This window comes from Phallusia mammillata, chromosome 3 (genome assembly GCF_965637545.1).
Source record: "Phallusia mammillata chromosome 3, kaPhaMamm4.hap1.1, whole genome shotgun sequence".
NCBI lineage: Eukaryota > Metazoa > Chordata > Ascidiacea > Phlebobranchia > Ascidiidae > Phallusia > Phallusia mammillata.
In genome coordinates, this window is record NC_137254.1 from 29,949,809 (window position 1) to 30,010,332 (window position 60,524).

At 36.8% G+C, this 60,524-nt stretch overlaps 8 protein-coding genes and 2 long non-coding RNA genes across 18 annotated transcripts; 1 reads left to right on the forward strand and 9 right to left on the reverse strand.

The window, feature by feature from the left end:
* Positions 1-903: 903 nt before the first annotated feature.
* LOC145220195 (uncharacterized) lies at positions 904-2,208 on the reverse strand. 3 transcript variants are annotated; one of them, XR_013858025.1, is made up of 3 exons: positions 2,137-2,208; positions 1,891-1,977; positions 904-1,434 (listed from the first exon to the last, which is right to left on the reverse strand). It is a non-coding gene; the product is annotated as an uncharacterized LOC145220195 (long non-coding RNA). The 3 variants fall into 3 exon arrangements; XR_013858024.1 differs by having other exon boundaries at positions 2,132-2,208; XR_013858023.1 differs by having other exon boundaries at positions 1,891-2,208.
* A 363-nt stretch (positions 2,209-2,571) lies between these two features.
* LOC145220196 (uncharacterized) lies at positions 2,572-3,595 on the reverse strand. Of its 2 annotated transcripts, none has more exons than XR_013858027.1 (2): positions 2,855-3,595; positions 2,572-2,662 (listed from the first exon to the last, which is right to left on the reverse strand). It is a non-coding gene; the product is annotated as an uncharacterized LOC145220196 (long non-coding RNA). The 2 variants fall into 2 exon arrangements; XR_013858026.1 differs by having other exon boundaries at positions 2,833-3,595.
* Positions 3,596-4,316: 721 nt separating this feature from the next.
* LOC145220633 (kelch-like protein 5) lies at positions 4,317-14,940 on the reverse strand. 2 transcript variants are annotated; one of them, XM_080087842.1, is made up of 12 exons: positions 14,697-14,940; positions 13,776-13,940; positions 13,287-13,483; positions 12,772-12,828; positions 12,351-12,506; positions 10,553-10,730; positions 9,904-9,915; positions 8,787-9,011; positions 8,196-8,358; positions 7,116-7,328; positions 6,631-6,743; positions 4,317-5,813 (listed from the first exon to the last, which is right to left on the reverse strand). In XM_080087842.1, the coding sequence occupies exons 1-12, from the start codon at positions 14,800-14,802 to the stop codon at positions 5,692-5,694; spliced, it is 1,707 nt and encodes a 568-aa protein (XP_079943968.1). In that variant the 5' UTR covers positions 14,803-14,940; the 3' UTR covers positions 4,317-5,691. The 2 variants fall into 2 exon arrangements, with proteins under 2 accessions (XP_079943968.1, XP_079943969.1); XM_080087843.1 differs by lacking the exon at positions 9,904-9,915 and having other exon boundaries at positions 14,697-14,936.
* A 421-nt stretch (positions 14,941-15,361) lies between these two features.
* On the reverse strand, positions 15,362-25,725 carry LOC145218835 (solute carrier family 35 member G2-like). Of its 2 annotated transcripts, none has more exons than XM_080086243.1 (10): positions 25,544-25,725; positions 25,046-25,156; positions 23,933-24,054; positions 22,278-22,463; positions 21,418-21,614; positions 20,230-20,360; positions 19,404-19,555; positions 18,735-18,884; positions 17,973-18,141; positions 15,362-16,012 (listed from the first exon to the last, which is right to left on the reverse strand). In XM_080086243.1, the coding sequence occupies exons 2-10, from the start codon at positions 25,099-25,101 to the stop codon at positions 15,817-15,819; spliced, it is 1,359 nt and encodes a 452-aa protein (XP_079942369.1). In that variant the 5' UTR covers positions 25,102-25,156; positions 25,544-25,725; the 3' UTR covers positions 15,362-15,816. The 2 variants fall into 2 exon arrangements, with proteins under 2 accessions (XP_079942369.1, XP_079942368.1); XM_080086242.1 differs by having other exon boundaries at positions 21,418-21,623.
* Positions 25,726-27,339: 1,614 nt separating this feature from the next.
* Positions 27,340-32,104, reverse strand: LOC145217468 (uncharacterized). Its single transcript, XM_080084741.1, has 6 exons — positions 31,938-32,104; positions 30,777-31,143; positions 30,450-30,533; positions 29,190-29,318; positions 28,782-28,907; positions 27,340-28,131 (listed from the first exon to the last, which is right to left on the reverse strand). Exons 1-6 carry the CDS (start codon positions 31,991-31,993, stop codon positions 28,081-28,083), a joined length of 813 nt encoding a protein of 270 aa, XP_079940867.1. The 5' UTR covers positions 31,994-32,104; the 3' UTR covers positions 27,340-28,080.
* A 608-nt stretch (positions 32,105-32,712) lies between these two features.
* On the reverse strand, positions 32,713-33,447 carry LOC145217470 (uncharacterized). The gene is made up of 3 exons (XM_080084743.1): positions 33,373-33,447; positions 33,226-33,313; positions 32,713-32,810 (listed from the first exon to the last, which is right to left on the reverse strand). The coding sequence occupies exons 1-3, from the start codon at positions 33,410-33,412 to the stop codon at positions 32,768-32,770; spliced, it is 171 nt and encodes a 56-aa protein (XP_079940869.1). The 5' UTR covers positions 33,413-33,447; the 3' UTR covers positions 32,713-32,767.
* A 371-nt stretch (positions 33,448-33,818) lies between these two features.
* Positions 33,819-39,488, reverse strand: LOC145219973 (ornithine decarboxylase-like). Its single transcript, XM_080087268.1, has 7 exons — positions 39,459-39,488; positions 38,335-38,508; positions 37,629-37,801; positions 36,711-36,845; positions 35,762-35,953; positions 34,962-35,128; positions 33,819-34,049 (listed from the first exon to the last, which is right to left on the reverse strand). Exons 1-7 carry the CDS (start codon positions 39,486-39,488, stop codon positions 33,910-33,912), a joined length of 1,011 nt encoding a protein of 336 aa, XP_079943394.1. The 3' UTR covers positions 33,819-33,909.
* Positions 39,489-41,024: 1,536 nt separating this feature from the next.
* Positions 41,025-47,496, forward strand: LOC145217467 (plasminogen-like). Of its 2 annotated transcripts, XM_080084740.1 has the most exons (14): positions 41,025-41,110; positions 41,611-41,719; positions 41,789-41,883; positions 42,260-42,440; positions 42,678-42,814; positions 43,045-43,255; positions 43,664-43,800; positions 44,069-44,176; positions 44,317-44,446; positions 45,155-45,302; positions 45,702-45,816; positions 46,130-46,266; positions 47,049-47,165; positions 47,333-47,496. In XM_080084740.1, exons 1-14 carry the CDS (start codon positions 41,074-41,076, stop codon positions 47,378-47,380), a joined length of 1,710 nt encoding a protein of 569 aa, XP_079940866.1. In that variant the 5' UTR covers positions 41,025-41,073; the 3' UTR covers positions 47,381-47,496. The 2 variants fall into 2 exon arrangements, with proteins under 2 accessions (XP_079940866.1, XP_079940865.1); XM_080084739.1 differs by lacking the exon at positions 47,333-47,496 and having other exon boundaries at positions 47,049-47,297.
* Positions 47,497-47,641: 145 nt separating this feature from the next.
* On the reverse strand, positions 47,642-50,586 carry LOC145217469 (GTP-binding protein Rheb-like). The gene is made up of 7 exons (XM_080084742.1): positions 50,421-50,586; positions 50,246-50,317; positions 49,752-49,819; positions 49,603-49,685; positions 49,134-49,190; positions 48,840-48,969; positions 47,642-48,533 (listed from the first exon to the last, which is right to left on the reverse strand). The coding sequence occupies exons 1-7, from the start codon at positions 50,470-50,472 to the stop codon at positions 48,444-48,446; spliced, it is 552 nt and encodes a 183-aa protein (XP_079940868.1). The 5' UTR covers positions 50,473-50,586; the 3' UTR covers positions 47,642-48,443.
* Positions 50,587-50,730: 144 nt separating this feature from the next.
* LOC145217459 (NEDD8-activating enzyme E1 catalytic subunit-like) lies at positions 50,731-54,931 on the reverse strand. Of its 3 annotated transcripts, none has more exons than XM_080084728.1 (13): positions 54,886-54,931; positions 54,620-54,762; positions 54,095-54,258; positions 53,814-53,894; positions 53,476-53,519; positions 53,349-53,413; positions 52,861-53,019; positions 52,474-52,576; positions 52,304-52,389; positions 51,780-51,895; positions 51,408-51,590; positions 51,179-51,297; positions 50,731-51,093 (listed from the first exon to the last, which is right to left on the reverse strand). In XM_080084728.1, exons 2-13 carry the CDS (start codon positions 54,743-54,745, stop codon positions 50,990-50,992), a joined length of 1,350 nt encoding a protein of 449 aa, XP_079940854.1. In that variant the 5' UTR covers positions 54,746-54,762; positions 54,886-54,931; the 3' UTR covers positions 50,731-50,989. The 3 variants fall into 3 exon arrangements, with proteins under 3 accessions (XP_079940854.1, XP_079940855.1, XP_079940853.1); XM_080084729.1 differs by lacking the exon at positions 54,886-54,931 and adding an exon at positions 54,831-54,879; XM_080084727.1 differs by lacking the exon at positions 54,886-54,931 and having other exon boundaries at positions 54,620-54,866.
* Between the last annotated feature and the right edge of the window lie 5,593 nt (positions 54,932-60,524).

Consider the following 60,524-nt stretch of genomic DNA (forward strand, 5'->3'; position numbering starts at 1 on the left):
CTACACCAAGAGAGGTGACGGCAAACCCACCAAAAACTGACACAGTTGTGAAGTTGGCGACTCCTTCCAGAAAAAAAAGACTAATTCTGGGACAGGGTTAGAACTACAAACCATTAGATCTATCGACCAAGCAGCTTACCATTAGACCACAATGGACACGAAATCGCAAGACGGGTTTCCTTAATGATATCGATTTCTTTTCTCACCTATTATTGTCTTAGTTTTTGGACACACTGACCATACATGTAGACGCTTTTTTGGTGGGAGGGCAAGCAACTCGTTAGTGTAGTGGTTAGGCAGGTAGGTAGTTAGTCTTCAATTCATTGGTTCGAACCTCTGAAAGGTCGAACGACTGGATAGAAGTTCAGAAAGTCTCACAGAAAGGCTGCCTCGTCGCTTGGAGGAGGTGGTTGTAGTGATGTAGGAAGGCTGCAAACCGATGTTTTTTGCCAAGCAAACTTGAAGTGCTTGTAAAAATTTTGTTTTTTGGCCAAGTATTTTGGGAATCCCACGCCGGAAGTCTCAAAATCTGCTGTAAGTTGTTGTGCAAAAGCCCAAGTATATGCGTTGTGTGTTGACCGCTCGTTACGGCTAACTTTGGATCTACACTGAAGCCTATGCAAGTCCAGACGAATAAATATGGTATAACAGCATCAAGCCAATTAAGGATAAAAATGTCTAAAAAAAGGTAACCTGAAATTGAATATATTCATACCGGGATCAGCCCAGACCAGCGATTACGTTAATAATTCATTCGTAGAGCGCGAGTCCCGGAAAGACTCCTGTCGTGGAACCGCAGGCTAGCGGTTAGCGGTTAGCGGTTTTCGGGTAACGCCAATAAGTTATATATATATATACCTTGCCATATGATATAATGCCTGGCGTACTGTTACTAACCTAAAATAGTGTAGCATGTAGTATAGTATAAAGAAGCATATCCTAAAAACATACAATAATGAAAGATGAAAAGTACAAACAAAGATTTTCACAATTAGTCTTTAAATATGTAATGTAGCCTAATATAGAATATAGTACAGAATAAAGATAAACACATAAAATAAATACACACAAATTAACGGCAAAACAGCGTTTTAAGAAAACAAATTAAATAATAAACAAGAGTCAAACGCACACAAAAATAAGCAACGTTTAAATAAACATTCAACAATGTCTGTACACATGACAAAAAAAATTGGTTATAATTCAGAAAGATAAGAAATGCATCACAAAGTTAACGATAATTTACAAGAAACGACAAAAATATAATTACGATACAAATGTAGCTTTAACTTCGATACACAAAGTTGGTTTTATTTGCGAACACAGAAAATGCGAAAACAAAACACAAGTTCGAAGTTCATGGGAAAGTTTCTATGTGGTTGACAACAACTTGTGGCCAACATCGTCCATAGAATGAATCGTCCATCTGAGCTCCTGAAACAAAAACATAAAGACAAAAGAATGCAATTTCATACTTTCATGTAGATGACATAATATAATCGCAAAACATAATCTGAAAGCTAAACAGTGTAAAACGGATATTTAACTACCCTATACGCATTAACTATTACGAACTGTTTTATAAAGATACGTATATTGATGCGAATGGTTTAACCGATGCTGGCAACTGGATAGCAGTTATAACACACAAGTGGCATGCAAAACAATAAATGTAACATGCACAAACATCACGCAAAACAACAACGGGATTGCTATTCGTTGCAGCAACGGCTAAAGAGTCACAACTAAATAGTATTAATCCCCTCTAATTAATTCATTGGTTGATTTGTAAACTTTTTATTATAGAAACTACCGAACTGGTACTTATGCAGCAAAACGTATATCTGAAAGAATATAATTTATGTAGCTTTTCCTTAACACGTAGGCTACCTGTGTATACAGTTCCAAATCATCCAATGGTCAGTTCAAGCGCAAATCCGACTCCATTCCTCAATGCCTTCTCCACAAACGGGAGATCTGCAGCGATAACAAAAGTATTAATGTTTCATGAATTTTAGTGTATATAACTCAAGGCTATTTTATTAATCACTTCTAACTCTACTCCTGCCTCACAACTCGTTAGCTAAACTCTATATTACACTGTCTATATATTTAACATCAATCTGTTTACTTAACTTATTTCGTCCTTCCGATATAGTTCCCATTCATCCAGTGATCAGTCCAATGCCGATTTCATTCCCCAACGGGAGATCTAAAATAAACATGTAAATATTAAAGATTGTTGGTTTTTAACATTGTTTTCTGCAAGTGTGTTGCGTGCCAATTTAACTAGCTTATACGCATTAATTATTTTAGAACTGTCCTATAAAGATACCTATATTAATGCGAATGATTTAACCGATGTTGACAACTGAATAGCAGCTCTAACACACAAGTGACATGCAAAACAATAAATGTAACATGCACAAGCATCATGCAAAAACAACACCAAGCTGCTATTCGTTGCAGCAACGGCTAAAGCGTCACAACCGAATAGTGGTACTTATGCAGCAAAACGTATCTTCTTAGATTACACTATCTATATATTTAACATCAATCTGTTCACTTAACTTATTTCGTCTTTCCGATATAGTTCCCATTCATCCAGTGATCAGTCCAATGCCGATTTCATTCCCCAGTACTTTCACCTTAAACGAGAGATCTGAAATAAACACATTAAAAAAATTAATGTTCCATGATTGTTGGTTTTAGAAGTTAGAATGTAAACACTAGTGCGTATTTGACGCTCCATTTATTAACACTTCTAATCTCTTTCTGCCTTACAGCTCTTTAGCTAAACTCAGTAAAGGAACGTCAAATAAACAACATTACATTTAACTTTCGGTTGCTTAACTTTAATTCATTGCGATGTTTCCATCATTATTGATCACTCCGCTTCCAGTAATTTCCTGCAAAACAAAATGTAAGCAGTACCAGGAATTTGACAACATAGTATTTATTACAATAGGCTTAATTATACCAACATGTGAAGACAGGATAAGTGCACGTTTATACTATTTCCCCATGTTGGCCCCTACATCTAATACTACGTGCTACCAGATAATATAGATAACGTAGATAAATACTTTTACTCGCCTGTTTTCTGGAAATGTGTTGCGTGCCAAGGAAGCCCTTAAGAACGATGTTTCATTTCCCAGCCAATCAACTCCGAAGTCATCCGACGACCTGAAACAAAAATGATCCAGCAGCAGTATCGTGTATTGGAAAATTGAATTAAACATAAACGTGTAACTTATAACTAGGTATCAGTGCGAAACCAGTGTGCACCCGAATTTACTTATGCAAAGACACCTAAGAAGTTGATTTACAACTCGCAAATTACCTGTTTATTCTCCGCTGCAAAGTCTTTTTGTCAGTCTCCCATCGACACAGTTACCATCACCACGTTGCTCAAAGGAATGACAGATCGAACGCACAAGGACACAAGTGGCCTCATTTTTTTCTTTTTTTTCAACCAATCAGAACGCTTGCTTCCCAAACGTCACATGGGCGCTTTTGAACCACCCAATGGCAGTTTTTTTTGCATCAATCAGTGAATTCCACTTCGAGCCGATTGATGATTGCGGGAGGCAAAAACCTTGAAATACTTGGCGGCTGAACCGTTGTGACGTGGCGTTACTTGATTGGCTCATGTGACACAAGTGCTTGCCGGTTGCATCCGAATTTCGTTAGGGCTTTATGTGATTAAAACAACACAAAAATTCGACCGCAATTATACTATAGTTTTAAATATTTTCCACCTTTAGTTCGTGTAATGCCAATAAGTTATTTTTGTCTCTTTTTTTCGTACTGTATTGAAGTAGGACAGCATATTTTCTGCCTGGTGACAACAATTTTTTAGATTACGTCATGAATAAGTTGATAATGGTCTCAGTAGCGTAAACGGCAATAGTTATGCAGAAAAAACACCTTGTAGCTTAAACGGCAATAATTACGTAGGCTAGCAATTTTGAAAGTCTATGTACCCTGATCGATTTGCTAACACTTCATCACTTACTTATCATTCTTGATGACTTCTGATGGCAACGTGTTGTGGATTTGTGCAGATATCTTTTCATGGCGTCAAGCCTTCGGTCAAACCAGTAACCAGAGACTACTAAGCTTAGTAGTCTGGTCAAACTTACTATGTTGGCGTTTCAATGCGATGAAAAGTTTCTGACGAATATCGTATGGTATCCGGTACCTCAGTTAATACCCAACTTTATTTATCGTTTAATATAATATTACAACTTATAGCGTTCTGTCCCGTTTTTAACTGCAACATTATGTGCAGAATTACGTACCTTACCTAAGACTATTTTTCGATGATTTATTAACGAAATAAAGAGAATCAAGCAATAAGCACAGTGCAGTCAGTCAAAAACAAAGCAAAATCGAAAACATAAGCAGCAAAACAAATAGAAGCAAAAACCAAAAAAAGATAACAAAGTATACAACGTCAAAAACAAACTATCTATTAAATGTATAACGGCTTAGGCTATAGGAAGGATTTTTTACGATTAATGGTCAGGTTATAGCAATCAGGTTAAAAAAGAAAGCATTTTCACCGAAAGATATAAAAGTCAATTCGTTTTTGTTTAGTCAAGAAAACGTGTAACTTTTTTGGAAACAATACAGTATTCGTCATTGGTACGTCAACGTAAAACGTATTAGGGCTGTAAAAGTGTAAACATTACCAAAACCAACGTATCTTTTCATCAATCTTAATAACAAATGGTCTCAATTGGTCTATTTCTAAAACTAGTTAACCACGTCCGTTTAGAAAATGCATTAAGCTTGAACGTTAACCTACAACAAAAGTAAAATTGATAACATGGTAAGGATGAACGCACGAAGCTTGTTCATAAACAATACTTGTGGCGTGTTCAAGGTTTATAACCAGAATGATATTTGCAAACACAATGCTAAAAAACAAACTTGCCAAAAAAATAGTGGACATAGTGAAAAAACAAAGTTGTAAGCAGTAACTATGTAATCAATAGCACAAACAACTTGAAAATATCAGTTTCAAACAATTGTATGCATTTAAAACTTCTAAAATCGTACTAAATTCCCACAGTAATGTTGAAACATTGGATATATTCATTTTTGTGGTATTGCACACAATATAGTGTTAGGTCCACACATTTCGCTATTAACTGTGCTAACATCAGTGGTGGGATTCAGCCAGTTCGCACTGGTTCTATAGAACCGTCTCACAAATTTTATTAGATCAGCGAACCGGTTAGAATTACTGGTCACTGTCAGTGGACTTTTTGTAACAGAACCGACTGAAAAATATGACTTTTGCGATAGAACCGGCTGACAAAAACTGGCTAACATTAATGTGTGTTCTCATAATAATGATAATGGCACAGTCTTATAAGGCCAAAAAAAGGCCTGCAAGTGAATATAACAAGTAAACCATTGGTGCAACTAATGTTTAAAGTGCACTTATGTATTCACTTGCAACAATAAACTACTGTATGGCATAATACTGGAGATATTTCTCCTACAATAAGCAGCTGCATTTACACTTAACCATACAGCATATATCCCAATAATAAAATAAAGTAGCTAGTTTGTCAGTGAAATTCAAACAGGTTTTGTATAGTAGCAAGGGAAGCTCTATCATTTGTGTTCATTTAACTGAAGAACCGTGCCCGGTTTGACACCATCTCAAGCAAACCATCACTCCATGCCTTTTATATGAACCAGCACAGTTCCAGCTCTGCCTGTTATTAAAGGGGAAACTGTTTTCCATTCATTTGATTGGGGATCATAAGTTTCACAAGTTGACAGGTAAGATTGACCTACAAAAAAACAAGTCAAAGTCAGAGTAAATTTAAAGCAGTTGTAACCTATTGAGTCAATGTTACGCCCAGTAAGTTACCATTACATAAAAGACATACTAGGACACAAATCAACCTAAGCCAGGGGTTCCCAAACTTTTTTGGTCTGTGGCCCAAATGTCTATTTAATAGCGATTCGTGGCCCACCACGTTGTAAATTTGGGCACAAAAAAATAACACAAAAACAGGTGAAATGGTTTCTAGCAATTTATTTTTAATGAGATACATGCTCCTGAAATTTGGCTACAAGATTCAGAATTCTTTGCAAATATTATATTTTCAAAACAAAGTGCATAATATCTACAGTATAACAAAACAGTAGAATCTGTTCAAATAGCTCTGTGGCCCATTGAAAATGTCTTGGTGGCCTAGTACTGGGCCATGGCCCACAGTTTGGGAACCACTAACCTAAGCCAATAATGCTCAATAGACAGTTACATATATTCAGTAATACCACTGAAACTTCAGTAAGCCCATGTATATGTTAAAAGCATCAATAGGTTGAATATGTTACACTACTTACTGAAATAAGACTCAATTTTGTTGGTACAGTAGTTACAGTATGAAGATATTTTAAAACATCCATTCTGATAGCAAAACTATACATTTTTCAAGGTCTTCTCATCTTCAATCATCACTATTTGTAGGATTATTTTAGATTCTATAACTATAACTCAATATATATCTCTTAAACTAATTTAAGTGGCAATCAATGACTAAAAAATACTTTAAAAAATACAAAATCAGTTTCTCAGCAACATTCAGTTATTATTCTCACCATCATAACCTCCACAAGCATAGAGTTGTGTCCCCAACACACAAACTCCTACTGCATCTCGGGGGACGCTCATCGATGCAACCGTCATCCACTGGTCGATCTTCGGATCATATCTGGAAAAGAGAATAATATTATGTAAATGCTATGTGAGCTGTATCAGTTTAAGCTCTTCAAGCAAAAAAAAAAGAAAATTGGTGTTTCTTATTCCGTTTTAACTGGTCTGGGGGTTCGATATGAGGCAGAAACCAACTAACAGTAGTTTGAAACAGGACTAGTTTTACAAAATTCCGCTAAAATGGATTTTTCCCAAATGTTTTTGAGCCTCCAAAACCAAAAAACTATAAAAAGGCTAGAGCTGAGGTATTGCATTTGTTCAAAATTTTATGTTTTTGATTCCATGCTTAACCAGTTTGCAACTGGAATATTTCCATGAAAACCTAACAAACACCTGCTTTGCTTCAAAAGCAAAAAACAGTATTACACACCTTTCAACTGTTTCAGAAAGTTTAGACATCTGGTTGCTTGCTGGGGCGTCATGACCTCCGATGGCGTACAAGTGTCCCTTGCAGACCCCAACTCCAACCCCACCCCTTCGTTTGGACATGGGGGCACAGTTTGTCCATTTGTTTGTGTGGGGATCGAAACACTCAACAGAACGAAGGCAGGAACTCCCATCTCTACCACCAACTGCATAAAGTCTAGAAAAAAGGTTTTCTATTAAACACTATTATAATTTGTGTCAATAGCTTTATAGATGGACACTGCACTGCATGAATTTCAACCAGGAGCAAGGAATTGATTCAAATTCATTAAAACATCAAGTTATTTATCTTTATGAATTTAAGACATATATATTTTGTCTTTATTGTATCATCGGTATTGTTCAAATAGAATCAATAGAAAAAAAATCTGATAGCATACTTGAGTACAGAATCAATTTGTATTAAAATTTTGCAGAAATAAAGTTCATAAGGCAGCATGTTAGTTTCAAACTAAAACCTATAGTGATGCTGTTACACTGTGTATGTGTATAACCTTATAATATCCACAATATGCTGAGCTAAGCATTAAGGATTAACAGAAAATGCATAGAAATAGGCCAGTGGTTCACCAACTGTGGCTTGTGGCTGCACAGTGTAAAATATAGTCCATGAAGGTAAAACCTAGAATGCAAGACATACAGTGATGTTGCTGCACCATATATATAAAGCCCAAAACGTCGGGCTCAAGAGAAATTCAACACTTGGTCAGTTGTTCACAAACTATGACTTGTGACCAGACAGCTATAAATATTTGGCAGAATTTATCGTCACAAAACCAAAACGATTTTAATACACAATTGGGGTCAGGGAATAACAAGTTTTTGAAACACTATAACATCAAACAAAACCTTTGGTGACTTGTATCATCAAAATACAGATGAATCCTGTTTACTGCAGATTGATGAATCATATAATCTGGAGTTCTAATACTATTATTTTCTTATGAAAATCATGTAATTTAACTAGATACGCCATGAACAGATTTACCAGGACAGCAGTAATAAGAACAGACATGTTACTAACTTGTCCATGAGAACAGCGACTCCAACTGTGCTTCGAGATACAGACATGGGAGCAACATAGTTCCACGCTCGTGCTTGGGGATCCCATCGTTCCACTGTGTTGAGGTAACTCCATCCATCGTGTCCACCAACTGCATACATCGGTCCTTTCAACACTGCTACAGCTGGTAGAAAAGAAAGATGCTTGAATTTAGTTTCGAAGGATTCAAATCTATGTCTGTACGACATATAGAACATTTTCCATTTTCTTTCATCACACAGGTATACAATAAACACTTTGCCTTGTATTTTGTCAGAATATATGCATTTGTTTGTTAAAAAAGGACCCATAGTTATACACACATAATTGTACCTTTCATATTTCAAAACTATTGTAACGCAAATCTATGGTCCACAGAACATATAGAACATTCTGTTATTTAGGGAAGGAGACACATAGTTACAAGGACAGTTTGGGCACTATGAGCTATATACATAATAGTTAGTTATTTGTTATTACCATCACTTACATTTAAAAAGCCATTTAAACATACATATGTACTTCCAAACTGAAAATATACATCACTAAAAAGCTAGTAAGTTTTTAACCCACCCAACCCATGTCTATGAGTTCCAACAGGAGGCATCACACTCCAAGTTTTAGTGCGGGAATTAAAACATTCGACTGTGTTGACGGTCTTTAATCCATCTCTTCCTCCAACCACATAAAGTTTGTCATCAAGAACGGCAACACCGAACTGCAGTCGTCGACCGGTCATGTGGGCAATTTGGTTCCAACGGTTGGTCCGAGCGTTGTAACGTTCGATACTTGTTGCACCTACATTATGAAGTCATAAAGATTAGAATAAATTTGGTAATACACTAAAATAAATTTACAAATCAGATAGCATGTTTAGTGTTATGTTTTTTGTGAAATATTTTGAATATAATACTTTATGAAGGAATGTTATTTTTTTTTTTTTATCGGTGAAATATAAGACTTGGTTTAGGAACAAAATTATACTCAGTAAATAACTAAGTACACAGACATGGACACATGATTTACAATGTTTAAGAATAAACACAACATGCCAAAACTTCATGCTTAAAAAATTATTCACAGAAATCAACTGAACTATAGATTTAGTTTAGTTTTCACATCTTCACAACATTTCACAACTGGAAGTACAGAAGTAACTTATTCCAGCTTGTGACTTAAACAATATGTAACATGTGGCCCATACTTCATGCAAACAAATTACTGTAAAGTTGGAAATTGATTTGGTGTCTTTTTTTCATGCTACCTTGCTGTCCGGGCCATTTGTGTTGCTTAAGAGTAACAATTAACACTTTTTTTTATTACTGCAGTACAGTACTTTTCTTTTCACCAAGAAAATAAATAAACCAACGGAATAACAACAAATTCAGGGTTGATATTTATACATGGTTGTACACCCTAACTTTCTAATCTAAGTTTTTCACCAAAAATGTTTTCACCCATTACTCCTGGACAACTAAAAGGTAAAAAAAAACTTTTCATTGTATGTTTACGAAGACAAAATCTGACCAAAACAGTTTGGTTTGGTCAAAAACAGAATCACCAATCTGGCTTTCAAGCTAATCATTTGAAGTTTGTGGGATGTTTACAATATCAAAAGCAGGCAAACAAAGGTGCACATCGATTTGAATCTGATCTTGGTGTCAAGATATGCAGTGGATATTGTACTCACATGTGAAGCCAACTGAAGGAATGACATAAAGAAGAAGGAAAGAAGAGAAAAGAATATCGTTATACTGGTTGAGCTGATTAAAATGTAACTAGCGGAAGTAAACAATGCCATTGTATGACTAAGTATTGCTCATCCAGCAGTTTTTTTGTAAACAATCGACGTTTCGACGTCCTATACAAGACGCCTTCATCAGGATAATGACATAACTTGCAGGACAAATTTGTCTCCTGATGAAGGCGTCTTGTATAGGACGTCGAAACGTCGATTGTTTACAATAAAACTGCTGGATGAGCAATACTTAGTCATACATTATGCCTGGCAGCAATAGCTTATTTAATGCCATTGTATGTTTATCATATCAGAGCAAGCATCCTTAAGAGCAGATTTGTATAAAAAGCAAACAGTTCGTTGCCCATTAACAAGCTTATTATCATACCACACACAAAGGATTTTTAGGCAGACCATATTTGGCAAGTTGTTATGAATAAAATTCCATTGATTTTTTTTATTATTTAGTAATTCATTATTCAATCGCTACAGCAAATTAAGCAAGGTTAATATAACATACATTTCTACAAAAATTGTTAGTTTAGGTTCTAGTTACCAGACTCTAAACACCAACATATAAAACATCAAACTTTCCACATACCTTTTGAAGTATCCATTCCACCTATTGCATACAAATGACCGGTAGTTGATTTTCGTGGCTGTTGCACACAGGGTCGTCGCTCTGGTAACATGTGGTGAATGAGAGCTTGGATAACTTGATGTTCACAAGCCAAGTTGTCGCAAATTAATGGGTTGTTTTGAACCACGTCTGCTACATACTGTGAACCAATCAAAGATGGATATAACCCTGTCATTGTTAAAGAGCACTGCACCAAAGCTATGAGATACTGTGTCAATATTATAGTCAAATGGAACAATTTGTTTAAAAGAAAAGATTAAGTTATGGTTAAGCATGTTCCTTGCATAACACTTTTGACAACTGTGCCACTAAATATGTAAACAGGCTATCAATTTTACTGCTTAAAGCAGAAGACCACTACTTTAGTAGAAGCAAAGTTTAAAAATCCATGCACCATACAGATTAGGACATAGCGCTTGGGTGAATTACAAATTTTATCCGCTGTTAAACTGGATTTTTGGCATGTTTTTCCTTTCTTAATGGTAACAGTTCCATTTAAAGATAGCACTCAGGAAAATAGAGATAGAAAACATTTGCCTGTTTCAAAACAAGGTCTAATAACTTAGTGACATACAAATTGCAGCACAGCAATACTAAGCTTGCATGGATTGATTTTCCAGGTATCAAAGAGCACTAATTGCATACAGTCACTTTCTAAGCTCTCCCGGTCATTAATATTAATAGGACTTCCTTAAAGCAGAGGAAACTAACTGATCGATGAAACTCATTCATTATGTATTGCACAAAAGAATGCAAATAGTGGTTGAAAGTTGCAATGCTTTTAACTGCAAGCAAATACCAGTTCTACCATGCATTAGCCCATGAGTGGGCAACCTTTGTTGCTGTGGGGCCAAATACAATTGTCAAAATTAGATCGCGGGCCGCACCTGTGCATAACACAAGGTAATTTTTCTTTGTTGCTTACCAAACATGCGTATCTACAAGTAAAATTCGCATTTGATTACAGCCACAAATTGCCAGGTCGCAGGATAATAGCATCGGGCGCATTAATCTGCTCAAAAATATACAAATCACCAAGGGTTTCACAGTACACCAGGCCCATTGAAGGCGGTATGGAGCTTGGCACAATTAATAACTCTAAATATTTACGATTACCTTTGCCTTATGTTAAGTATCATTTTTTGTGCTGTACAGTATATGACTGGCCTATCATTTATATTAGGGATGCGCCGAGCCGAGCCAGAACCCGAGTACTCGGTGTTCATAGACACCCTTTCGAACACTATTTACCTATGTTAGCAGGGCATGAATATGCAAATTTAATGCTCTGCTCGGCTGAGCACCGAGCATCAAAAATAGCGATGCTCGGTGCTCAGCCGAGCAGAGCATTAAATTTGCATATTCATGCCCTGCTAACATAGGTAAATAGTGTTCGAAAGGGTGTCTATGAACAAAAACAAATGATTTTTCAATGTATTAGATTGTGGAAAAACGTGTACTTCTGAGGCCTGTACAGCTTAATACACCGCTTGTGACGTAAGAGGCCTTGTAGAGCTAAAACGTAGAAAGGGGTTTTTTTGTGACGTCATAATGCACCGACCGTGCTCGGCCGAGCACCGAGCATTAACGTGAGATGCTCGGTGCTCGACCAAACAGAACATTTGCAGTTTTGGCACATCCCTAATTTATATACAGTCCTTTAAATTTGTAGAGTTTAATGCAATGGCCAACCATACATAAAAGTTAACAAACAAATTAAATTTGCTTCAAAAAATACATTCTTGTAATGCATATTAACCTCTTTATCCATGTAGGTTAGTCTGATATGTGATAAGAGCTGGGGCATGTAGATTCTTCGCTCCCCCTCGCAGTTCTTTACCCAACGTAGAAGGGCTTCAAACATGTTAATTTCAGTGGGAATGTTGACATCATCGCTAGACAGTAAGTCACACACCTAAAGAAAATAGGATTTAAAGACCTATTTATATTTTAGCCTTTGACAATTAGACCGATGTTTTTTTTTATTATATTTTTCGACAATCAGGCGGCAGTCCGAGAACTGAAAATTGCCCTTTGTCGTTCACGGGGTTCGAACCCAGCATACTCCCGGGGACGAATCCCGATCAGTTTTTGTATATGGGTCAGGCGCGCCAGGCCATTCGGCCAAGTGCAATTAGACCGATGTTTAGGATTGTAGTTTTCAATTGTGACATTAATACCTGATTGATAGGCAGCAAAAGAAACTCTTTGTTGTGAGTGACTTCAGTAAAATGATCCTGTACGAAAAAAAGAGTGTTTAATTTCTATAAGGCAAACAGTGATCGTCAGTTTAAGACATGTTGTTGATGGTTTCGATCTATTACTAATGTTGTCATTTCAATTTCTATTTACTGATATAGAAACACAATTGATGCTATGTCTGGTAGCAAACCCAATGGCGGACTTTCCTTCACCGTACATTAAACCACACAAAACTTTAGGGTTAATAATGTGAGGTATTGAATATTTCTCTGCAAAATATCGTCTACTATTTACATAGGGAAATGGTAATTTAGTTAATTTTTGAAAGGACTTTAACATACAGCTTTTTTAGCTTTATGTTGAGAAGGTAATACTTCAATACTGAAAAAAGCAGTTAATGGATTTTAGTCCAAATACATAAATTTTAAAATATCGCTAAATAACACAATTTTAAACAAACTTAAAATTCTCAACCACTAAACTACAGACATACCATGGTATACTCATGGGCAGCATTAAGAAGTTTGTGGCAGCTTTGAGTATCAGCAAATGCTCGAATTCCGAGGCAGTTTGAAGGGTGAAGTTGTTTCATAAGAAACGAGCATCCAGCGTCAACCACATCTTCCAATCGTAACATGTTTGCCGTGGCAACCATCCGTTCTACGTTGTCCTCGCAAATCTCCAGCTTGCCTGTGTTGACAATTTGAAATTTTAACAACATTTTATAGTGATGACATACAAAACAAACCACCAATGCTGGCAGAAAAAAAAATGTAAAACTGTTTTGGCATAAAAAATGTTTTACTGCAGTAAAGTAACTAAATATTAAATCTTAATAAAGATTGAGAAAGTTTTTGCTAGCTATGACTGTGCTAGGCACTTGGGCACAAAAATCAGCAAATTATTACGGAAGTGTAGCGTGAAATCGTTCAAAACCAGATTTCAAAACGAAAACTGTTACAAAGGCTAAACAGACATGTACCTGTGTACATATATTTCAGCAAATCAGCAAAAGCTTCTTCGTCTATGTCTGTCAAAGTTATTTCATCTTGATTTGCTTCCAAGACATTGCTGTTGAACATAGCTCGAAAATATTCCGATACCGATGACAGGACAAGGCGGTGAGCTGGCAAGCGCTTGTTTCCAACTGAATATTTAGTGTTAAAGGTAGCAAATAATATTAGGACACATAATTATACATAAACTTTGTATCTTCTTGACTATTATGGATGTACTTTCAGTGGAAAAGGGCCTGTTTTTCCTCTAAAACATCACATTACCAAAGCAGTACCAGTTATAATACAGATACCCAAGATTAGCATGTAGGCTATGTTTGGCCAATTTTAAGTTTTATGGTGACTCTAAGCCAGTGCTCTTCGACCTTTTTTGGTGTGGTGATCCCTTAAAGTTGTTGTGACAAACTCATGCTCCCTGTTTACTTAAAAGGTAAACTGAGAAAATAGCGATATGAAAAATCGTTATGCATATCATCTTGTCAATTAACTGAAACCTACATATTTTCTCTAATACCTTGAAAGTCAAGTATTAATGGTTCATCAAAAGTTTGTGATGCACCCTTGTATACCCTTTCGTACTGGTGCACCCCATGCATATTTTGGTGCACCCTAGGGTGCACCGTGCACACCGGTTGAAGAGCACTCGCTAAGCTACAGGAGTGAAACCAGCCAACAATCGCAATTACTCTTACAATACTTGAATTTAAAGACAATATTCTACGCTTTTAAAGCTTTTTAAGGCACAAACTTTTGAATATGAGTATTTTGAATAGCTTGCAAATTTTAAATTGAAAAGTTTATCCAATTTAACAATACATCTAACTTTTCAATGCCTACATAAAGCATCTGTTGCAGTAAATAATATTGAAATAAATTTACAAACTTACCAATAATAGCGACATCGCACAGTTGCAAGTTATGCAAGTGATCTTGAATTTTTTTCATTGTGCTCGTCGCATGATCAATGCAAATAAAAGCGTCGGAAACGTCCATGCCGAACTACGTGAGCATGCCCAACTGAAATTTTACTAAGACAACCCAAGAAAACCAATTCAAGTTGCTAATAGAAAGTCTAAAACCTGTTTTTAAGAAGTTTAACATCAACAAAGCAATCGCAATCAGCTGTTTTCGCTGCCAATCAAAATTTCTGTGTACTTTAACGTCTCCATTTAGAGCCATTGTTTTTGATTTGTTTTTGTTTTTTTGTAAAATATGTGTTTGTACTTTTATCAGTATTTTATGAATAGAATGTAACAAGTTGTAACATATGTTTTGGCAGAAATTTATAAATTACCACCTGTACAATAATATTGCACTCGTTTCAACCTTATGCTCACTGATCTATGACCAAACGCTCATACGCACGTTTTACATGGAAGTTGTATCTGAAAGCAATGATTAGTGATTACTAAGAGTTTAATGCACTTTTAGTTGCCCATATTGTTGCCAGTTCTCCTTTCCGATGTTTTAATAACTACAAAACCACCCTTCTGGTAAACACCTTTTTAAAACGTTTTTTTCTCGTTACATCGTTTATTGGATGACGGTAAAATACCACATTTCTTTTTATTTGTAGGTAATAAATAAATATCATATTCCAGTCAAAACACACACACATTAAAACAATTTTGTTCAGTGTGTACACAGGAGGTACACGTTGCTACAAGTTTCGAAACAGGGGAAGCATAGAAGATTAAGGGCTCATCGACAAACATGTAACAAGGGTCCATCAGTACACAATCGTTGGGATCCACAGATGTAGATGTTTGTTTATTATAAAGCAACAGTTTTTTACGCATCACTTAACAATTGTGGCCTGTTAAGATGTAGCCTCATATCACTGATGAGTGCATGAGCATTTTCTGGAACGTTTGAATAATAAAGCATGTCGCTTTTTACGTCTATTTGGGCCGTTATATTCGTTATTTAACTTATCAGTATAAATGGCAATACGGTATCACTTCAAGCAAAAGATTAAGCAAACAAATACAGGTGTTAAGAACCAAATCACGATTTTTCGGTTTTGCTTTCTTTCCATTTCATCCAAGACAAACCAGTGACACATATTAGAATGCAACTGGCACCAATCAGCTCCAGCGGCTGCGGCACAAGATGTAGTATCGTATGTTCCAGTATAATGCTCACCACGAGATCAGCGTTTTGAGACATCGAAACTAATGCTGGGTGGACAAGCTGTACAGCACTGGAATAAAAGCAGAGCGGTTACCCATTTAACCAACACTCAAACCTTTCTGGCTAACATGGAGCTTAACCTAGAGCAGTGGTTCTCAACTGGTGATCCATGAACCACTAGTGGTCCACAGGGCGTTCACTAAATTTGGTGATAAACTGGAAATGGTTGCATGTTACATGTTGAAAGAGCATCAAAATGTTAGCTGGCAATAATTTTATCTCACTTCTTGAAAATCGGTTTTAAAGAATTGTGTTTCAAGCCCAAATGGCTGTTTCCTATGCTTACTTCAATCTTGCCCAAAAATTAAATGGTCCACGATATCAGTTTTACTGGGCCACTGGCCTAGAGGTTTGTAATAATGTTGTAGATGCAGTTCGTTCAACATCTAAGTTTAAAATCATAATCGTTCCTGGTTTTGAGTAAGGTGGACATTAGTTCAGTACTTGGATCAGTTCTGAATCACGCAGACTAGCGATCGCGGTATACTTATGTACAGATCATAGTACGCCAGGCCTATTGAAGACGTTATTTCCCAAATCAAGCAACGCCGGTATATTATGACTTTAAAATACGTGTGTCGTTTCTGATTTCCAATTAGAATAATATTTGTCTAATATTTAAGCTGTAACCCCCCAAAGCATTGACGCATACCATCGATCAAGGCATACTTATTAGTGATGGGACGATTCCAGGTTTTAAAGCGAGTACCGATACCGAGTGCGAGTACTACACGTGCCGAGTACGATTACCGAGTACTTAAGTGCAGTGTTGTACTTAGTTCAGCGGTTCTCAACCGGTGGGCCATGGCCCACTGGTGGGCCATGGAAGCATTTTAATTGGGCCACAGACCAATCTAATAGAAAGCTTCAAAAAAAATACTTTCATTTGTGTCAGTACACTCAATTTTACAAGAATAACGGCTTGGGGAGGAATTGAGAAGGAATGTAATTTATTCGAATTAGTCTATTTACGGTACAAAGATACTTTGCGTTTCTACGACACCTTATGTTTATGATGTAATAAACTACTTTGTGATTACAATAAAGCCAGATAATAGCAGCATGTCAATTGTCCAATTACTCTGGTCATAACCAAAGTATTTTATATACAGTTTGTTCATAACTGAAAGTGCTTGATTAAAAGAAGGAAAAGTGCTGTTTTATGATTTTTTTTTGCATTTTTTGTTCTGAACCTTTTATAGTTGTTGCTTTTCTTTCATATAAATTTACTGGGCCACAGAATTTTGTTGAATGAAAATGGGCCACGAACGAAAAAAGGTTGAGAACCACTGACTTAGTTGTATATCACTGACTAATTTATCTGCCATGGTCGGGGTACAGGCGTGCACAGACACATGCCGAAAAATGTAATCTCCACGTGATAGCGAAAAAGATATACGTAACCTGGCGAAACTTTTTCCCGATTTTGTGCTGTCCAAATATTGGGATAAAGTTGCCCGTATTCTTATGGTGTAAATCGGCCTTTGGTACTCGAACGTTGGTATCGAAAACTGAGGCAAAATATTTCGATACCGAGTACGAGTATCGATACCATCAATACCGAGTACCGGGTACTCGTCCCATCACTAATACTTATAAAGCATTGTGTGCCAGGCCTACTGAAGACATTGTATCGAATCAAGCCAGTCACCCAAGTGTTCTTATAAGCAACAAGACATGCTCGAGAGACCGACTTGATCCGATACGACGTCTTTGATTGACCTGACGTGCGACGACAAACGCAACAGATAATTTGCTTTAAACGTTGGTTAAATGCCGCATAATGAACCTTTTTTGAACTTGCTTATGATTGGGACCACTGTCTGATCGTAGGTTTGTGGGTTCAAATCCCGTCTTATAGTTTCTATTCGTGTGAGTAAAACCTCAAGACGCTTTGCTTCAACCATATAGAATTGATAAATTGCCCAAAACATATTTTAGTGTTAATTGTTTTTGAAAACATAACTTACTAATTTGACGACCAGGTTGCTATTGACGACGTGACGCACACAGCAAGAGTGTAGCAAATCCCAGCAGCGGACGGTGGCCAGGGGGAAGATCGGATGAGCAGAAAGATTATAGCGGAGACGAAAGTGAGGCCAGAGTGATAGAAAACAACAGTGAAAGAATGAAGCTCGTCTGGAATTAAAACAAAACGGAATTAGAGAGTAAAAATATGTTTTATATTTTATGAGTTGTCACATGTTTCTCCGAAGTCTGGTTTGGGTATATTATACGTTCCCTATTTTAGCCAAACAAGTTTTTACTAAAATGCAAAGTTCTTTAACAAATTTGTCGTTCAACTGGTGTAATGCTAAAACAAAATACTAATTGTTTTTGTCAAAAACGTGTATTTTTGCTAACGTTTCGCCCACCAGATCGGTAGGGCTTCATCAGAGCAATGAATTGTGTATTACGAGCAACAAGCGAAAAAGCGCAAGAACAGCGGGATACAAAGTTCTTGTAAAATGTAACAATCTTACATGAGTTTTAAATCTTACAAGTGTTAAGTAATGTGCGGATTTTACCTTCGTAATAAAGTAAACCTCGGTTAAGCCAGGTTTTGTTAATTCGAATCATCGCCTTACCCGGGCAATTTGTTTGGTCCAAACGGGTCTGGGTTTACCGAGGTTTAATATATGTTCCGGGTTTTATCTGATTGCTCAAATACAGTAACAAATATTTGCATAAAAAGTAAAATATTGCAGCAATTTATCAATCGGTTTACCCACCTTTGACCCTTCTTACTCCTACCATCCCAAGACTTCTAGTGAGCCCAGCAAGAACAATCAGAACATAGCCGTAAACATTAACTACCACTTTGTTGTCTTTCATTCCTGCCGGAACAACGTAGCTCCTCTCATTGGATGTAAGGCTCGAACCTGCGAAAAATGTAATAGGAGTTTGTAAAATAGTAAACCACAGTTGCACGTTTTAGTGTCTGGGCTTTTAGTGTCGGGTTCGGGCTTAAAATTCAATAAAACGGGACCGACTTTGAACTTGACATTTTTGGTACCGCAATTTTACCGATTTGGAATTTGTTTTAACAAATTTGGGGTTCGGGTCGTTTTTTTATAAACATTGATGACAATCAGGCGACAGTTTGAAAACTAAAAATTGCCCTTTATCGTGTCATCATGCACCAAACTGAACTTATTAATGGGAAACAGAATGGTAATCAAAGCAAAATAGTGGCAAAAAGCAAATAAATGAGGGATGTACAGGTCAAAATCGTTTGCAAGCAGACAGATAAACTTGAACGGCCATTAAAAAACATCAAAATAAGGTTTTCGTGTCGGGTTTGGGGCAAATATCTTCGGATATAAGCTTTAGTTTCGTGCCTATTTGCAACCCTTATTAAAAACAGTTAGTTGCACCATAATACACATTTTCCAGCTCACCAATAATCATTGAAATTCCTCCAACACAAACAACCACAGCCGCCAAATCCCGGGTGAATATTTTCTCACGACTGATCAGGAACGCCAACAAAACTGCAAACACTGTTCTTGATGCGCCTCTGGTGGCGATCGCGCTGCCCGGAGGAATAACACTGAGCAGAAACAAAGATCATACATTTTTAGCTTAAGATGATTAGATCTGTGTTATGATTTCTATTGCCTACAGTGTTGCAACTATTTCATCGTTTGAAGCTTTTAAGTAAGTTTTATGGTTGACTAAGGAAAATAAATCAACTTTACTATACGTTATAGCACCAGTAAACAGCGAGATGAACATAAATTTATTACTGGGATTAGCCCTGAAGCGTCGATGCAGACCAGCGATCAAGGCATACTTATCGATAAGTCATAGTACACGAGGCCTATTAAAGGCGTTGTACTGAATCAGCCGGTCTCCCGAGCATCAGCTTTAGATCTAAATCGCGAATTGAGCTTTTTTAAGCGAATCACAAAGGCGGAATTTCGCGTTTTTGTGGTTGTTGTTGTTGCTAAGCAATGTTTTGCGCATTCACTGATTGGTTATACCGCGTTGGCAAAATAGATACAGTTTAGAAATATACCTCAGCAAAAGATCAAGGCTAAAAACACAAATGGCCTTTAAACACGTCTTCAATAGGCCTGGGTACTGTGATTTATATATGAGTGTGCATGCTGTGATCACTGGTCGCTCCAGGACTGATCCCAGTTAAGAATTATGTTTATTTTGCTGTTTAGTGGCGCTTTTCTAAAATTACTATATTGTTAGTTAAACAACGCTAAAACTTACTTGAAAGCTTCAAACGATGAAATAGTTGCGACGCTGTACGCAATAGAAATCATAACACAGATCTTTGTCCTGCCCTCTGGTGGAAAGAATGAGATTTTCTTGTATGCTGCTAGTGATCCGAATATGATACTCTGTAAATTAACAGTTAGATGTTGAACATAAAACAATGCTAGGGCTTTCATATGGTCTAACACAGTGGTTCTCAACCTTTCGTGGATCGTGGCCCCCTTTAAGTAACCCTGTAGGACCTGTGGCCCCCTTAAAAAATGTAGAAATGGCAATCTCGTGTTGGAATTCGCTACTAATTTCGGCTTTAAACAGGTCGAATAGAATAAACAAGAATCCGTAATCGTGAAAAACCTCAATATAGACAAATAGTATGTGAAATAGTCGATTAAATTAGGGAATAAAGTTAAAAAGGAAATGGATTTTAGTGGGCGTTTCTGGTGAATCTACGCCCGTGGCCCCCCGGAACACAGCTCGTGGCCCCCTGGGGGGCCATGGGCCCTGGTTGAGAACCACTGGTCTAACACTTGTTGTTATTTTTCATTAAACTATGTTTTTTTACTTAAACTGTAACCCCACGTTTTTAGTTAATAATACCCATTATAGAGGCAGGGGTTCCCAACCGTTTTACGATCTCGTAGCACTTGGACGCTCTGTACTACCACGCGAACCACTTCTTGCAGAACAACTAATTTGCTCGAATCATATTTTATTCAGAAGAAGAATATTGGCCTAAGCTACTCGCGTATCATCTGAAAAACCTTCGCGTGCGCTGGTTGGGAACCCCTGCATTAGAATATTCAAGGTCAAACTTGTAATTCCAAGGACAAAGAGTCAGGAAAATTTGTAGCCGCTACTCGGAATCAAAACGACTCTTACATGACTCGATAGAACCCGAGTTCTTGACTCGATTAGAGTCATTTTGTAACATTTACTGGCAAAGAAAACGAATCTTATGCCCACCTTGTTGCGACGCAATTTTTTGACTCGAGTGGTACAACAAAGTCCAATACAAAAAACATTTTACTTATTTTACATTTTTGAACCGCAAATCATTTTTGCAATCTACTAAGTGCTTGTAAGTTTTTTTGCAGAAAATGATAGTGACTGATTTCTGATAGTCATCAACGGAAAATATAAATTTCTGTTAACTTTAGACACATAAATCGCATATCTTATTACCTGCACAGCACTTCGAACGAATAAAGTCTCCGCTGAACCGACGTTGTTCTGCCCCGCCAGTCGCACGAAGACACCAGTCAGCCCATACATTACTCCAGCACCGAATAATGCAAGAAGAATTCCCTTTGTTACGTCACGTATCGATTTAGGGGATTCCTCCTTTTCCGTCCCCTGTTCGGGATTGGCGGCAACGAGGCCTAAAACATCTTTTTTAAAATAAAACGATTTTGCAGGTGACAACTTTCTACCAGACTTATTTGTTTTGGGATAAATGTTAGGAAAAATCTAGAAAAGTGTTGTAAAATATTGGAGGTCAAATTTATCTTCGTAAGCTGCCCCGACGTCCCATACGAGACAACTGCCGGCTTGTTATGTTAAAAACTGCAGAAAGAGCTACATATTTGTTAATACATTATGCCTGGCAGCAACGGCTTTACGTAACTGCTATATTCGCTCGTATTTTTGCTGTTGTGCAGATCGTACCCATGTAAATAAAATGTTTAACAGATATCCAAGCTATTTAGTTACTTTTCCATTCAGGAAAAGTTGACCTTGGTTTAGTCCAGTGGTTCCCAGCCGGGGACGAGGGATTTACTAAAATGTGTACGTGTGGTATGTAAATATACTTGTATACCTGTAAAGTTGATAAAAGATCCAATTAGAAATCATCTTTGTATGGTTTAGCGTCTACTATGTAGTCTATTGGGGAGGAAAGCAAATGTTTCGCCTTGTTAACTGACAAATTCGTCGATAAACGTTAGGAATCACTGGTTTACCAAAACTACTACATCTTTTTGTATTTGTATTTATAAATATTTAATATAAATTTACCTATAAACCATAGCGGAACCATTAATTACCGTTTTCTTCATGCGGAGATTCGATTGAGAACGAATTTTCGAAAGAGTTAGTAACAGTTGACGTTCCTTGCTTCTTGAGCAATCCCCGGTGAAGCGTGACGAAGCTCCGCCCATCCGAAGTTGTGATTGGTTCAGGCGGTTGGTGACGTCGTTTCTTATGGGTTTGGTTGTTCTGCGTCAATTTTGCTGCGAAATTAAAAAAGTTTAAAGGCTTCAGAAAATCGACAAACGATTCCTAACCACCGCTTTTGTTGTTATATGAACAATATATGCCAGGGTTTTACAGGCCTTTTTCATTCCATCGCCAATTTTTTCATTTAGTTAAACAGTTTTTATTTCAATAACAGAAACCAATGTACGGTGTTTGACTATTATACATTTAAAGCAGATGATTTAGACATGAAATTGTTGAAGTGTTGAAGAGTATTTATTTCGAAGACAGAGATTGCGAACAGTTTAGTTATTAAAGTGCCCCAGAGTATATAAATGGGCAACCCTTGATCTAGTTCTAGACCAGTGGTTCTCAAACTCGGTTTTCGGGGCCGCATGCGGCTCCCAACTACTTATTTTGCGGCGCGCACCAGACCTCAGAAAACCACCAAACATTGCTATTTTAGCTTTCAAAGTCATAATGTTTAGTGATTTTCTCAAGGTTTCGTTTTTTTGCGGCTCCCTACACACTTAAAAAACTACCATTTGGCCCCAACAATAAAAAAGTTTGAGAACCACTGTTCTAGACCGTATGATAGACGCAAGTTGGTTAATCTTATAATGTAATTTATCATTCATTTATAACCGCGAAGCCAATGCAGAGTTGTAGGCGGGCCTGAAACTGAGATCCTAATTCGATCCAAATATGAAAGTAGAAGCCCTAAACCCTTCCCAAAAGTTAAAGAAAATGTGGTAAAAATCAGTGTTTCATACCGGAACGGAACGGAACGTTATACCGGAACGAAATAAATAATTTTTGGCTCAAATACCGGAACGAAATACCGAAATAAAAATAATTCAAAATACCGGAACGGAACGAAATACCGGTATTTTTTATTCCGGTATTTCGTTCTGCACATTTGACATGTAACAATTGCTAACAATTTCGCGCCGTTAAGCTATGATAAAAAATTAGCCCTGCAATTTACATCCGTTTGACCATCATTGACAAATGTTATGTGACGTAACAACAACCGACAATAATTCTTGTGTGTTGCAACTTTTTTTCTTTTTTCACTTAATAGTTGTAAAGACCACAAAGAAATGTTCGTTTGTTAAGACCGAAATACCGAAAAATACCGTTATAATTTATTTCGGTCAGACCGGAACGAAATGAAAATATCGGTCCAGAACGTAATAACGAAATAAATAATTTGCTCAGAACCAATAACGTTATTTGGTTTCGTTCCGTTCCGGTATGAAACACTGGTAAAAATGATACCGAGTGTAAAAAGGTCAGTCCCGAATCAAATTTATTGAAACTCAAACCCAGTCCGGCCGATGCCAATGCAGATTTGTTAGTGGGCTGAGAGTAAGCCCTAAACCCAGCCCAAAAGTTAGAGAAAATGCGACAAAAATGATGGCGAGTGTAAATAGGTCGGTTTATTAAAACTCAAGCCCAAACACGACCCGACCTGCAGCTCTGTGTCAATAGGAAACAGTACCTGTATCTTCTTCAGTACGACTAACAGGGTTTTCGTATACTTGGATTGACTCATCGACACTAAATTCACGAACTTCGTTGCCGATAAGTGGGCTCCTCTCATTGGATTGAACAAATTTTTGTCTGCAAACAACAACCGTCGCTTTATTTCAACAATATATTTATCTACCAAAATAAAACTGTTATTCATATTTATTGAAATGATAAACTATGTCCAAAATGTTAAAATAATTAGCTATTTGGTCGTCTTTTATGCAGTGGAGTGCACAGATCTTGATTTAATGTGCAACCTACATTAGCACATACATAATTAATGAGTTTGAACGAATGCATCCAATGTACCAATTATTGATATTTATTCGTTTATATAAGTTTTGTCCACACCAAGTGACAACCGTCGTTTTTACAACTTAAAACGGCCTACCATACTCTCAAACATGTGGAAATAGCTTTGGTCGTATGTTACTAACAGAAGCAATTCGATTCGAGGTAAAATTAATCGTTGTCTATAAGTAACCAAATTGTCTAAAGTGAAAATAAACAGCAGTTCAGCAAAAGTATATGTAACAAACACAGAGTTCCCGCGTAATTTTCGTTTGTAAATTCCATGACTTTTCCAAAACTTTTCAAGAAAAAAACCCAAATTTCCATAACCTTATTCGAAAAAAATAGAGCAATTCTCATCTTTGGTATATGTAGCCAATTTACCATACTTGCAACGAATATACAAACGTTAGGCAATTTGAAGTTCTAACTGGCATTTTCAGGGTAAAACAGGCGCCGAATTCCATACTTTTTCAAGGACTTTTGCAAAAGTTGGCTTTTTTCAAAACTTTTCCAGGCCCTAAAAATACAAATTTAAATTCCAAAACCTTTCCAGGTTTACCATACCCGCGGGAACGCTGCAAACAACCAAAGAATCAGCAGAAATTATGAACACAAAACGACAACGTCTCCGAATTCTGCAGGCATACTCAATGTCAGCATATAGTTACTGCACAAGAAATCATTTTTTTCCTATTTATGCATTTGTAATGGGGAACAAGACATTTTAACTTCAAAATACGTGGCAATGGCTGGGAAATCAAAGCGGAGATATAATTTAGGGTTTTACCTGAATAAGTTACTTCGTGTTTTCGGAGTGGGTTTCTCTTCGCCTCTTTCGTCCATTTTGACAAACTTGCTTCTCTAAAGCTTTTGAAACCTAAAACTCCTCGTAACAATCCTGTAATTGGGCAATATATGTTACACCTGTCGGCTGAGTTGACATCTAGGCTACATTATTCTTGTTTTAATACTAACCGTTTTAATCAAGAAAACTTAACGAAATAGTTACAGTGCGACTGCTATATGTTATGACATCAAAAATCGAAGTTTAAAATACACTTTTAGAAACGCTACTGTCTGATTATATTTAAGTAAGAATATTTTACAAGCTATCTGAAATCACGCAAATTATTACAATGACAAAAATTCAAATGAAAGATTTTTTAGCGAAAATTTAAGATATTTTAGAAGTAACAAAACGGTATCTGGCTCTGCTTTAAAATTTCTGCTTTTCCTGTATCGAACTATTTCTAACAACGCAACAGTTTTTAACGGCGACACAGACCTTTGTTTTATGACGAGTAGAAGAAGAGATATAGCAGCTCAACAAAGCCGGCTTGTGGTGACGATGATGGAGAGTGCTGCGTTCCCTGGCGAATTCAAATCGCCCCAAAATCGATTTTGATGTCAGGCTGGCATAGGAACATGACGTGTGACAAGTGTGACGTGTTAGATGCGTCACCGGAATATTCTACCAACAACAATAGTTTGTTAAAAAAATATGGTTGAACAAAAAGTAAAAAACTACATACCTTGTCCGTACCATAGATGCCAAGAAGTTTATATATATGCGAGAATTTGTCTGTTTTTGTTGCATTCTGTCAGCGAAAATTTCTTGGACAGGCAGATATAATTGATTAGGGTCTTAATTAGTTGTTGGACGAGGTTCAAAAAGCGTGAAAGACAAACTTAATTGACCATAATGTACTTGTTCATTATACCATATGTCATAACAAACTAATTGCAGCTCTTTTATGCCTACTGTAAACGGGCAACTTTTCCCACATTAATTGAAAATAAAATACAAGGGTTTTGTGGCGTTATGTCAACTTTTCAAAATAATGCTTGGGACATAACTAAAACTCTACAAAACACAGAAGTAATTAAATCCAATAAACTTACGAGGTCAAGATAACGGGTTTATTCAAAACACAGCCTTCTACATCACAAAAACAAATTTCCTTGCCAAAAAAGTTACAAGCATAATTAAATGCAAGGGGCTTTTTCTACGACGTTTGTAGTTTGAAAACGGACACTATTCATGGACATACAAAATATTTCAATTAAAAAGCATAACTGGCAGATACAGCTTTAGTGTTTTTTTGAACAGTGCCGACGTTCCAATAATCACTGGTTCTTTAGGTATTTTATCAAGTTCAAATCGAAAGAAAGATGCTATAGTTGCAATTTACACACACAAAAATCTGTTGATGCATAAATAATGTATAGGTTTTGATGATTGACCTCAATGTTAACGGTTGTACAATCCGATGCTGATAATTTATTCACGAGACGGGCAGAAAGATAAATGGCAAGTCTTAATCCCTGGTGAAATTCACATTTACGTGTCTCTGATTGTAATGGTTACAAACATTGGAATGCGAATCAATAGAAATTTATGCCACGAGCAGCGACAAAGGGGTTTGGTTTATAGGTGCAACAATGAATTTTGCAATTTTGTTTTTAGTCGTTCATCAACACAAGCGTTACATTTTAGGGCAGGGATGGGCAACCTGCGGCCCTTCATTAAAGCTTGTGCGGCCCGCAGAGACGCTTGGATTTCAAAGGTACTGGCAAACGAGTCCAATTATTACATATTTTTGAGCTGATTAATGCGCCTGATGCTAGTTTTCTGCGATCTGGCAAAATGTGGCTAGAATCAAATACGAATTATACTTGTAGTTAAGCATTCTTGATAAGCAACAAATCAAAATCGCTTTGTGTCGTACACATGTGCGGCCCACGACCCAATTTTGACATTTATAATTGGCCCTACAGTAACAAAGGTTGCCCACCCCTGTTTTAGGGTGTTAGTTTTGCTTTGGAACGATAGGTAACGGGGAAACACATAACCCTAAATTTTATTAAGCCTATTAGCTACTTGCAATGAAGTAATGAAAACTATATTGTGGTACTAAAAATATGTTTGTATATCGTGAGACGATCGCAAATTTAAACGAGCTTGTGGACTAGTGACTGAAAAAAACGCTGTTCTAAACACTGCCTCCATATTATCTTTTCTATTTTCGCCTTAGCGCCACTGGTAACTAATACTTATGCTTGCAAATAGTAATTCTAAGACAAATTAGTGTAGGTATATTTATGGCATTGCTATACAGTGCGAACATAATGGTGTCGGGCCAAAACAGCTTTAAAATCTGGTCAAAGCTTAATGGATTAACTACATAATAAAACTAAAACCAGCACTGCACACTTAGTGATTGTATTGCAATGTTAGGGAAAAACACTTAAATAGCCAAACGATATTGCAAGCCAATAGGAAGACCATGCAGTAAACGGTTTAGTAGGTGGACGGAATTATAACAAACTCTACACAATAATGAGGAAATTGGAGGCAGTGATTGTCAGTGTTTTCACTTGTAATGCTTTAAAGTGCAAAATGAATTCGTAAATGCAGTGGCTTCATAATAATGTAAAAGACAAGACTAAAACTGCAACGAATGTAAAAAATTTCTGGTAGTAAAATTCGGTAGTGATAGAAATGTTAAAATTGTATGAAGCAGGAAAACTAATTCATTTCAAAGCAGAGTTTCCCAAGCATTTTTGCCAACATTCTACTCCAAAAATTTTTGCGTCTTATGTGACATCAATGAAAGAGGAAAACGAAAAGATAAATGTGTGTAAGCAAGACATGATGGCCCCATGTTGGGAAACACTGCTATTTGCATGTTATTATTATTAGTTTAGCCACCAACTCTGAGCAGTCCCGGGATCACATATACTTGTCTGTAATAACAGTAGTACACTAGTAGGTGGAAGATGTTGTAGAGTCCCTGCTGAGACTTAATAAGTTGCCCACTGTTAACACCTCCACTGACTTGGGCTTTTCTCCTGTGGTGAAATCTGGATCGACTAAATTAGAAAAGAGAAATGTTACACATACACTAGGAAGTTTGTTTGGAGTACTCTATAATTTCCAATGTACACAAAATGCTCATATACTATGTACTACATGTACAGCCTATGTAGTACTGCCTAATAGCACTTGATCACTGGGAATATTTACATCCCAATGTGCAGCATTCCATTTATACATATGTTTGTAAAATTTACCAAATACAACCACATACAGTGCACGCTATTTCGAACTATAGGGTCTCATCAGTGCATCTTGTGACAAGACATTGGCTGTGAGACCCTATAACAGGGTTTTGGTAACCCCTGACCTGCGTGTCAAGGTTGGCACGCGAGGTGGTTTTTCATGGCACGCTAACAGATTTGCGTGTTTATATTTTAACCTGTTACACTGCTTGTTTAGTTTTTATCATGGTATTGTCTTAAAATACAGCCTTACATTCACAAAACACTCTGCTTTCTCTTTATTATTGATATCTGCTGGCACGAACCGCAATTATTTAAAAAAAGATTGGCACGCGAGGTCATTAATACATGGAAGTAACAAGTAAATTGGCATGCGTCGCCAGAAAGGTTACCGGTCCCTGCCCTGTAAGTTGAAATAGTTTACACTGTCTGTAGCTGATGATTAGTTAATGCTTTCATACCTGAAACTTCCGTCGTAATGCTTTAGTGAAAGCTGGAGTCAATCCTTCTCCCGTTGTTTGTTCTTGACTTCGGGGAACCATCGGCGTTCCACCCGGACTTCGCACAATATTGGTTTTCCTCAACGACTGTTAAAGCATTGTATAAAAAACAGTGTTATTCAAATAATATCAAACAAAGAGGCTAACAAAGATGGTGCAACAACAATGTTGTACACCACAACAGATAATATACTTGGTTTCATTTAGAAAGTATTAAATATGGTTAAAAAAGTTTTTACTACTTAAAGCAAACACAAGGTCGTATGCTGGTAAAATATCTTACTGTTTCAACTTAACTATTGTCTCCTTCAAGTGAATATATCTTTGGATCAGTTATAAAATGTAATAAGTTTTTACCCTTATATATACCTTCACTTTAGTAGTTGCTTTGGGTGATTGAAAGCTTTTTTTCTTTACATCAGGTTCAGTAGTGCGTCTTTTCAACTTAACATTTTGCAAATCTTTTAAAGTGACCAGTTGCAGCTTCGATGAAGATTTCTAAAAAACATCGACAAATGATTTTTCAGCTCAAACATTTTCGATGTGGAAGGACAAGAAGGTTTAGATCAGGGGTGTCCAACCTTTTTGGCCAAAGGGCCACATGCGGTTTACGAATGATTGCGCGGGCCACTATAGTGTTACTGCTAATTTGGAATCTCAGAAATAGCTGTCTTGTAATTTCTAATTTAAATCCTCACATCGAATTCTAATCTTAGAAATGTGTATTATCCTCGTTTACAGTTATCAGAACAATAAATACACCAAGATATAGTTAAGTCAACAAAGCTTTTCCCACACGTCGACATTTCAATGTGAAGTTTGGCACTGTTCTTTCTCTAACAAGTTTGGCAATATTCGGTGAGATGGACGATGTAGCAATGCAAAGCGATTTTTCCATATGGTTGTCAAAAATTACTGATCTTACAGGGAATTTAAAGTCACATGTCAACCTTTCTTGGAAAATTCTGTTAGCGTTACTTGCTTTTTGTTTCGTGTTTGGCATAATCTATATCACCGCAGAGTGCGGAAGATATTTTACTGCTAAATGCGTTTTATGCGAGTCTCTGATACCACATGTATCTCAATGAACCAATAAACATCACTGACTGACTCTTGAAGCACGAGTCAGATTGTGACGTAACAATGCGCATTGTGACGCAATAAATGTAACTTGAACAGTTTTGTATTACTACTCTATTAACAAAGGAATAAAGCAAACAATAAATGCCAATTTTTCGGAATGAAAGTTCGCCATAAATTACGTAGGCGATTAAGTTGCCAATATGAGTCATTTCAAAAAATACCACGCGGGCCACGCAAAACCTTCCTGCGGGCCACATGTGGCCCGCGGGCCACGGGTTAGACACCCCTGGTTTAGATACATTCAATCAATTGATTCTAACAAGTTTATAGAGCTGTTTTGGCAATTGTATTTTTATTCCCCATTTCGACTTCCTATACAGGCCGCCTTTATCAGGCTAAATAACACTGAATGCTTATAGGACACTGCACGATAAACAAAGGAAAAGGGAATTAAACGCAAGCATGTAAAAACGTAACAAAAACACTGCACAATAATGATTGATTCTAAGTTTAGAAAGACAAGAAATAATAAATGCAACAACTTACAGCTTCTGAGCTAGTTTCTGAAGATTGCCTTTTCTTCAATTTGACATTTTGTAGATCCAGCAAAGATATTCCCTGTTTTTTAATCTACAAAATGTGAAAACTATTATATTTTTCACTGTTAATGGTACAATAACCTGCCGAAAAGTTTGTTAAGTATACCATTTTTAATGATGACATAACCTATGTATCCCTGATGATGGCATGGGCATTTGCCGAAGTGCTTAAATAGTAAAGCATGTAATTAGTTACTTTTTACGATGTCTTAACACATTGTGCCAGACAATAAAACATGGTTTAAACACAACAGAAGCGTTCAAAGTCCTTTACCTTTGCTTTAACAGTTGTAGATGATACTTGGTTGGATTGGATGGGTTTAAAAGCAGGAGGGGGTGGTGCAGGGATACCAATGGGTGGCGGAGGAGGTGGAATTGAACTTGTAGTGGCGATGTTATGTTGGTTTCCACGGCTGACTTGTCTTTGTAGCTTATTAACTTGCTTCGTTAACTTCAAGATTGATGCTTCTAGTGTTTCCAAACGATCTCCTAATTGCTTTAAGTCTTTGCTATGGTCTGTATGTGACCGGCGAAATGTAAATAATGCAGCAATCCAAGAAAAAAGCCATGCAAATATGGATTGTTTCTGGGATTCTGTAGTGTCCACAAAAAGTTGCTTTCTCTTTGAATGCATGGAACTTCTGCAACAAACATGATTGTCAGTAAAGTAGCTTAGAAACCCAGTCTGCAAAACATGGCAGTTCCCGACGAGATCTCGTGGGTGCAAGAACTACATGTCCAGTGTGCGCGCATGCATGGCCCGTAAGAGCAATTTCAGCAGGCGCAAAGCAAGTAAAAGAGGTCAAGACAGCCCAATTAAATGCCTTTGGTGCAAAATTTTCGCGTGCAAAAAATGTTTTTTTTTTAATCGTGCATGCAGCTGCCACACTCTGCAGACTGGCTAGCAACCACGACTAACTTGTATGACCATTTGTTTAACATTTAACTTGCCACAAAACAGCAACAAACATGACGTTTATTTTAGCAAAATAAAGGTTAAGCCAGAAAAAAGTTCAATTACAATTTTAAAAGCAGCATTTAATATTATTGTTTCGAGCTCAATTGAGAGCCAAAAAATAACTCGTGTTGAGCAAGAATTATGCATGACAATCAACCTGTTTTTACAAGAAACTGTTACACGAATAAACTACTCAATTTTTGTAAGAACAGGGTCATAAAGGTATACATAATCAATTTAGTGTCACTTTATACAGTATAAGGACTCAACAAAGCAATAAGCTGGCTAAAATCGGCAGGGTTTACCCCATAAACAAGATATACAACACATTTAAAATCTAAGACTGAAATATGCAAATTATCTCTTAAATATTGACACTCCTTTAAATGTGGAAGTATTTTGCTAACGTGTGAACTAAACTACGTTAAAATTTAAAACAATACGGTAATTAACTTTGTATATATTGTACCTTCTTACCTTGATTTTGCTTTGTTATTGTCAAATAACTTTCCCTGGAGACGTCGCTTTTTCATATTTCAAGATATATTGCAATATTATAGATATTTTATAAAGATAAATAGAAGTTTTTGTCCTATAATAAACGATCACAATACTGCAGTAAAGCTTTATAGTTGAGCAAGTATTTAAATTTGCCGCTGTTCTTCGGTGACGCGTGAGTTCAAAGGTCAGCTGCGAAACCTTTCAACCAACAACAATAACAGGCCACAAGGAAGAACAATACGGTTGGCACCTCGAACAATGGCAAAGCCCGAAAACAAAAGAATGGCGAACTTTAACTTTCAACACAATTACCTTGCTCTCGAGCTAACTGATAGTATTCCAATTTGAAACTTGCAAAACCCAAAATATCTTAACAAACTTATGTCTATGCCATGAAGTTAACCAACTTAGGACGTAATATTTTTTTAACAGCGCTTGATTACTTGTTTTTGATAAAATCAGTGTCTTGTTTATATAGTTACAGAGCTGTCGTTTTTTTTTCTACTATAACTATTAACTTGTGAACCTTATGATATAGGCTAGGCTTACACAGTCTTTATATTTGGTGTTCGGACTATTTTTTGTTACAAACCGACGTAAAATTGAATTGACTATACACTTTTCAAACCTGCATTGCGTTGTGTAAATAAATGCAAGTAATACGCTATAAAAGCTTTCCGATGTTGGCATCCAAGCAGTTCTGTTGCCTTAAAACACTTCAAAAATACAAAAAAACAAAAATAAATCATCGTATGATAATTGTCACAGTATATTTGATTCTGCGCGAATAAAACGGATGAAATAAATTACTCAACGAACATCCTGAATGCAAAACTGTCCACAATTTTTCTGAAACAAAACAAGCAGATTTAAATAATGACTTCAGCAACTCTAGATGCCGTTCCTTGTTGGTGGGAGCAAATGAGGATGAGCACGCAAACTGTGTAATTCCGTTCTGCATTTTTCACAAAATCATGGTTGAATCTACATGTAGTGGTAGTGGTTGATAAAACACAGTTGCTTCACACAAGAATTATTGCAACGGTTTTTAATCTTTATTATAATAGTTACCCTGAGAAGAACCAAATAAATTTGATGTTATATTTTTAAACAGACAATATCACCTAATATATGAAGCAACAGAATCAAAAAAATCGATAAAGCACTACTTCATAAAATCTGTTAATTTTTTTCCTTTGACAGTAATTACCCTCAGGTTAAGAACCACTGAATAACTGTTGCCTGACAAGTATTATATACTTACAACTTGGTTTCTGTGATGTAATAACAAGCTTTATACGTCGTGAAACCATGACAACCCAATCTTGTGAAAGCAGAATATCCCCCAACATCTGACGTAAAACAAAAGCCATTCTTATACTGAATGTTACGTCACAGTTACATATGTCACCTTTCCACGTGATCCAATCGCCTACGTCAACTTCGGGCATCTGTAATGACTTCACAATGACGTCAGAGGCACCCTGGTTGGCCTAAGAACTTGTGTTACGTCAAATGACTCAATGTGTAAAGTGGTACACGCTTGATTTTCGAAAACACTAAATTGTAGTGATGAGACGATACCAGGTTTTGAAGCGAGTACCGATACCGAGTACTTGTACCACGTGTATATACCTTCGATACCGAGTACCGAGTACGATTACCGAGTACTTAAGTACAGTGTTGTACTTAGTTGTATATCACTGGCTAATTTATCTGCCATGGTCGGGATACAGGCGTGCACACGCACATGCCGAAAAATGTAATCACCACGTGATAGCGAAAAAGTGTTTTCCACTTTCGTGCTGACCGAACCGAGTAACGGGTACTCGTCCCATCACTACTAGATTGATTTATAAACCAATATACGTAATCATTATCGCTGAATTCAAAGTTATTGTCGACATCAGTATGTTTGGGGGTAAGATTCTTCACAATTTACCCTTAGTTATGGTAAAATAAAAGGATGTTCGTCCCCATATACAGCAGGACTCACTTCTAACAGCTGTGGATGAAAATGAAAGCCTTCCATTAGAACAGGAGTAAGACTGTTGTACACACTTTCACCAACGCCGTAGCAAACTCGATCTGCAAAAATAAAATAAAACATGGTTGTCTACAAAACGGACAAAAAACAAATAGGCAATAACCGAAAAATCTTCTTTAAAAACAATTAAGGCCATATCCTTAAGTTGTGAACTCCTAAAAGGCCTATTGTTTTTGTATCTTTAAAAAAAGGTTAAAATAAAACAATGTTTTCGTGGATGAAAATCAGGGCTGCCAATGAGAATTTCAACAAAACCCAAGACTCACAGCAAAATAACCCAAGAATTTAAATGAAAACCCAAGGATGCAAAATATGGTTAGAAATGCAATTAATTAGGAAATTTACTCGTTTCATTGACAAATATTTGACAATTTACAGTCCGGAAATGCAACTTTACAAACTTTTGGTAGGAAATGGTCAATGCGAGCAAAGGGAATATTATGTTCAATAAAATATGCAGCAATCGCCAGTTCACTCTTGGCTGTTTGATGATCATCATCTGTTTTCTTTTTCATAAAATTAGTAATGTCTACAGTATATTTAAAAGCTTTAAAACTTCTTTGATGGTTCGCAGTTTTTATGTTTAACGAACATTGATCTATTTGCATTTTTAAGAGTAACGATTGCTTTCACTGTATACTTATCTAGAAAGAATTAAGGTCTAGAATAGAGAAAAAATAAAAGAGATGATAAAAGGGCCCAAACAGTGCAGCTACCCGAAAAACTTTTCTCGTTAAAATAGTTCTTACATATATCTATTTCATCAATAAGACTCAAAACCCAAGAATTGCTATAGTTTTCAAAATAAAACCCAAGAACCCAAGACGTCAAGTAAAAACCCAAGATCTTGGGGCAAAACCCAAGCTTTGGCAGCCCTGCTGATAACATGAACCATGAAAAGGCATTGCAAAACACTAATCTCAAACGGTATTCGATCACGAACAGGACCTCACCTTTCGTGGTCGTTTTGGCAAAAATGTTTGTAACAAGTTCAATCGCAGGTCCGGGTAAGTACCTTCCGGGTTCCGCAATTATTCTTACACCGCTTCCGGCGGGAAAATGTTCGTCCAATGCCTTTCTGATCACTGATGTCGGTTTAAGACGATGTCGTGATGTCATGCTGTACAGGTCTAGTATTTCAGACAAGGGTAGGGTCGCGAAAAACAAGTCGGGAACTAATTTCAACTGCTAATTTACTTGAAACCTAACTTTAGCTAATGTAGTGATGTCTTAAACCAGGGGTCGACAACCTTTTACAAAAACAGGAGCCCTAATGAAGAACAAAATATCTCACTGCCCTGTTCTAATTTTTCGATTTGGTTTCATTTATTGTTTATAACATTGTTGAAACGAGAAATTGAAAGTTGGAACTGCAAAATACATTTATGCGACCTTTTAGAAAAAGTTTTGACAAACAAATACAGCTTTGTGCCAAGCCAATAAGTACAGTTCTCTAAGTAGGTAATTCGTAAAAGTGCCAAACTGTGTTTAAATTTGTCTGGCGGTGATTATCGAACCAATGGCCTAAGTCTAAACTATAGGAGTAACAAAACTATGGGCCATTTATGCAGCCACACGCCGATTTTGGCTGCTTTTTAGGAATACATGTATTAAACAAGTGTTTAAACCACAGACACAAACCGATAATCTAATATGTTTGGCACGTTTGCCTTCTTAATGTCTGTGTTCTATAAAGACCACGAATTTTTACGCTTTATCCAATAATAACTTTAAAGTCCACAGTTATTTTTACTTCTTAATAATTATAACCACCTTCTCGAATGGACTGATCGTTTCGTGTTCCTCGGTACCGGGGAATCCCCCACCGATATCGAGTAGCGAGAATCGAAAACCGACGTCGCGAGCGAAATCGAACAATGTTTTGGAGTCTTCGATCGCTTTACGAAACGAATTGACGCTTGGACACCCGCTTCCCACGTGGAAACTGCAATAGAAATCGTATACGTTGCAATAGAAATCAAATAATCTCGAGGTCATATGATATGCCTGAATTTACAATCATAGATGTGATATAAATTATTGTTAGTAAAGCAGTGGTTCTCGAACTGTGGTACGCGTATCACTAATGGTAAGCCAAAACGTTTCAGGTGGTACAAGAGTAGTTTTCTGTCATACCTAAGTTAAGTCGGATCTAACATTGCAAATCAACCGACGCAACTGATCAGCCCTGGTGTGGATGAAACCCGTGTTTTGGAGATTCTTATGAAATTACTAAATATGCTAACCAGGTCGAGAAAATGCTTTGTCTTGCTCTATCCATTCAAACAGGGTTGATGATTTTAAGTGGTATGCAGCGATAAAAAAAAGTTGTCAGGTGGTACGCGATTCGTATGAGATTTAGAACCAATTAAGTCAGTGGTTCTCAACTAGTGGTCCATGATAACTTTTTGGGTGGTCCACAGGACGTCCACTAAGTGTGGTGGTAAACTAGAGATGATTGCATATTACATGTTAAAAGAGTTTCAAAATGTTAGCTGTTAATAATTGTATCTCACTTCTTGAAAATCTGTTTTAAAATATGATGACCCCAAGTGGTTGTTGTGTATGTTTACTTTAATGTTGCTCAAACATGAAATGGTCCATGATATTAGTTTTACTGGGCCAGTGGTCCAAGGCCTGAAACGAGTCGAGAACCACTGACTTAAGTAAAGTGGTACGGCATAGCTCTTTGGGTACCGTACCTTATTCCAATAATTTCCATGTTCTCGAATTTCGCCAATTCGATCAGCTTTTTTCCTTCTGATACGGAAGCCCCAAACTTCCCCTTGAAGTGAGTTCTGGCTTCAGAGTCGTCAGTTTCGATGCGAAGAACCAACCTATGCAATGGATGCATGAGATTAAACAGAAAGCTGGAATGCAGAGGTCTACATAGGCCAATCTGTCAAACAATTTTAATAGTATATTTCAGTACACCTAGTAATTGGGGTTAAACACTGGGCCCACATGCAACTTTGTCGTTGGATGTGCAGAAGCTATTAAGCGGGTCAAACACACGACAGTCGAACAAACTACCAGCTTTATATGGTGCATCTAGCATTCGGGCCTAAGTCGGGTTTGAATACTGGGTCTGCCTACAAATCTCCGGTTAAAAGCGTAGAAGTTGTAAGGCGGTGGCCAAAATAGGACTGAGCAAATGCCGAAACGTTTAAAGTTAAATTTGCTCCTTTCCTATTTATCCGAAAATCATTGTGTGATGTTCAGTGAGCCTTGAACCTTAAAAACATAACAAAATATATTTTTCACCGCAGGAAATAACTTTTTCACGGTAAACTAGTGTTTCCCAACCTTTTTGTGGTCACGGACCCCTTTCATAAATTTTGTTGGTCCGCGGACCCCAGGTTGGGAACCACTGCTTTAAACTAAACAGTTTTATTTGGTGCACCTAGCATTTGGACCAATAAGTCAGGTTTTAATACACCCTGCAAATCTCCGGTTAAAAGCGTAGAAGTAGAAAAGCTAGGGAAGACATTGTGAGCTAATGCCGAAACTTTTGTTTCAACTTAGAATTAAAATGTGTCGCTTTCGCATTTTTATTCTAATGTTTGTGTCAGGTGTGCAGTGACCTTCGAATCTTGAATAACTCTAAATATATTTCTCACCTTGCCTCAGGAAATAACTTCTTCACTTTCTTCAGTTCCTCCTCGTTGTCAAACGTCATCATTCTGACGTCATTGTTTCGTGCATACGTAATATGTGACGCAAACTTACAGGGGTGGGCGTATATGATGTCATCAGGGCTGACTCCGCATTTAAGAACAAGTGAGATTTCGTTCTGAATTAAAATGAAACCACATTTACGTGAAGATTATGTGAAAATGCAAATTCGTTATAACTATAGTTTACCAAACTGGGGCCGCTTGAGGCGTTTTTGCGAAGAGGTTATCAGTCAAAATTAATTGTACGTGCTTGGCGGTAAACATACGTAAAAAAGAATTTTTTTAATGCACGGGATTCGTGTGATTTAGAAAAAAAATATCTGCTCAAGGATAAACAACAAAAAGAGGTAGGGCACCCTTTTTTTAGGGGTCGCAGGCACTATTAATTTTTCTGCTCTCTTGCGATTTATTAAAATGTCTATAGCGCATCGCGCGAATGACGCCAACACCTTGTTCTGATTAAAAACCAAAAATCTATTAATACAAACCTAAATGCTGTTAAAAACTGACGGTTCAGCATCTTCATACAGGTTGTCTAGCATTTTACAAACTTTGAAACACAACAGTCCGTTTTTTGGTCTGAACTGTTTTAGGCAAGACACGAGACCTACAAAAGTAACCATCAGGAAATATTTTATGTATGTTGTACCTTGCTCGCACTGTCATATCCACATCCCAAAGCGGCTAAAGTACTGATAATCGGGTGCAACGCGTTTGCCTTCACTGCGTAGAAGGGGTGAACGCGAGGAAGTTCCCTTTGCCATCTCTTAAATTGCTCCAACAAAATTCCAATGTCGGCAAGTAGGAAAGTTTCATCCCAATCCTAAAAATTGGCCTGTGACGACTGATGGTAAATGAGTTCGTTTCGTTTGGAGAAAGAACATAACATAGGGTCGCAATGGCACTAAAACAATCACCAAGTTGGGAATAGCTGCCCAACGTTAAAACCTTATGATGCACAAAAGGCACAATTGGTGGACAATGGGTGAACGCGCAACAGCTAAAGCGCTTTGTGACTGGATCTCACAAAACAGTGAGTGTGATGTACTGTGAGAGGTTTAAAGACTAAAAAGCAGCCGGGAAGAGATCATGAAGAGAAGTTTCAAGTTGCTATTAGATTTCGACAACTTTGGTAACGAGAAAACCCTAAAACCGCAGCACAACATTGCGAAGAAAATACCAAAACAAAAAGAACGCTACTTTAAACCCTTTACTAATATCTAAGTCGGAGTCAGCGCCAGGCAAACCACCTTTTCACCAACTATTTACGCCAAGTTCTTAGCATTAGGTATCTTGACATGATCTCTTAAGGAAACTAAACTTGCCTCTTTATTTCGATTCCGGTCAATAATTTTCTTTGCCACTTGATGTGTGTCATGTCATCGGGAACAATCGAAACTTCCTGGTGAAGGGGTGCATGTATCGATTGGGAAATAAAGTTATTGTCGTCATTGGTAGGCATGGCAACAGGTCAGTGTAGTTTTTCAACGGTTTACCAGGAGTTCTGTTTCAAACCAATAAAAACCAGCAAGTAAAAAACGAATTTTGGTCAGAGTTAGTACACTTCAAACACTCTGAATTGAGTAATATTGCACTATCTTTCACAAATGTCGTTTTGCATTCGTTTGACCAATGGTACTGTTGTATAGCATTATTGGTTTGACAGTGACACCAAGCCAGTCTTTTACCAAGTTAGTGAGCAGGTCTAGACTGTCATTAATTAAATTACCACGACAATTCCACCTTGCTTTCAACTCTACAATGAACGCTTACTCTGTTAAACGATTCAGGATCAAAATACATTCTAACTGTAGTAAGTCATTCTTATTAAAACACGGAAAAAACATTGATCGGTAACTAATGTCATTTCAATGTATGAGGCACGTTTTTAACATGTAATACCAAAAAGTTGTAGCGAATTTAGGTTACTGATTTTAGGCACATGACGTTTAGACTAATAAACCGAACTGCAACCACATAGCTACTGCTTAAGCACACAATTGACCTGGTCAAACTGGTAACGCGACGAGGTTGGTCATAAGCTAATATTTGCTAACAACAGAACAGAACATGCGCCAGTTAACGCATTATTGCATCCGGGGTAATTTACCTTCAAATAAAAGTTTCGCATCTAAAGTAAAAAAGCGTAGGATTATGTTGTTGCGTTCAGTTATTGTGTTAAATATTTACGAAAAATTATTTAAATGTTCTTCTAAAAATTCTGGACGGAACATATTTAAATAAAACAATCTAGAACTTTAAATAAAGTAAGTGTACCTACCTGTTTTGAAATTCGACATTTTTTCTGCACACAATTATACTTTAAACTTTAAAGGGAACAAAAATGGGGTGACACTAAAACGCTGAATGGGCGGGACGTCGCGGAAACCGTTAAATATCGGGTAAATTGTTGACGGTTAGTGCTATTAGGGTTGGGTTGAGGTTTTGTAAAAGTATGTGAATCAAAAAATGTCCCTGCCTAAAACTTATTCAGCTGTTTCCTGACATTCAGCAAAAATGCTTGGGCGGGAAGTCTCCCTCGGCCGCTGAATGTTTCGCTCGGTCGCGGAAGGTATCCGGGGGGATTATTTTTAATGATTTTCTATCATAAAACCTTATCCCAACCTTAATAGCACTAACCGTCAGCAATTTAACCCGATATTCAGCGATTTTCACGACGTCCCGCCATCTCGCGCCCGTCCCGCCCATTCAGCGTTTTAGTGTCACCCCAAAAATGCCAGCGTCTTCAAAGTGCCTAGCTCTTCATGTTTCTGGGTCTTCGTTGCACTGGGCATGTTGTTCAAAAAGCAGAAAAATCGGCTTAATTTGCAATATAAAATAGATTACTACCAAAATTCTTTAAAATTTACAGAGAAAAACCCAACAATTTAATAAAAGTGTACACAAACGGGACTTACATTTTCAATAATGCGACACAACATTTTTTCCGCCAAAATTTTAAGGTACAATACCAAACTACATAGAATTAACAATTATTATTTTTAAATAATGGGTGCAAAACTATTTTCAAAAGAAAAGATTTAATTCGATCCGATTATTAAAATTTACCATGTCGGTCTGTGAATTTCTGTAATTTAATCTTAGGAAAACATGTAATTAGGAATTACATGCATTGAATTTCCCACGAACAAGCCGAAAGCTTGGAATAAGCGAATCGAATTAGCTATTTAACAATATAGAACACCTTGCGTCTGAAGGCAGGGCGGTAATTATCCCGCTTCATTGTTTTTATTACAACTCTTTGAATCTTCTTTCAACAGAAGTCCTTTGTTTTCTTTTTGTGACCGGCGGCACTTTATAAGCAGGAGGACTCCGCCAAGAATTTCACATTACATCTTTATACAGACGAACATCACAGCTTGGAAAAATGGAAGTTTTAGTAATGATGTGTGTGATAATTTCAGGTACGTTTGTGCTAAAGATTGCAAAAAGGCGTAGAGAACCTAACAAATAGGTCAAAATATGAAATAAAGTGTTATAGAAAATAAGCAATTTAAGACTAAGCTTGTTGATATGGCTATCAAATTGTAGTTAAATAACGTGTTAAAAGAGATTATGTCAAGTTATTTAACTGAAAACTCTGACAAGGCAATGTATGTGGCAGTTGCTGTTAGAAGTTTGCGTAGTATTAACGCTTGTATTTTACCAGTGGGTGCATTGTCCCCCAGTTTAGCGAAATGGCTTAAATGGGATAGACACAGTGGTGGGATTCAGCCGGTTTGCACCGGTTCTATGGAACCGTCTCACGAAATTTAATGAGATCAGCGAACCGGTTGGCATTACTGGTTACTGTCAATGGACTTTTTGTAACAGAACCAACTGAAAAATATGACATTTGGGATAGAACCCACCACTGGATAGAGCACTGTACATTTTTTATGCTAATCTACTTCATTCATATCAGGAACTCACCTTACTCTTGGCGAAGTGATACTTCTCGACGCAGGCCGATGGACGGACTGGTCTTCGTGGGACGCGTGTACACGGTCGTGTGGAACGGGTGTGCAATACAAGTGAGTTTTTTTGTACTTGTGTATTGTGCTTCTCTCGCAACGAATTTATCCGGATCTGTGCGTCCACAGAATGAGAGAATGCGTGAACGGAACTGTAGGAACCGGAGGCTGTGCTGGTTCGTATTGGGAAGCGAGGAGATGTAATACAGAAGAATGTGACGAAGGTAAGCTTGTTTGGAAAAATAGAATGGCTAAAACTGTCAAACTTTTAAAGTCTGGTAATTCAGTCGCATTTTAAACGCCATTATAAGGTGGCAGCGTTGGGACACAGACGTATTATCCGCCATTACTTAAGATGGCTTCTTGTAACTATTAGTAACAGTTGTTTTTAATGCTTTTTATTGTGATAACTTCTCAAGCCAGTCGCGTCGAACGCAACGATATCGTTTTTCTGCTTTCTTGACGTGAATTTGCGAATTTAATTCCCTTGTTGCTTTTTCCATAAATTTCTGGTAACTAGGAGTGAAAAATCCTAAAACATTTACCGACTAAAATGGTACTTGTTACAAACACAATACAAAATGCTAAACTGTTCGTTAGATTCCCAATCGAACGTAACAAGCGACGTCACTGAAGCAGAAACGACGTCACCGATCGATGACGTCACTGTGGAATGTTACGAGCAAGGTCACGCGGGAGAGTACAGGGGAACGGCGAATCGATCCAGACTAGGATACGATTGTCAGAGTTGGACGAGTCGGACGCCGCATTTTCACACATTGTAAGTTTGATTGGCTGATTAGGCGTTGTTATGGCAGCGTGAAAAGCTTTAAACAACTACGATTCTTTATTAGTATTTTCGGCATCTGTAATGCTATATAATACGGAAAAATGAACAAGCTATTTGGTAAAACAGCCTTGTACGTGTAGTGTCGTGTCAAAGACGCGTGTAATGTAATACGTATGCATCTGCTTATAGCGGGTGTTTTTTACAATCTCTCTCGTTCTCTCTCTTTAGCACCCCCTTCCGGTTTCCCGAGGGCGGTTTAGGAAGCCACAATCTTTGTCGAAGTCCGGATAAAGATCACACACCATGGTGTTTCACCACTAACCCATACAAACGATGGGATTATTGCTCTGTGCCAAAATGTGAAGGTCAGTGTCCAACTATACATGTACTTGTTTATTGTATAAAGATCAGTTCAGTTTATTTTTGCCTCATATTCATCGTTTTGGAGCAATTATCTCGTAAATATGCACACCCAAATTTTTTATTTTTATTGCATTTTCTACCCTAATAAAACGTTAATGGCCAATTTTGTGCATTTGGATTTACCATCAGGGCATCACCAAATTGTACAATAACATGAAAGAAATCGTTACAGAAACAACAACAACTGTAGCTACAACAACAACAGTACCAACAACTACAACTGAACAACAGACAACAACAACAGCAGTACAACCACCACTTCCACCTGTCATTGGATGTTTCGATCCAGCTGATGTCACTGGTTACCGTGGAAAGCAGAATTTTACCCATGCAGGGACAAAATGTCAAATTTGGGATTCGTTTACTCCCCATGCTCATATTTAGTAAGTTAAGCAAGAGTTTTTCATTTTTGTTTTATCCGGGGCTATTACTTCAGCTGGGGGGTTACTAATGGGTTAACCATGGTCAAAATGCTCAGATAGAACCATGCAATTATCTGGATTTGGATGTAGTGCAGTTAGAATAATATGCTAGATGTGTTGTAAGAACAATATGCGACAATGGGTGTACAGTATAAAGGAAGTGAACCAAAGCATGACAAGCTGCAAACTGAAATGCAGCAGAGCAGCCAATACATTGCTTCATATTTATAGGGCTAATATCTTTTCAACGGCTGCCCTGATGAGACCTTATGGGTCAAAACGGTGTGCACTGTCTGTAGAATATATAATATGTGATATAAACCCACAAATATTATTGTCATATTAAACTTAATGGCAACATTTATACAGTACATCATCTCGCTTCCCTGGCAAAGGATTAGGCAACCACAATTTCTGTCGCAATCCTGATGGGGACGTACAGCCATGGTGTTTCACAACGGACCCAAGCATCAACTGGGCTTACTGTGATGTGCCAACTTGCTCTAGTAAGCCCATTTTTAAAACAAATCTGACTGTAACCATAGAAACAGAACTTTTGAGTACTGTAAGAGATAAAGGAACCAAAATTAAACTACAGATAGCAGAACATTTAAAGTAACCAATCAAGACCATGAATAAGCCATCCACTATATCTAAATACAACAAGCTTGGTGATTGAACAATCTTAAACATTACATCAGATATAATTGACGATTCTAGGACTTCAATTATATACAACCAAGATGCAAACATACAAAAAACTATTATTTTCAGGTACAACAACCAAACAACCAGCGGTTACATCCACGTCAACATTAACTGCCACATGTGGGCAGACTTTTCAATCACTTTCATTGGATCTGCCATATCGAATTGTTGGGGGTAAGTTCTACTTTTATTCGAATAGTTTTGATGAATGAGATTAAGTTATACAAGCTATTGTATAGGCATAGTATGACAAATGCCAGAAGAGCTCTATAAACTTGAGATTAAGTTATAATGCTTGTGTGATTTTAAACCAGGAGTGGAAGCAACACCAGGCAGCCTTCCATGGCAGGTATCACTTCGAAACGCAAGAAACAACGGACATTTTTGTGGTGCTTCCATCATACACAAGCGATGGGTTTTAACTGCAGCACATTGTATAACAAGGTGAACAAAAACAACCCAGTCATAAGCAATATAAACCTCACCCATTACACCAGGGGTGGGAAACCTATTTCAATGTGGGGCCAAATACAATTTGCGATAATAAAATCGTGGACCGCACCTTTACATAACACAAGGTGATTTTAGCCACAATATTGCCATAGCGCAGAAAAATAGCATCGGGTGCACTAATCTGCTCAAAAATATAATAATTGGACTTGTTTGCCAGTAGATTTAAAATCCAAGTGTCTATGCCGCCCGCACAACTTTAATCAATGAGCCGCCTGTGGCCTGTGGGCCTGCAGATTGCCCACCCCTGCACTACACATTAGCTTATCCAATTAGTTAATGTAAGCATGTAATTTACTAATCTACTGCCAATGGTTTGCTTTGTATTTCTTTACTAAGCCAAATAAAATCAATAACTAAGGTTGTAATTTTGTACAATCAGATACAGATACAATAGCATAACATGAATTTGGCGAACTCAGTTAATCATATGACCAGTTTTCTAAGCTTTTCTATTTGTTTATCCTGAGAACTTTCTCAATAAATTCATGCAGTTGGGATTTTTTAACCCTATGCTATTAAATGGATATGCGAATAACCGGATTTGTCTGTACTGGCTTTGTATTCTTGCTAAGAATTTGTATATATTTGCCAAAAAATCAGCTAGAAATAGAACTAACAAACAATTCAAATATTTTGCAGCAATGAGCCCAGCAGATATTATGGATATGTTGGAAAACATCAAAAATATCAACGTGATCCAACACAGTTAAGAATCAACTTCCAATCAATTTACAAACACCAACTGTTCAACAGAATCACTCTTCAAAATGACATTACTTTGTTAAAGGTGGGTCAAAACCTCTTAATTGTTATAAGCCTGAGCAATAAGCATTACATGAAGTCCAATAAACTAGTTTAAGTGTTAGTTCAAGTCAAATGTTTTTGCTTTCAACACTTAATAATGATGCTTTTATAGAAGTCAGCATCCAGTGTTATTCAAATCATAATTTGTTGGTGAAAAACAAGTTTTTTTATGACAACAATATGATGCTATGGAACAATACATACGGATTTGTTCATAAGTTTAATGGTGAAAATAACAGCCCAAATAGACATGAAAACGACATGCTTTATTTTTCAAACGTTTTGGCAAATGCTCATGCCATTATCAGTGATATGAAGGCCACATCAGTTACACCCGTTTTATAATATGATGCTGATCAGTAATGAGATTTTTTGTGTACAGCTTACAGATGATCTGACATTCACAGACAACATACAGCCAATATGTCTTCCTACATCCAACGCAGACCTTGAGCCAGGAAGAATGACACTAGTGTCTGGATGGGGAACCACCCTAGGTGAGAACAACTGTTTGACACATTTCGCATAAAACAGAAAAGGAATATATGCATATATATGGTCACCTATAAGTTGCTTTACTGTAAATATTATCAAACACCGCCAGAAAAGATTGGATACTTTCCAGCTAAGTAATTTTGTAAAGGAAGTGTATTTTGATTGGGAAATCACCTAAAGGGGACAACCCCTTGTTTCATTCAAGAGGCAATTGGAATATTTTTCGTGAAAGAAGTGAGATCTCAAAATCTTTTACTCCTGTTTCACCTAGGTAAAGTATTGCAACAAATTAATCATTTTGAAATGGTTTTGCAGGCACGGGATCATCCAGTGTATTACGACAAGCCACCGTTCCTCTCATAGACACAGAGGAGTGCAGAGAAATGATCAACGGAGTTTTTCAAGGCATGATATGTGCTGGATATAAGGATGGTGGAAGAGACTCATGTCAGGTAAAATGAATAATTATGTAATTATTGATCTAACACAGTACATGCAAATACAAGTGATTCTGTCAGATGCTGACTATACAAAGTTATTGTACTTTGCTGTTATTAGCATGAGATTAAGGTTTTATTCTTAATGGCAGATGACAATGTAGTTCAGGAGTGTCCAAAGTGCGGCCTGCGGGCCAAATGCGGCCCCAGGCGGCTTTTCGCGTGGTCCGCACTATTTTTTTCAAATTGTGTTGCATATGGCCTCCATAGTTTGGATTAAGTTTTTGGGTTTTGGCGACTTGTGACTTCATGCAAAAGCTTTCCATGGAACTTAAGAAAGCGTACATGATGCTGACGCAACAAAATCCAACAATTTCCCACATATTTGGGTTCTAATTCTAAAAAACGTTGGCCCGCGGGCGTCTTAACCTGGTAAAAATTGGTCCCCATTAAAAAAAGTTTGGACACCTCTGATGTAGTTTGTTCACATAAAACACGTTTATGACCAAGTACTTCTTGTGTAAATGGATTTACTTTGACCCTTGAACAAACATAGTAAATTTAGCTACAAATGATTCTGTTTGCAATGCTAAGGTGCTTTGGTGTAATTGTTGCTTATAAACTGAATTTGTCTTTCATTGCATATTTCAATGTAAAAATATAAATGTAAAAGTCTAAGAACAAGAACTTTCTTTTTTGGCATAATTTGTGTTTTTTTTGAACTAATTAATTTAAACATTATAACCACTACATATAGTACATTTGTATTCAAGTTACATATTGTGTATTGTGTACAGGGAGATAGTGGTGGACCGCTGGCTGGAATAACAGATGAAAATCGATATGAACTGATCGGCGTGGTTTCATGGGGTTATGGATGCGCGTTACCCAATAACCCAGGGGTTTACGCACAGGTATGTTTGTTTAACACATGTTCACTTGATCCAAGAGTCCGAAGGTTGGGTATTAAGGCTTGTTATGATTTCAAAGCAGTAGAATAGTTTTGCAATGGAGCAAACAGATTGACAACAAAATGAAATTGACAAACATTCTGACAGTGTTTTTCTTTTTTTGTTAACAGGTTTCATATTTCGTGCCGTGGATCAACAATATTCTGGCAAACAACTGATGGTTTTAATGTCTTTTGTGTTGTTGTATTGTTGATTTTTTTGCGAAAATGTTTGTTGTTTTTTACATTTCTCTTCTCTGTTACTTCGGATGTAATACAATTTGCTTGAAGTCTTATATGCTGATATACAGAAATGCCTACCTCAAAACTTTGCATACATTATAAACAGCTTAACTTTGCAAATGAAACAGCTCAACTTTGTGACTTTTACAGGATAAAATGTTACTAAAGCATGCTAAAACTTCAAGTGTAAAGCAAAGATTAAAATGTCATTAATATTATTTATTTTAGTTTCTGTGGAAATATCCACGGTTGAGGGTTAGTATGTAAAGGGCAGCAAAAAACACCATAAGATAAGTAGATAACAAATAAATAATGGTCAATGAAATGATTCTTATATACAATACAGAGGATGGGAAACCTTCTGCATTTGGGTCAACAAGCTGACATTTGTAGCCTGAAGTTATGTTTGGTTATTTTTTTCACCCCAAATGTCTAAGTGTAAGAAAAACATGCGAAAATAAGTGGTTTCTATAAGCAATAAACTGTCAAGTGGCTTACTCAAACAAAAAGATAGCCCCACCCCTGTATTATACCAAGTTTATGGGCACAACTAAGATGAAAAGATACAAACAACAACTAAACTATTTGCCTACAACTGCCAACTATGTACCTACACTAAAACAACACAATTAAAATCAACAAAAACCAAGAATTACAAAAACTTAACATGCTTGTTCCACATTTGACCTACAAGTATAATAAACATGTGCCACAAAAAATTGACGTTTCTATTTAACTTTAACACTCAGGCCATAAAATTGCCAACCCAAACACACATTATAATAATGTTACAACCATAGGTAATTTACATCAAATAATTTGCTGTTCAAAAATAACAGTTTCCAATATATATGTCTTCATACAATTTACAACTATGGCATAATGTTGACCAAGCACCAACTTTCTGACCTGGGCATAACCATAATCTTTCTCTCATCTATTGTTTTTCGCGAGAAGTGATGCTTTCTTATGTTTAGAGAAGGCTCAAGTCATGGCCTTCTCAAGATATTAAGCACTTTTTTTCTTCTGGTGCATTTCCATCTTGTTTCTCAACTTCTGTGATTATTCCCTTGAATATCGATTGGACGTCCTACAAAATAAAACATATTTTTAAAACAAAAAATGTACAATTTGAACATTTGGTATTATATATTTTGAGGGAAGCAACATTTGCATCAAAGGCACAGAATCACGCGACAGTTACAAAAACCTTATAGTTGAAAATAATAAATTAAATTAAAACAAACATTTATTTTTCACACTATTAGTAAAGATACAAGTTCAAATTATTAACAAAAAGTTTCATACATCATTTAACAAAGCACTGAATAAAATTCTATCATTGAAAAGTTTCGTAACTTCTGTAATACTTTACATTACATGAAATAAATCTCACCAGATTATGTTTTGCTGATGTTTCGTAAAAAGTAGCTTCCCAATTCTTGGCAAGATTTCTTCCCATTTCCGTTGTTACTTTCCTTTCCATGTGAAGATCTGTTTTGTTTCCGACCAAAACCAGCGGAATTCTACAAAATAACACTGCTTCTTTTCATCCACAGAAATACTAGGCAAACTTATTTGTATCATGCAAAGAAACCTTCAAAATAAAAACAAGGATCACACTAAAATGTTTTCAAGTTTTAGTTTTTGACAGTGATAAATTTAGAGCATATTTATATGAAACACTTACTTTATCCTTCCAATCATGTCCAATAACTTTTCGTGTATCACTTTGACTACTTCAAAACTGAAATACAATTTATCTTTTTACATAAACAAGTTGTTCATACAAACCAAAACAAAAACTTAAAAGCTTTAATAAAATCAAAATGTTGCATAAAGCAAAGGTATAATAAATTGTATGCGATGATGATAAACTAAATTCAGTGGTGGGATTCAAATTTTTGCCAGCCGCTTCCATCACAAAAGTCGTATTTTTCAGCCGGTTCTGTTACAAAAAGTCCATTGACAGTAAAGTAATGCTAACCGGTTCGCTGATCTCATAAAATTTCGTGACGCGGTTCTATAGAATCGGTGCGAACCGGCTGAATCCCACCGCTGACTAAATTCTCACAACATCCAAATAATAAAACATTTACAATATATGCTTTAATAGCAATTTTGTTGTTAAAGCAAAACTAGTTCTTTTGTTATTGCACCTTTTTGTTGAGGTTACAGAATAAACAAGAATGTATCCGTGAATATCCAATGCATAGGAATCAGGAAAAAGGGAATATTCATCCTACAAATATTGTTTGCTTTATTCTTCGTTTCATTGTATGATAAAAACACATTATTCACAACTCACCTGTCCAGCAGTGTCAACTATGTGTAGAACATAATCCTGATTTCCCAAACGGATTTGACGGGTGAAAGCTAAATACAAGAAAACCTATCAGATATAGTTTAGGAATGAAAATTTTATACTACAGAACACAACATGTAAACCAGTGGTTATCAACTCGTTTCGGGCCATGGACCACCGGCCCAGTAAAAGTAATATCGTGGACCATTTAATTTTTGAGCAAGATTGAAGTTCGCATACAAAACAACCATTTGGGCTTGAAACATAATTCTTAAAACCGATTTTCAAGAAGTGAGATACAATTATTACCAGCCAACATTTTGATACTCTTTCAACATGTAATATGCAATCATCTCTAGTTTATCACCAAATTTAGTGAATGTCTTGTGGACCACCCAAAAAGTCATCATGGACCACTAATTGTCCATGGACCACCACTTGAGAACCACTGATGTAAACGTACTACAAATATGTAAATAAAAATTCAAAAAGCTTACTATTTTCAATCGTTGGATCGTAAGATTCTACGAACTGATTTTCAACGAACTGGAGTGTAATTGAAGACTTTCCTATTTAAATTTGAAAATGCAAAAACTATTAGAACTAATGCAAAAAAACACTGGAGCAAGTTTGCACAAGTACAACACAAGATAACTTTGCTGTGGAACTTACCAACTGAGCGATAACCCACAATTGCGAGTTTTCTTTCACGAGGAGGTGCCATTACTGTATACTGTTGCTTTTTGAACGTTACAACTGTTTCTGCAGGAAATATTACGCACAAAACCACACTAATAACAGATTTAAATGCCTAAAACAAGTTCAAAAACTATAAAACCTCGAAACATTTGTTTTCATGCGTCGCTTCACGCGATGTCGCGTGTCGCTTAAGGCGTCATGTTTTGATGTTTTTTCGTTTGATAAGGTTTAATGAATTTTTTTTCATTCCACTCAACATTAAATGATGACAATAGGTAAAAAATATTGTGCATTTGAATATTTATTTGGCGAACGTAACATCGCAGAATTTTAACAAAAGCAAACAGAACCTGCCCAATGTGCCCACAATGACCACAGAAACAAAGTTCTGAAACTGATACCAGTGTTGGCTCACATGCTTTTACATTGATACCAGTGTGTTTTCACCATATCACAATCATGCAAGAAATTGTCCTTCTGTTGTCCAGTGAAAAGTTCTAGAGGCCTAGAATTTGGCTCATAAGACACAATTGATAAATAGCTCAAGATTTTGTTTCGCTTTCTGTAATTTTAAGTCGAAAAACAATTGCATTTGGGGTTGTCACATCGGCTACTATTAGTTCTTGTCCATCTGTTAAACCAAGATCTGTAAAAAAAACACAATCGTCTATTCTCACAGCCTTAAAATGAAGAATATAAAATACAAAGTATGTACAAGAGAGTTGTTTTACCTGCAAGGGATTTTGACAGATTTGGTCTGGTTGCTTCTTCAATAGATGGAATAGATTTCATGTATAATGTATGATTCTTGCCATTTATAGTCGTCGTAATTCCTGGACGTTTCATTTGCCTGCACAAAATCCACATGAGTCAACAAAGGCACATCATAAGCTTGTCAAGGGTTCCACAAATCCAATATAATGCATAAACAACAAATATAAACCACGAATTTACACTTACAAGGTGCTGTCCTCACACAAATGATCAATCAGTTCACGGAGTAATGTTTTAGGTGCAAAGGTTAAATTTCTTGGTTTTTGGCTGCAAGCGATGCAAGTATCATTTTTCTCTGCCTCGAATGTGTAAGTGTAAACTCCATCAACATCATTAAATACCATGTAATTGTTGAGAGGCAAAGCACAGCTGTAATAAAAGTTTTATGATAAGCGATTTACTGCGAAGCTGCTCTGCTCACAATTTAGTTTTCTTTTAAGTTAAAACTTTAAATTTTCTCTATTTCTCTTACAAAAATACCAAAAATACTCAGAGTTAGTGCTGATATGATATTACACTTTTAGTGACAACCATTTTGTTAAAATATCAACAGATCACCTTGTGGCAAGTTTAAATATTTCAGTTGAACATGCTGCAGCAATCACCGCATTTGTTGAAGCAACAGCAGGGATAATTCTTTTGATAACACCTTGTGTCAATCGATATGTTACTCCCTTTATAATAGAAAAATAATAGCTTTGAAACTACAAGATTGGAAAACAACAAAACAAACACAACTTAAATATGTTAAGATGAACATAAGTTCATAACTTGGATCAGTCCTGAAGCGTTTATGCAAACCAGTGATCACGGCATACTCATGGGTAGCTAAGTTGGTACATTGCAAGTAGTGGAAAAACTTCTGTTGAGGGTTCAAATCCCACCGCAAACTAGACTTTTTCTAGCCTACTTCCTGACAGATGGGAAATGCTTGGTAACCAGCTGATTCATTTTTATGCCTTATTGGGGCCTGGCATGCTTCAACTTACATAGGCTGATGAATTTCAAATCAGTTAAACAATTGTAATAGGATAAATTGGTTACCACTCCCATTTGCAATATAGCCTAACTTATTTTCATACCTGAATTCCATACTCATCAGCTCTTTTGCAAGCAGCATGGCAAATCCATGTAATATGTTCAGGGTTGTCACCGTCAATTGGAATATCTGTACCAATAATATTTTTTACACCTAACTTTCCCATAATAAAAAAGGGACAGGAGAAAAGTTCTCAACATAAAAAATATTCACCTCCAAATGGTTTTTCTTTTTCCCATCCAAACATTCTCACATATTCAATGCAATGTTCTGGTTGTCTTGGAGTATGGGCAACAGTGCACATTGGAAATGTTACCTAAACACGATTGAAGCAAAGTTTTTAAAAGATAGCTGTCAGTCTTTTTTTTTAAATGAGAGATTCCATACGGCTAAGTGGTTGACTCAATAGCTCAACACAGGATGTGACCAGTGTTTCTTCAGTAAAAAAACTAATATCGCTTTTATATAGTGGGACGCTAAGGGCTGAACTAAACTAGAGCAAAATATTCCAAGCCACAAACAAAAAATTAAATTTATCTCATAGAAGCTTTTTAATAGGCAGACCCATAACATGCCAAATATGTTTACAATTGTACACACCTGAGGGGGATACAGGTCCAAAGTGCAATCAATGCAAGCTGTCATTCCAGGAAGAATCACTCGAGCATTGCCTTTAAAACCTTCTGTGCCTCCGTCCACTAGAGGGATTATGGAGCTCTGATCTAAATTTCCATCATCGTCGTATTCAAGTAAGCTGATCTGCAATACCCAATGTCTTTATGATTCTACTTAGCCATATAGATGATTATAATACAGTGGTTCTTAATCTTTTTCCTTTCTGCAACCCTTTCAAATCACCAACCAATTTTTACACCCCCTTCTGTTATTGCTGAAATAACAAAACCATTGGAACACTATATACGGATCTGTTCATAAGTTTAATGGTGAAAATAATGGCTCATATAAAGTGTATATAAATGGGTGTAACTGATGTGGCCTACATATCACTGATGATGGCATGAGCATTTGCAGAAACGTTTGAAAAAAAAGCATGTCGCTTTTTACATCTATGTAAAATATAAACTTACCAACATGCCATTGATCCACCTTCGTGCAATGATGGAGTCAAGCCCACACACCACAATATGAAATTCTACAAATTTAAAGTTTCAGTTTAAACTTTTTTAACATTGCTGTGTAATGCCAAGTACTTACGCTTGTAAAACGCTGAGTCATAGTCCTGAATTTTGCAAAAATGCCTGCAAATAATTCAGTTAGGGAATATTAACATTGCATTATCAGATCCATATATATATATGGATTTAAAAAAATAGAATTGTATGTAAAATACAACACTGTCTGAGGCCATGTATTATATTATGCCGGAGCTGTTTTAACAAAACTAGCTATTTACTGAATTCATTACACTGCAGCTGTTTTAACAATTTTCAGGGCAAATAAGGTTTTATTGCATATTATAAAACATGCATATATGTATTACAGTTAGAGTAAAGTGACAAAGTTGTTGTATTGTTAAAAATGTAAAAGGATACGGTACAACTTGGGCTCCTTTCACTCTCTTGTTTATAAATTCGGCCGCAACATTCGCTTTTGGTTTGTTAATGTCACTTTGTCTGAAAACAACAAAAAACAAAGTTTAAAGACTGCCAGGTTGAACACCCTTGTTGCAAAAGATCTGGCCAAAAACTTGACTAACCTTGAGAATCAATGTCTATTAAACATTATATTATGTCACTAAATAGTGGTTCAAAAAGTACCTTACAAGTCAAGAATTAGATGTTGCCACTGAACGATGCTTTTGGAGTTAATTTACCTGAACAGGAACTGCCTGTTGAGATTCGACAAATCAATAATGTCCATGTCAATAACATGAATATGTCGAAACCCATTCAAAGTTAAATCTTTTAGCAGCTCACAGCCAAGACCACCAGCCCCAATAACCAGCAGTTTACAGTTTTCTTGCATGAATTCTAAGATCTGTTGGATTTAAAAGTAAATTTTTAGTTGAATTGTATTGTGAACTTGTCAAGCCAGTTTGCAATGTCTTGCATTTACTTTACATTTTCACTAAACAGAAGCACAGCATTTATAGAACTTTGACAGAAAGGACAGATGTTTTCAATGAGTTGTAGACACACACAACAAACTTTTTGATGAAAAACACAGACCTAGTAGTGAGGTGCAGCAGATAATTCAAGTTCTTGGGACTTTTTAAAGCCAAAAAGTCAAGAAAAACAAAACAAACTTACAAAAAACACAAAACACTTTTCCTCAATAAACAAAAATTATACAGACAAACATCGAATTTCCAGATTATATTTAGATATTAAAAAATCACCTCAGAACTAGCTTCAAAATCTGGATGTGCGAAGGGACTTGGTCTTTCCAGGACTTTTTTAATGTGATTCCACCTTCCCGACCATTTACTTGCATCGCTCTGTTCGTTTGGTTGATCGACTTCCATTTCAATCCACAGCTTCACTGGAGCAGATAAAATCAACTAAAGCTTTAGTGTGAAACTACAAGAAGGTCGCGAGCCACACATTTACCTGTTTTTTATTGAAAGTAAATGTTATTGTTACAAGGCAAATATATTGATGTTACCTGTTTGTGTTTCTCATTTGCATGCGGTGCTTTCCCTAACTTGAGACTAAAATAGAATAAATGATTTTTATGTTTTTTTGCATTTATTTTAGATTTTGTTTTCACACATGTCATTTTTTAGTTAACTATGTTGTGTGAGACTTAAAAATATTAGTAATGCTTGATTAATCTAGTTTTCACACATATAAGCTCTCTCTCTCTCACACACACACCATGAGCCAAGTGCAAAAAACATTTCGTTCATACTTGCGTTGACCTTTTTTAAACCTCGCTTATATATACACGAGCCCAACAAAACGCAAGCAGCAGTTGGCTTGCAAGTAGACCATCCACTCTATGCTTTGTTCAATAGAACTAAGTACCATGTCTGCATTGTTTTTGCTGCTGATTGGTTTCCAGTTCACTTTTTGCAAGGGATGTTTTCACATTAATATCCACAGGTAAGTGTTTAAAATCAGTTGTGGGATTCAGCCGGTTCGCACCGGTGCTATAGAACCGTCTCATGAAATTTCAAGAGATCAGCGAACCGGTTAGCATTACTGGTTACTGTCGATGAAGTTTTTGTAACAGAACCGGCTGAAAAATATGACTTTTGTTATAGAACCAGCTGACAAAAAAAATTTAATCCCACCACTTTTTAAAGCCTACGTAGCTATTTACATACGCCTTGTGCACAATAATTTAGTGCGTTTTGTAATACCCTTTTTTTAAGGCAACAGAAGACGCCATTTCAAAGCTACGTTGAAGAATGCGACCCGTTGATGCAAAACATCACAAGGTGATGTTGTTGTAACGTTTTTTTTACCAATTTGAAAGCTGAATTAACCCCGTTTCCAACAGTTTGGACAAATGGTGGGACTGCATTGTCAAATACAAACAGGATAAAAAAGGTGTCGTGGAGTCAAATACGTCGCGTCTCCAGGTCAGTATAAAAGATTAAATATGTGTACTGAGAGTATTTGAACTGAACAGTATCTAACCCTTCAACGGGTGTGTTTTTACTTTTCTTTTACTTTTATTGATGTATTATCTTGTGGTTTTTATAGGAACTGATGATGCCATTAGGCGAAATATATATAAGTTATTCCATTGAATTCATTGACAGATTTCGTAACTTGGAAAATGCTTTCCATTCTCAGTTAAATATGTGTAGGTAGACTTGAACTTGGTTTAGTTGTCAATTGTAGGAATGTCAGAGTTATAAGCAGACCTAAAATTTGGACCCGAACCGAAATTAGGCCCGACGGTTGGTAAAATGATGCCCAGATTAAAATCGGGCGGGAACCTTCACCCAACCCGAAAATACCTACAACTGGGTTAATTTTTTTACTAGTTAATAAAGGTAAATAAATACACAAAACCTCGTGTTTTTACCAATAGTGTTTTTTAGATGGTAACTGCAGAAGCTGACAATGGAACTTTCAACGATGTTGAGATTGAAGGTTTATCAGTTAAAACAACTTTTTCGACTCAACTTCTTAGTAGTTTGGGCTCAAACATTTTGCAGTTAACCGTCCTTGTAACACAAAATCTTTCCTTGTTTCACCAAGTTCCCCAAGGAACAAAAGCAGTAAGTAAACCCTAATAATTTACACGCTTTGGAAAACATTAGGTAACATAAAAAAGCATGGAACCATTGTATGATAAGTAACTCAGACAGTGCACAATATTTCGACCTACATAATAGTCACATACGGGCAATTTCTTGTCCACAGCTGCACTGATGAGACCTTACAGGCCGAAACAGCGTGAAAAATATACAATTAGTAATTATTTCCTTTATGTTTAGATCATTTCTCCGCATATCCGTGAATTCAAGGGCACAACTTTGCCATATTCCTATCAAATACAATACAACGATAAGCAGATAAACGCAGAAAACCAAAACCAAGTATGCAGATTTATTCCCTCGGCGAACAAGGTCTGCAAAATGGATCAATGTTTTTTCATTTTGCAGTACATAGATGTGAGCTACAAAATGTACGACAAGATAAGCGAGACTTGGTGGAACAACGGAACTAGACAAGTTTGCAAGACATTGGTGGAAACAAATACGTTATCTCCATTTGCCGTCATCGTGGTAAAAACCTATTTATGCCGTGACTTTAACGTACAATAAACCTCGGTTAATCCGGACCCGTTTGAAAATTCGTTCTGATTAGGCGAAGATCCGTATTAACCGATGTCGGTTAGTTGAAGCCTTGCCACATTACAAATCATTTGCAACTCGATTTTACCGAATTAGGCAAAGATCTGAATTGTCCCAATCCGGTTTAACCGAGTGTGTTTCTTTAGTGGCGAGCAAAAAGTTAAAGCCATAATAAATATTAAATTTACAATAGTTTGTGAACAAATATAGCCGTAGGTCATCATAAAAATATTCTTAAAATAAAAAAGGAAAAGTTTTAAATACGTTATGAGTTTATCAATTGACTTTACCTTTTAATTCAAAGGTCATTCATTGTAGTATGACAGAGCCGATCTATTTCTATCAACAATTTGCATAAGTTCGTCACTGACATGCAAAACGGTTATCTATTTACAGATGAAAACTCCAAAGATGACCTCGAAACAACTTGGGCTCTTCAGTGCCATCGGGTGTTCAGTGTCGAGTTTTGGTCTCGCTCTGACGATTATCATTTATCTTGGAATAAGGTGGGAGATTTATTTAAAATTTGTCAATTTGTTTTTGTCTTCAAAACATTTGTTTCCTATTGTGAAAAAAGGTCTTATTAGTCGTTAAATCAGAATCCATTAAGCAAATGAGTATTTTTTTAAACTAACTTTACAAATCAATGTCGGCAGGTAAGAAAAATAGTTATTAGACTCTTACAAAACTATTCCATAAGTGATAAAGTTGGCCTATTAATTGCAAAACATTTGACCACCTTGCCAAATATTGTCCCTGCGCTTATGATAGATCACAAAAACCGTATAGCTCTATAGCGTGTTGGCAAAATTTAACAAGTTAATACCTCCTAAAACAAGTTAATATAACCCCACCATAGCAGCTGCTTGGCCATTGTGAGCCAGTTTCCTCTGTGGTTTATGCCCAGGTGTGGCGTCGCATTGAATAGGTGAAATATGGCTTTTAGCCTGTTGCTCCCAACAAACTGGAGTACCGTTGGATGACTACATTAGCCGATACCTCCTAAATACTTAATTAATTAAGCGGGCTTTCAACCAGGAGTCTCCAAAAATAATATTTAAATATTAAAGCATCAAACCAATAGATGAGCTGCAGACAGTGTGCACTAGCCGATACGGCTTATCTCTCGACACCAGCTCTCGTCAGACCGGGATTTCGGGTCGGGTTTGGGCTTAGGTTTCTTTAAAAAAAACGGGCCTGAAAGTACACTCTGTCTTACACTCAGTATTTCTTAAAATAAATTTAACTAGCTAAGTAGCCAGTTGCTGGACCTGACCTAGTGCTAGACAGCGTTAAAACGCTTTGTTTAAGACCAATTGTCCATTGTGTTTGTTGTCTTGGTCTTTCCTGGTGCTTCAATGTAGGCCTGTCAATCAAACGTCCGGGCCTAGACGGGCTCCAATTTCAGGCCCGTTATTACTCTGGTGTGCAGTGTATGTAGCTTACGACAATTGTTTCCTTCTTTATGCAGTGAACTGCGATCCAGGCAGCCAACAATATTCCTCGTCAACATTTGCTTCTGTCTGTTGGCCGCCAACCTCACTTTCCTCTTCGGGATCGACAGGACTCGTGACGTCACCGCTTGTTACGTCATCGCGGCATTGTTACACTTCTTCCTGTTGGCGAGCTGGTGTTGGATGAGCGCTAACGCCTACAACATGTATTACTTGATTATGACGGTAACCACAGTGATGCTAAAGCTTTTGAGGCATTTCTTTGTGTCTCTGTGTGTTCTTAGTAAATTAACTTAAAACTAAAGAAGATGGGTAAAGGGTGAAAGTTTTCGCTCGGTGAAAGAAATTGTAGCGATATAATTACCCAAGCCGCGGATGTAGCTGTGTGTTGGCTACAATCCCAAATATGAATATTGTAAGTTTTAAGGTGTAGCTGCTGCGCGCTCGGTTATTATCCACTAATTGTGCCCTTCACTGTTTTGCGCTTTTTAACGTTTCAACGTTGCGCAGCTATTTCTGACTTTCCCGTGATTGTTTTAGTGCTATTGTGTCGGTATGTATGCTTTCTTTCACTGAGCAATTATCCCAACTCAACTTAACTCAAGTCATGCCTGGCTTTTCGGGTCAGAAGCAGTGGTGGGTTTCACATTTTTTGTCAACCGGTTCTATCACAAAAGCCATATTTTTCAGCCGGTTTTGTTACAAAAAGTCCATTGACAGTAACCAGTAATGCTAACCGGTTCACTGATCTCATAAAATTTAGTGAGACGGTTGTATAGAACCGGTGCGAACCGGCTGAATCGCACCACTGGGCTTAAGTTTAACCACAAGAGACCACTTTTGTAAACGCTCATAACTGAGATTCACATAAGTTTGCGTATTTCAGGTCTTTCAAAACCCTTCAGTCTTGATGCGGAGACTGACTACAGCATTATGTTACCTCGTTCCACTCGCAATAACTGCTACAACGCTTGGTGTTGGATATTTTCACTTGGATGCTTCAAAAACTTGTTTGGGTGAGTATAATTTGCTAAACCAATAACCATCGTATAATGAAAATATGTTTTATTACCTAAGCTAGAAAGGGTGAAGTGTAGATGAATGAAACAAAGGCGTTAAGTTACGTTAAATTTGTTGAATAAAGTAAAACATAAAAAACTTTTTTTTCTTAACCTCTATAGGCTATGTGTAATTTAATTTAAAACCTTCAAAAACTTTTAGAAAAAAAGGTTACGATTCTAATCGCCTATTTTAAGCTCAAAACGACGGTTTCGGGGTTTAATAAATTTATAGGCGGTATCCAACAGAGTTTTAAAAAAATTCACATGTTTATAATTGTTGCAGATGAAACATCAAATTATCGATCTCCGGATTATTGTTGGATCACAAACGATTCGCTCAAGTTCGGGTTTCTCGTTCCTGTCTCCCTGATATACGTGGCGACTTTCTATTGGTTCGCAACCGTGCTGAGGCACATTACTTGTCATAAAGAACAGGTGAAATAAATTACAAAAGTCCACTAAAAAAAATCTTTACGGATCAAAAAAGAACTAAAGTCCCGGAAAGACTCCTGTCGTGGGTTCGAATCCCACCGCAGGCGCCGTAGATTTTTCTAGCCTATACGCCTTGCCATATGGTGGTGAATGATTATTGGTGACCGGCTGATTCGGTATGGCGCCTTCAATGGGCCTGGGCTGGCGTACTGGGAAAAAGATGTAAGCTTTGAAAACAGCTAAAAATGCCGCGAATTGGTTCCAGGCTGTTGTTACTGACGCTTTTGGTGATTTTGCGATTTGTTGACAATACCCGCAAAGCAATTGCTCGATATCTGGTTGGTCGAGTACAATTCGAAACACAAAGTTTAATACTCAACTGAGGATCAATCTAGTAGCTTATAAGTAAAACTTTCCCTAACAACTTTTGCCATGAACACAAATCAACTACACCTGCCTTGTAAAATTGTTTCCATATTTGCTGAACCTGCTAACATAGAACGATTTCTCTAATAGTGCAGTCATAACGCAAATGCGACGTAT

What these genes read in the sequence shown, in the direction of transcription:
- LOC145219973 (XM_080087268.1), bottom strand. Translation starts at nt 39,488, where the DNA reads ATGTATTTTGATCCTGAATCGTTTAACAGA. An exon ending in AAGTTATTTCCTGAGGCAAG is followed by an intron (nt 36,846 to 37,628) that starts GTGAGAAATATA and finishes TCCATTGCATAG; the next exon opens with GTTGGTTCTTCGCATCGAAA. An exon ending in TGCCAAAACGACCACGAAAG is followed by an intron (nt 34,050 to 34,961) that starts GTGAGGTCCTGT and finishes TTATTTTTGCAG; the next exon opens with ATCGAGTTTGCTACGGCGTT.
- LOC145217459 (XM_080084728.1), bottom strand. Translation starts at nt 54,745, where the DNA reads ATGGAAGTCGATCAACCAAACGAACAGAGCGATGCAAGTAAATGGTCG. An exon ending in AAAAGAAAAACCATTTGGAG is followed by an intron (nt 52,390 to 52,473) that starts GTGAATATTTTT and finishes TTATTGGTACAG; the next exon opens with ATATTCCAATTGACGGTGAC. An exon ending in TCTGTCAAAATCCCTTGCAG is followed by an intron (nt 51,094 to 51,178) that starts GTAAAACAACTC and finishes TTTTTTTTACAG; the next exon opens with ATCTTGGTTTAACAGATGGA.
- LOC145217469 (XM_080084742.1), bottom strand. Translation starts at nt 50,472, where the DNA reads ATGGCACCTCCTCGTGAAAGAAAACTCGCAATTGTGGGTTATCGCTCA. An exon ending in CGATCCAACGATTGAAAATA is followed by an intron (nt 49,820 to 50,245) that starts GTAAGCTTTTTG and finishes TCTTGTATTTAG; the next exon opens with CTTTCACCCGTCAAATCCGT. An exon ending in TAGTTGACACTGCTGGACAG is followed by an intron (nt 49,686 to 49,751) that starts GTGAGTTGTGAA and finishes CAATATTTGTAG; the next exon opens with GATGAATATTCCCTTTTTCC.
- LOC145217470 (XM_080084743.1), bottom strand. Translation starts at nt 33,412, where the DNA reads ATGCCCGAAGTTGACGTAGGCGATTGGATCACGTGGAAAG. An exon ending in CGATTGGATCACGTGGAAAG is followed by an intron (nt 33,314 to 33,372) that starts GTGACATATGTA and finishes GTTTTACGTCAG; the next exon opens with ATGTTGGGGGATATTCTGCT. An exon ending in TACATCACAGAAACCAAGTT is followed by an intron (nt 32,811 to 33,225) that starts GTAAGTATATAA and finishes GTTTTGTTTCAG; the next exon opens with AAAAATTGTGGACAGTTTTG.
- LOC145218835 (XM_080086242.1), bottom strand. Translation starts at nt 25,101, where the DNA reads ATGGACGAAAGAGGCGAAGAGAAACCCACTCCGAAAACACGAAGTAAC. An exon ending in AGGAGTAAGAAGGGTCAAAG is followed by an intron (nt 18,142 to 18,734) that starts GTGGGTAAACCG and finishes TTTTAATTCCAG; the next exon opens with ACGAGCTTCATTCTTTCACT. An exon ending in GCAACCTGGTCGTCAAATTA is followed by an intron (nt 16,013 to 17,972) that starts GTAAGTTATGTT and finishes CTTTTATTCCAG; the next exon opens with TGCTGTACAGCTTGTCCACC.
- LOC145220633 (XM_080087842.1), bottom strand. Translation starts at nt 14,802, where the DNA reads ATGGACGTTTCCGACGCTTTTATTTGCATTGATCATGCGACGAGCACA. An exon ending in GTGCGATGTCGCTATTATTG is followed by an intron (nt 13,941 to 14,696) that starts GTAAGTTTGTAA and finishes CTAAATATTCAG; the next exon opens with TTGGAAACAAGCGCTTGCCA. An exon ending in CTTTCTGAAACAGTTGAAAG is followed by an intron (nt 6,744 to 7,115) that starts GTGTGTAATACT and finishes TCTCTTTTCCAG; the next exon opens with ATATGATCCGAAGATCGACC.
- LOC145217468 (XM_080084741.1), bottom strand. Translation starts at nt 31,993, where the DNA reads ATGAAAAAGCGACGTCTCCAGGGAAAGTTATTTGACAATAACAAAGCA. An exon ending in AAGCAACTACTAAAGTGAAG is followed by an intron (nt 28,908 to 29,189) that starts GTATATATAAGG and finishes ATGCTTTAACAG; the next exon opens with TCGTTGAGGAAAACCAATAT. An exon ending in CATTACGACGGAAGTTTCAG is followed by an intron (nt 28,132 to 28,781) that starts GTATGAAAGCAT and finishes TTTCTAATTTAG; the next exon opens with TCGATCCAGATTTCACCACA.
- LOC145217467 (XM_080084739.1), top strand. Translation starts at nt 41,074, where the DNA reads ATGGAAGTTTTAGTAATGATGTGTGTGATAATTTCAG. An exon ending in GGAACGGGTGTGCAATACAA is followed by an intron (nt 41,720 to 41,788) that starts GTGAGTTTTTTT and finishes GTGCGTCCACAG; the next exon opens with AATGAGAGAATGCGTGAACG. An exon ending in TGGATGGGGAACCACCCTAG is followed by an intron (nt 45,817 to 46,129) that starts GTGAGAACAACT and finishes ATGGTTTTGCAG; the next exon opens with GCACGGGATCATCCAGTGTA.